The sequence below is a fragment of the Pyrus communis genome, chromosome 8 (assembly GCF_963583255.1).
Source record: "Pyrus communis chromosome 8, drPyrComm1.1, whole genome shotgun sequence".
Lineage (NCBI taxonomy): Eukaryota > Viridiplantae > Streptophyta > Magnoliopsida > Rosales > Rosaceae > Pyrus > Pyrus communis.
Window position 1 is genome coordinate 11,999,838 of NC_084810.1, and position 72,089 is coordinate 12,071,926.

Consider the following 72,089-nt stretch of genomic DNA (forward strand, 5'->3'; position numbering starts at 1 on the left):
CACCTATAAATAAGCATCCATTGCAGCCACATCCTATTTCACTCTTCCATATTCAGAAAATCATCAAAACACCACCAGAAATCATCCCCTTGTGCCGTGAGTTCCCTATCAATCCAAACACCATCATTTCCTTCACCATTCCACAAAACCTATCATTCTACATCATCCATAATCCCCAAAACTCACCTTAGACCTTGTGCTACAACAAAGAGGAAGAGAAGCGGGCCTAAACGTTCATACAATTCAAGTTTGAGTTGTTGGAATGTTTAGGTGTTTCTTTTCCTTTGAATTCAATGTTTAATTTCAATTCTCTTTGTTTTGTACGTATGAGGAACTAAACCCCCCTTGGCTAGGGGGGGATTCGAAATATATGTTTATGCTTGCATTTTGATTTGATTACTTCTAATTGCGTTTCATAAATTGTGAATTCAATTTGTTTAACTGTTTGATTGATAACTTATTTATGTATGTTTATTGAGAGTGCACGCTTAATTTTCATGCATGAATATGACGCTAGAATATAAGTGAGTTTCATCTAATAGTTACGAACTTATATTCACAAGTAGTGGAGGTTGCTTATAAACAATCGCGTTAAACGAATTCTTGGCATAAGTTTCATGCCTATTCCATAGTTATGAATGCCTAGTCGATGTTTATGATTTCCGTTGAACTTAATGATCTTTGTTGAATGTCTCTATCATGCGTATTCCATAGTTAGGGACTTTGATTAGGAATAATTTGGTTGTAATGCGTATTCCATTCAATCCAATGAATCTAGGGAAATCTGAAAGTTAATTTAAGCGTATCTAATTAACTTGGAGCATTGAGAATTCATGGTTTATTGAAATGCAATTGGAAATCGTTTTATTATGCAAATAAATAATAATAAGTGTCTACCCATATAATTTGAAAGATCCACACCAACGTTACCAGTTCACAATGAAGGACAACAATAACGCTTTTCCCCCATACAAAACGTAATAACAGTGAAATATGTAATGTAATACAAATGTACTAAGAGACTAAAGAAACCAAAATTTACACCTGAACATTGCTTTCTCGCATTAGAATTTCCCTTGCTTTCTCGCATAACATTCTCACCTACAATGAAGCAATGAAGAAACGATCATATACACATAGACGGTTCTGATACCAAAAGACAGGAGATAACTTCTTCTTCTTTTTCTTTTTTCTTTTTTTTTTAAATAGAAACCATTCTGGCTTAGTCCATTTCACATAGTTTTGTATATGTATGAGATAATTCACTTTGAAAAATACAACTGCCTTATCTTAAAGTGGCAATCGCTAAAATATTTATAGGAATCCAATCCATTTTTAAAATAAATGAGAAGCATGCTATAAGACAATTTGGTTCTTCACCTAACAAGTTCAAATTTCCAGATTAATGAGACTATAAGTATCCCCTCTTTTTATGCCATATCCAACTAATTTCATGTTATTCTGAAAATGGCCTATTTACCATTTCCCGTAAGATACAGATTATATCTTGTAGTAAATTTGGACGAAGTAAGGCATTTGATTTAAAATCACAATAAACAGAAGCAACATTACATCACTACAAACACAAATAAAAGTAACTTGCAGTCAATTAGGGTATATGATCTTTGCTTGCGGCATCTCTAACTATTCAGTTAGCGTCTTTCACTTAATGAATCACGCATTTTTCAAAGCATTACTAATAAATGAAATATTCCCCATTCGGTAGCTAAGAAACCAAAAAATGTATTCAACTTTTTTCCCTTGAGAAAATACACACAAAAATCCAAAAACATGTAACTCCGAAACATTAAACTCTCCAAGAGTTCCCAATCCGAGCAGGCTCTGAATTGGGTTGCTGAAGATGGTGATCAGGAAGGGTTTTGGAGGTGGGTTTGATCAGATCAAAGCCGAAGCCATCCCTCTCTCTCATAGTAGCTCTCTGTTCCTTTACCCCCAATGGCACAGCCTACCCCCATACTTCTCCCTTACTTTTTCTCCTCAAACCCATACCTCCTTCCCGAGAATCCTCTCCCCTACCCCATACTCCCCCATCTCTCATCTCCTCTTTCGATTCCCTTCCATCCCCTCCTCTCACATTCTCTATTTTGTCTTTCTTTTTCTATAAAAAAATTAATATAAAATGTTAACGTGACTTAACCGTGACCGTTCAAATAGAAGAGGGGAAAAAAAAGGGGAGAGAATCCTACTCTCTCTCTTTGCAACTGACAGAATTGCAGAAAATACTTTGAGCCATCGAATCGACCTACCCCAACCCAAGGTACAAAAGGATGAAAATGACCCCTAATCATGTCCGTTGGATAAGATTTAAAGGGGTAAAAGAGTGATTTCGACTCTCTCCATAAGAGGGCACCCAACGGACAACATTACCCTCCTAAAGTTTAAAAATTACCCCCTCTTTCTCTATATCTCTATATCTCTCTGCGACGGCATAGGTTCAACAAAGATGAACAAAATGATGGGGAACAACCTAACCCCACTCCCTCTGAAACCCCAAGAACGAAATGACGACTCCACCCCTCTAACTTGCAATCCTCATCGTGTGATTTGAAGCCCAGATGGGCAGTCTCGTCATTTAGAGTCCCAAGGGGCTGACCTCACACCAACAAATGATAAAGCCCAGGGACAACTTCATGAGCAGCCCAAAACAACTCAGTCACAATACCAGCCCAAATCTAATGGGTTTCTTGTAAATAAGGTGAAATCAAGGGGCAAACAATTGACTGTAGCTAATCTATAGTCAATTCACTCCTCAACTTTAGAATAGATAACGGGTGAACTTAGAAATAAGAAAAGGAAAAGGAATCAGATCAACTACTCCTCCAATTGATGTAATTATTAGTTTTTAGGTTTGATTACGGTTCTTACGGAAAAGAAAATACTTCTCCAATTCCTTACACGTTAGTAAACACAAGCAAAAGTTTAGAAGTAAAACAATTCTCATGCCTATACTTTAGTAAATGCAGGAAACTTGAGAATCAAAATAATTCAAATTCTCATTCCATAAATCTCTTCTTTGGATCCATGAACATAGAAATTTAGAATTTCTGCATGGAAAAAAACTTGAAATTTGGGACCTCAAATTCTCAAGTTTAAATTTCATATAAATAGGTGTGTCTCCAAATTTTTATGAGTGAGAGTGAAAAGTAACAAATTCCGTATTCAAATTCCATTGTTCTTCTAGATTAACCAAACAAAAAAATTCAAAAGTTAAAAAAAATAATAATAATAATAAAATAATAAATCATCATTTCTATTTTCATCATTTTAAAATGAGTTTATATCACAAATAACCCCTCAAATTGACCCACACCATAAGATGGTTCTTGAAAATGAAAATCGATCAATATAGTCACTAAAATTAGGTGTTACAAATCAATATGGTCATTCCGTCACAATTTTATCAAAAATTATGTTATGTGATAATGTGGATTTAATAATTGATTAAAAAAGTTGTCAAAACACGTTTTTGCATAGTGAGATTATCTCAAGGCAGAGCTTGCCATTCTTTGCGTCACCAAGATCTCCAGAGGAGCATCCAACAAGCTCTCCAAGATAAAGGTTGTGAGGTTGTCAATCGCCCAAATGTTGACGGCGGAGTCACAAAAGTCGTCACCAAATCTAAGTCATAACCAAAGGTGGTCTCCGTCCTGGTCTAATTTGATAAAAGGTTGCAAAGGGTGTAAAGATGGGTGTCTTGAAAATTTTCTTTTTTAGAGAAGAGACAACAAACGCTACCATAGATGGAGGTAGAGGAGTACGAGTTGGGATCAATGGTGATTGCAGGATCGAGTTACTGAGTTGACAACTCTTTTATTTAATTATTAAATTATTAGACCTATTTTTTATTTAGTTAGACTTGTGGATCCATTTATGTGCCACATCCGCAAGTAACAAAAATTTCGAAAGAAATAAGACTGAATAACCACATTGATTTGAGAAATTTATTTTAGGATTACATTGATTTTCAATTTCAGGGACCATCTTAATTGTGTGGATCATTTCAGGGACCATTTATGATAAAATAAAAAATAAAAATAAAAAACAACTTGTGAGACTCATTTATGTGTCACACCAATACATAATAAATTTTTTGACAACATTAAGATGGAAAGAGCACATTGATTTGCAACGCCTACTTTCAGGAACTACATTGATCAATTTTCAATTTTAAAGACCGTCTTGATGGTAGAAGTCAATTTTAGGGACCCTTTGTGATGTAAACCCTTTTAAAATTTCTTTGTAATCTTAAATTTCCTCATCTAAACAGTGTAAAGGTAAATCAGAACCATGTATTTCTCCATCTCCTCGCTCTCATCTGTTTAATTTCTCTTTAAAACAAACAATAAAGTTATCAAAGCAAAGCAACCCCAATTATTCAACAATCTGATTTTAAACTAAATCACATAACATAAACTAATGCTATTCTGTGGTACATTAATACAATACAAATCAGTCGAGAGGAAAAACAATGAAACTAATTTTAAACAAGGGGCTCTATTTCTTTTAATCCATATATTCCCCATCTTAACTGGCCATTCAAAATGTACCAACATAAGGGGCCACAAGATGTATAAATATCTGGTAGAAAAGTAGTAAAGTGATGACTGGACCAGTCGATCAGTCAAGACAAGCGATTCATTCACTCGTATGAAGGAGAAAGGCATTCATCAACCATATCAACGAGGCCTGGGTTCTCCAACGCCGCAGCCACCCGTTCCTTATCATTCAGTTGCTTATTAACTGCACACGTAAGAAAAGTAAAATCACGAATGCTAGACGAGAATAATCAAAAAATTTATTAAGATGCCTTTAACATGTTATTCCATCACCCAGATGAAAGGTAAGACTACTTCATCTAGGTTTCTTTTAAACAGATGTCAGTAACCTTTTGTTTTAGTAATGAGATGTCAGTAACCTTTGCAATGTAAGCTTGGTGTAGATGGAATGTGTTGCTATAAGCTAAATTGTGAATTGGTTTGAGAATCATATCAACGAATCATGAGAAATTCCACAGCCCAACCATGTGTCACAAAAACCTAGAGAGAGAGAGAGAACGAGAGAGAGTACCGGCAGCTTCGGTTGCATGAGATCCTGGTGCCACCCTAATATCCACCTAACCACAAAGAAAAAAATTAGCACGCTTACAAAGGCTGAGACTTAATCAGTACAATAGAGAAGAAACAAAAGGACCATCATGAATCATTGGCAGACAATGCTGAGCTATTCCACTTTGGAGGAAAATGGGGCGTCCAATAATTATTTCTAAATGGCATCACAAGGGTGTTCGAATGGTCGAATGGTCGAATGGTTCACAACAATGCACGAAATTTGGAGGCTTTTCCGATCAAAATTTATTTTCTACACTTATGTCAAGTGGTTGCTGTAAAATATTTCTTAAGTATGTGTTTGTGTGCCTACATGTTTATGCATTTATTCTTGGATGTGTACATACACCACAAAAACCATATCAACTTGTATGTCGAGCTTGGACATATCAGAAGATGCCCTTAAACACTCATTCTCTTTAACAAACAGCACAAAATGATGCTTTCACAAAATTGGAGCTTCAGAATGCCTTTTAGCATTTTATCAGAAAAGTAAATAGATAAGTGGACACAAAAAGACCGGCAAAAGGCACTCTAATTGTTACTGATTTTCAACCAAATTTGAGAGCCTACCTATATAGTTCTCCAACTTCCAGGCATAAATCAAAGCATACTATCGTGACCAAATACAGAGTCTATCTCCACTACGTGTTGTGACCTAATAGGTAAGCTAAACATCAAGATATTAAATCAACCAAATAACAACATAGGAAAGGTTCATCATAATATCACACTGTTGTAGAGAAACACAACTTGAGCAATATCTTCCCCGCTTCCACCATCTTGAGCAATGTCTTCCCCACTTCCACTCTTATTCACCCAACATAAGAAATGGTGCATGACTCTTTTGTATGTATATCACAGTATTATAATGCACAATAATATGACTCTCCAAACAAACCCCTCTCCATTTTTTTACCCAAATCTCATAAATTAAACAGACAGTTACATTTTACATTCATCTCAACAGCTTAAAAAACAGTACTATTATACGGGCAGAAATTCAATTTGACGGAGTCCTGGTATTCACTCCCAATTTAACCTATATAACATGGTAATAGAGAATACTGTGAATCCAATTCAACAAGAAGATAAAGATCGTACTTTGTAACGAGAAGGCAAGCTCCTTAAGAGTTTAACACGTAAGCAAAGACCAATAACTGTTGCCATACTACAATGTTCCACGGTAGGAGTAAACGTGACCCTGAAGAAAACAATCATCATTTAGCCAACAGGGTTCAAAACGTAGCCAGAACTAGGCAAAAGCCTATTTAAAATGAGCATAAAAAGGTCTGTCTACCTGACGTAGCCACAGCCATCATCGACTTCAATTGCATCTTCGGTTATTACTTTGAGCTCCTCCAAAGAATAAGGGTGTTCCGGGTCCTTTATATCTCTAATATGATTTAAGAATTGTTAAGGACGACTAAACTCATCCCGGCATACAAGACAAAACATAAAACTACTTTCGAAACTGATTAAAGTACAGCAATTAAGTTAATCAATGGATTAATATTCGTTCATAGAAAACAAAAACTCTTCTAAGCATACACATAGATGCTTCATATACATTTACAGTAAAATGCATAAATACAAGTATATACAGAAAGGATATCAAAAATCTCTTGTTGGTCAATGGCTTCAACGGCATATTCATCGGCAGCAGCACTTGGAACGCTACGAACCCGACGCTCTTTCCTTTCGTAGATGACCGGATTCGCATTGATTAACTCAGACACCATTTTTTCCTTAAGCAAAAATAACAGTAAACAAAATTAGAAACAAAAAGCACACCAACGTCAACGTGTGAAAAGACATGGATATGAAACAGCTAAAACTTTTGTTTTCCGTTACAGACACTGTTGAAACATTAAACAGTCGAAATTGTTTGTTAAATATATGCATAGGTGTCTCTTGTGTGTGTGTGTTGATACAGATATCCATACGAGGTTTAGCAGAGATTAAGGTTGCTGAAAATTTAACTAGAAATTAATATGAGAAGGAAAACCGAGAGAGAACTCCAACCTCTTTCGCTTTACGTCGCTTTCGTCAGGCTGTCAAAATTGCGGATTTTGATGGCTTGAAGAGCGATGGAGGGAGAGGCTGTGGGCGGATAAGGGCTGAGAGAGGAGGAGGTTGGTGGAGGGGGCGAGGGGGAACCTTTATTTTGGGCTGGCGGTGGTGTCGGAGGAGGGAGGAGGGAGATAGAAAACCTGATCGAGGGATCGGGTGTTGGAAGCTGAATCGTATTCCCTTCCCATCCATTTAAATCATATTTTATAAAAATAATTGGGAACTTTGAGTTTTAATAATAAGAATAAAATAAAAGGTAAAATAAATAGTATCAGAATTGATTTTTTTAGTGTTAAAATATGATTTTTCGTTAGAGTGAATAGTACCACTGGCTTTTCGTTAAAACTCCCTTTATAAAAAGAACGTTGAGCATACTCTCTTAAAAGTGGAATTCTCCATGAACTCTCCCCCACCTTATTATTTTGGCACAATTCCATGCCAAAATATTCTAAAGCATTGTGCAAAACATATGAGGTGGTGGATAGTCCATGAAGAGTCTCACATTGAGAGAGTCTCCTTAGCATTTTTCTTTTATAAAGCATATGATTTGGTTGATAATGATTAGATTATTACTTAGGGTGAACTGCCCAATTTAGTTTCTGAATTATCACCCGATTAAAAATTAGGCTCCTAAACTAATTTTTTCAAAAAAATCAGTAATTGAATTATAAAAATCTGCCAATTATATATTCGAAGCTAATATATTCAGTTTTCCGTTCATTTATGTCACGTTACTTGCATGTGATACACATTGGAAGGTAGATTGGTAATTTTACATAAAGAAATAGTGTATGAAGTTAACTTTAAAGGGTAAATTAGACGTTAGATTCACAACCTATATGAAATGTTAAGGGCTATTATGGGCGAGAAAAGAACAGTAACACATTCTAAAGTGTGTCAAGTGACTTAAATTGACAAAATAAAAAGAATAAAATAGTTTTGAATATAATATTAGGGATGAAATTAGCAATTTTAACTAATTTAGGGACTTATTTTACTGAAAAAATAATTCAGGAACCTAATTTTCACTAAGGTGATAGTTTAGGGGCTAAATCGACACTTCGCCCTATTACTTAATTATTTAATTAATGTGCTTATTTTCTATTAGTGACACATTATATAGTTAATAACTGTAATTTAGAAAATGGTATTCCTAACATTTTCCTTTTTTAAGCCTAACAAGATTGTTGGAAAAAAAAAAAAAAAAAAACTAACAAGACTTTAAGGCTTGTTTGGTAGGGGTGGGTTCAAAAAACCGAAAACCGAAAACCAAACCGGACCGAGGCCGAAAAAACCGAACCGAAAAAAAAATCGAACCGAAACTGTCAAACCGGACTGAACCGAATTTGCCCAATTCGGTTTCGATTTTTGAGGTTCGGAAACCGAACCAAACCGATATATATATTTAATTATTTTTTTCAATATTTATAAATAGTTTAGTCATACAATCATAACAAAACAAAACAAGTTGCCAAGTTGGTTTCAATGAAACTTTTCAAGCTGGAGCATATGGGTTCAAACCCTCATGCCTCCAAAATTTCGAAGAATTTTTTAAATTTTTATGAGAAATCAACAAAACCCTTTAACCCTAGCCACCAATAGTAGCAGCCACACCTTTTCTATTTTTCATTCCCTCTTCTCTATCTTGTTCCATGCCTTCAGACTCCCTCCATGTCCATGCCTCTAATTTCTCCATTCTTCTCCATAACCCGCATCCTCCTTTCTATTCCAAGCTTCATATTTGTGAGACCCTCCATGTCCATGCCTCCAACTTCTTGCAGATTTGTGTTGCTAGAACGGTGTCGTTTTACCCCAAGTGTAACCCTAACCCAATATCCATCTCGCGCAGCCTAAGCCTCCTCTCTCTCTCTTGCTCGGTCTTCAACTTCAATCAATCTCTGTCTTTCTTAAACTCTTTGTCTCTCTTGGTCTTGGATCCCAGGCGACCCGCGACGGCGCGACCCTTCTCACTCTTAATCTCTCACACCTCGCCCTCGCCGTTAGTCTCTCATCTCGCCGTGAGCTTCTTTTTGCCGCTTCGAGTCTCCACTGCAAAAGGTTAGTCTCATACTCTCATTTCTCTGTGTTTAATTTTATGTTCTATTTATCTATTGAAATTGGTTCTGATTAGAGAATGATTCATTTCATACTTTGCACTTTCTATTAATTAGCCGATTTTCTAGGTTTCTTTTTGCCGTTACTACTTACTTTTGGATTTATTAGTGTTATGAAGTGACTAAGTTCTATGAATGTGTGCTCATTTTCAGTGTGATTGTTTCTGGATTTTTTTTCTGCCGTTACTATTCACTTTTCGAATTATGGTTAGAAGGATAGGACTTTGTGACTCCATATCTGCCTTTAAAGTTCAGTGTGATTGTTTTTCTATTTTCTGGATTTTAATCTTGCTAGCAAATTAAAAAACAGTAGGCTAAAAAACAACTAGGCAATGGGAGAGCTAGAACTGGGCAACTGGATTTTAATCTTGCTAGCAAACTAGTATTTGTTTGTCATGTTTGAGTGTACTACCAGTCCACTAGGAGAGCTAGAACAACTGGGCAATGGATCACTCCCTAATTAGAAACCTAGCCAGTTAATTGTCAACTAATTAGTTTCTATAAATAAGTCAAGTTTAGGTTGATCCCCTACTAATGAAGTAGAGCTCTATACATTGTACATGTATAGACGGTTGTATTGTACATGTATGCTAATTAACGAGGTGGACAGTTTGCAACAAATGTGTTTGAGAAAATTGATCGTAAATGGTTTATCTGTATTCACCATGCTTCAATTCTTGACTTGTGAATTTTACAAACTTAAAGTAGAGCTCTTTTTCTTAGCAACGGTTGCATTGTTAATCTGCTATGTTGCCTCCTAGGCCGCCTAAGCGTCGAACTTCAGGAGTTGAAGAGAAGAAGTGCGTGGAAGACATGAAATCTTGAAGGTTTATTTGAGTTTATGATTTTAGTTAAGTGGAATATTTCTGTAAAATTTAGCCTTTGTTATGTTATGATTGTCTTGGAGATGTTAAAATTTTGAGATTTTATTCATTTAAAAAAAAAAAAAAAAAAAAAAAACCAAATCGAAAAAAATTGAATCGAATCGAACCGAACCCAGCCTTACTGTTTGGTATCTAACTTGAGAACAGAACTCAAACTTTTGATTTTTTTTTCTTTCTAAAAACACATGTTTTGATTGAAAAATTTTAAATTCAAAACCTTGTTTGGCATGCAACTTCTCAAAATTAATCCAAAATAAATGCCTAGGCCAGACCAATTTCTCGACCACCGCATCCCTCCCCTCCTTGGCGACCCCTTTTGCTATTTACCGACTCCTTCCTCCAAACTCATGCTGACAGACCAAGGTTGGTCATGTCGGCAATCTAAAATATGAGATCCAACGACCTCTAAAACCAGTGACTATTCGTTGCCATCGATTTATGAAGAAGGATAGAGGTGGTGGCTATGGTGAATGCAAGTGGGAAGAGATTGAAGAGTGAGGAGGAGAGAGATTGGAGTGAGTGATAGAGAGAGATGGCAGTGAATGGTAGAGAGAGAGAGAGGAAGAGAGTGAGGGGAGTGAGTGATAGAGAGAGATGGCAGTGAGTGGTAGAGATAGAGAGAGGAAGAGAGAGGGGGAGTGAGTGATAGAGAGAGACAAACAAAAGTGAGCGGTGAATCCCAAAAAATAAAAAGTTTAAAAACACACTTTTTGCGTTTTCAACAAATAAGCGTTGTTTTCAAATATTTTTGAGTTGTGGTTTTGAGAATTGTATTCAAATCAAATACCAAATAAAGATTTAAATTTGTGACTCAAAACTTGTTTTTGAGTTGAAAACATTGGATCCAAATCAAATACCAAACAGACCTTAGATTTCTTTTGTGTTTTGTTTTGTAAAAAATAGGATTATGAGTCTTTGCATTTAGCCATAAGAGCAGTTCCTGCTTGGGAACCCTCCCCCCAGGCAATACACTATGTTATCCACCCAGTGAACAGTAATTGCCTTTAATGAACAGTCATCACCTTTTGCATTTCCACCGTTGCACTTCAATAGCCCTGGTAATAGGCAATAAAATATTAGTATTTTTCTACTTATAAAATAATACAAAATAATTTTATTTGTAATTTCGGATAAGATTTTTAATCGTTCTTATTGTGCCACATGTCATTATCCGAAAAGTTATAAAATAATACAAAATAATTGTGGTGTAATTTCGGATAAGATTTTTAATCGTTCTTGTTGCGCCACTTGTCATAAAATCCGAAAAGACAATTATTGGTGATGGATTTCTAATAAGATTTTTAATCATACTCGTTGCACCACGTGTCATTATCCGAAAATACAATTATTGGTGATGGATTTCTGATAAGATTATTAACCAATCACGTCTTGCCAAGTGTCATAATCTGTTTACAATCTTTGAAGATAGATTTTCATCAGATTTTGTAACGAATGACGGCATGTCACGTGTCATAATCTGTTTACAATCTTTGATGATAGATTTTCATCAGATTTTCATCACATTATCTACAACCAAATCCTTTCTGAATCTTCCATATAATTCACCATCCATTCCACCATCCATCCTCACAAATCTCACACCAATTTTCTCAAAATCTCTATCATTATTTATAGTTTCTGCTTCCTTCTTCACCAAAATCTCTATCATTATTCATAGTTTCTGCTTCTTTCTTATAATGTCTTCTTCTTCCACAAGGATGATGTGGTAACTCGATCAGCAAGAGGAAGAATTGTTTAACCAATCAGAAGGAATGTTCAATCTCTAGGTGGCCCAAAATGAGAGGGAAGAGGATAAGAAGCGTAGAAGGAGAGATGACGAAGCAAGAATGGTAAGAGCCTCACATTCCCGTCGAGTCATCCAAGCTGTGGGTCAGATCTGCAGGCCCAGCTGTGCCGAAAACCTTGATAGAAGCAGGCATCAACGAGGTACAGAACTCTTGGACGATTATTTTGTCTGTAATAGTGCATTCCCTGATACGTACTTTAGACGTCGTTTTAGAATGGAACGACATTTGTTCAACAAAATCATGATTGCTGTTTGCAACATGATTCTTACTTTGTGCAAAAGAAGGATGTGCTTGGTGATATGGGTCTCATTCCACAGCAAAAAATTACTGCTACCTTGCAGATGCTTGCATATGGAGCATATGTAGACCAAGTGGATGAGATAACGAGGATGGGGAAATCAACCATTCTTGAGTCCTTGATGAAGTTTTGCGGAGCAATCGAATCTAACTACACCGCAGAGTACCTCTGGAAACCTACTGACATGGACTTGCAAAGGCTTCTGAAGAAATGCAAGATACAAGGTTTTCCTGTGATGATTGGAAGCATTGATTCTATGCACTAGACGTGGAAAATTTGTCCAAGTGCATGGCAAGGTGCTTATGGGGACAGAAAAGGAGCAAAAAGTATCATTTTGGAGGCGGTGACATCTGTTGATACATGGATTTGGCATGCCTTTTTCGAGGTTCCAGGAGCTCAAAATGACCTCAACGTCCTTGCCAATCATCAGGGGTGCTGCCAGATTGTTTGATGTAGAGTTGCTTCGATCCATCATGATGACGTGCATTATTCTTCACAACATGATTGTGGAAGATGAGTACGATTATGATGTCGTTGATAAATATGAGCCAGACACGATGAATAATTCAAGAACACGTATATATTGTGCTCATGACGCCACCAAAGAACCCGTGCAACATGAGCCATTAGTTTATTTAGTGTGTTTATTTAATTTTCTTTTGTTGTGTTTCTTTTAGTTCATTTAGTGAGTTTTTTGTTATTTGGTATGTTTATATAATTTTATTTGGTGTGTTTAAATGTCTTTTGAATAAAGATTCTCTTAGTATAAATAAATTACCAAATTAAATAAAGTACTAAAATCAATAAATTGGAAACAATATAAAGTACTCTATTCAATAAATAAGAAATTACAACCCAAAGTGATTGGAAAATTATGGGCTCCGATTACAAAAAGTACTCTATTCATCATCACTTAACCAATTTGTGATGCTAGGATGATCTTCTCTTGTCGTGCTAGGACCATCTCTTCTTGCTCTCGCTTCTCTTGCATGCCTCATTCGCAACGCATCCGCTTTCTTCGACTTCCAAAAATATTTAGAATTTGGAGACTTCCTTTCTAAAGGCGTGTTCATAATGTCACGATCTCGTTGAGCCATTCTTTCTTGTCTAACATATTCCCTTTCTTGCCTAAGTAGCTCTCTTTCTCTCTAATTAGCTTTAAATGCTCTCTCAACAACTACAGCATTTGCCTCATCTCTAGCCTTATCAGCCTAAAATTTCACCATTTCCTACGCCAAAGTCAATTCACCTTGGCGAGCAAGTTCTTCCATATACTTTGCATAATCATTCTTCGAAGCACTCCCTTTTCTCTTTCAAGCCTTCTTACTTTCAGGCCTAATTGGATAACGGGTCAATCCCGAAGCTTGTTCAGGGGGGCATTTCAAGCACTTCTTCTGCTTCACCTTCATGAACATGCGAGTCATAATCAGGTGTAGAGTGTAGATGGGTGTTGTTCATAAAAACTTCTGGACCAACATGCACAACTTTGAATTTAGGACAATCTTTGACAATATTCCAACATTCCCACCGGTTGAATGATTTATTTTTGGTTTTGGTTTTGGCACCATACCAAACTTGTGCTTGAAGTTGCTACACAATGTGGGATAAGAAATAATTATAATAAAAGTAGGTAACAAATAAATAATACAAACAAATAATTATAATGAAAGTAGGTAACAAATAAATAATACAAACAAATAATTATAATGAAAGTAGTTAACAAATAAATAATACAAATAAATAATTATAATGAAAGTAGGTAACAAATAAATAATACAAACAAATAAATAATATATTGTTACTTGGTCTGCGTAATTTTTCCCACTTCGAATATTGTTACTAGCTTGTGTCAAGGCGTATCTCCACGTACTAAACAATTGGCTAAGTAATTTCCAACGACTGGACATCAATTCTTTGGTTCTTTTCCCACCTATTTCTCAAGATAATTGGTATGAATAAGACTCCACATTTCTCGCAACTGCATGTTGTTACCCATAAGCGAACTATGAGTAACTTCAACTCAGCTAGTACACAATGCAATATCTTCAAGAAGCGTACAATTCGTACCTACATCAGTAGTCATTTTGTTGAAAAAAAATTGGATTGAAACTTTGAGAGAAAGATAGGAATTTGATTGAAAGTAGTTGAGAAAATATGAAATTGTGGTATAAGGTAGATGATAATGATAAGGTATTTATAGAAAAGTAAAAACAATTTTTTTTTTAAAAAAAATTCAAATTTTTTTTTTGGATTTTTTACAATTTTTTTTAAATTTTTATTGAACTAATTAATCTCTGCCGTTGGATTTAAAAAAAATTGAATTCCAACACTCCACATTGTGCCACGTGTCACAACGGTAACTTTTCTTAATTTTAAAACTATTTTTTCTTTTTTTCATTTATTTATAAAGCAGAATAATATCAATCGTTGATCTCAGATCTAACAGTTGATATTAAATAAGATTTTTTTTATTACCGTCGCAAATCGGACGATCCACATTATATAGCCGTTGAGATCCAACGGACCATGGGAAGCCACGTGGCTTCCCAATGGTAACTATTCGAAACTGCGCCGTTGTCCTTAGGCGCTGAAACAGTGTCGGGTGACGCACCCCCACCCGCGAGTGAGGTGCACGCGCTTGACAGAAAAAAATAAAAAATTGGGCTGACGTCAGCCCTTGCGTAACATCCACTCGAGCTCTCGGGCTAGCAATTCCTCACGGGCCCGGAGCTCTGGCCTGGCCTGTTCATCGGGCTCCCCATGTATTGAAGCCGGGCTCTCGGGCCCTTTTTCCTAGCATGTTCCCCGAGGAAACTCCAACGGTGGAGTTGCTCTAAAGAGTCAGGCAAGCAGCAAGTTAAACTACAAATCAAGATTCAGACTGTGACTATTGCAACCCACCCTTTCTCCCGCTCAGAGCAATTTAGAAGGAGCATCTAATCAAAGGGTGAGAAAGTTTATTAGCTTGGCACTGAATATTGCTGAAGGAATATCCTAGGCAATAGTTAACAACCATTCCTATTAGAAAAACATTCTTGATTCTTACTTTAAAAGCCCCCATCTCAAGCAAAGAATCATTCTCAAACTACAAAAAATCACACATTGAGTAACTTAGCTTCAACTCAAATATTAGTCGACCTAACTTAGTTCCGACCTTAACTAAAACGGTCTTTTGGGCCTTGTCTTCATGCTTGGCCTTTTACGGCTCCACAATACTTTACACCACAACCTTGGGCTTTATTTCACTGTGGCCTGTAATATTTTAGTTTAACTCAACAATTACTATCATATTATGTGCTACATCAGTTCGTATCCGAATGCATATTAACTGTATGCTCTCTTTATTGGTTAGGCACGGAATTAGAATCCACATTTACATCTTGTTATGAAGAAATGCATATGGAGTTGCAATTTCTTCATGATTTCTTGGTTACAAATGCACTCATGCTTTTCACATGAAGAGATAATGATAAGTTAGCTCCTAACTACTCAACTCAACCCAACAGTGGTACTTATATATTTTCAGCTCTTCCACTTGGACTTGAGAGTCGAGCTGAGATCAGAATGTACAAGAGTAAGCTGCAGGAGGTCTGCCATGGGAAGCAATGGGGGTTGCCAACATACACGGCCATGAAAGACGGACCGGATCACAACCCTTGCTTCGGGGCCTCTGTTTCGGTCAATGGCTTCTCCTTCGATTCCCCGGTTTCTTACAAATCGTCCAAACAAGCCCAAAACCAAGCTGCCATGCTCGCTTTCTTTCACTTCACCTCTCCACCTTCTTCTAACCTTTCTTTTGGCACTGGTATGTACATGTCAAACTGTGATTTAACTTGCGTTGTGTTTAATCTATAAATTAATTAGTCTCCAAAATGTATAATTTTGTGTTGCATAGTATGTACAAACATATTTCCAGTAAAATTATGTAAAGAATAGCATGCATAGTATGTAATCATACCTAAAGGACAACCAAATTAGGACTGATAGGAATTTTACCAATCACGCAAAAGAGTTAAAAACTCCTATAATACTTGCAAGAATGACAACGATATCGTAGTATAAATGGTTCTCACAAGGTCGTTCTCCACAAGAATTATTAAATAGTTCAAAGCAAACCAAATTTAAATTAGTTATTGTAAAACTGAAATTTGAGATGATTGATTTTATGACCTACTTTAATAAAAACGAATTTAATTAATAAAAGTAAACAAATCTGCAATATTAAAGATGAGGAAAAAGAAAACAGTTTTGTAGAAATCAAATTAGGAAAACACAAGGGATCCGCCGTCACCTTAACAATCCTATATAATTCTCCTAATTACTTATGACCTACATGCATATTTCGAAGGTTATGTTTTCCTAAAATATGCCTACTTGGACCCTCAATATAGAGCGTATATCAAACATGCAATCCGTTTGTGGTATTCAGATCAAATCTAAACATGCATGAATCATTAAGCGTTGTGAAACCTTTTGAAAGACCATACAACCCTTAAGACGTGACATTCATCCAAAGTGAACTTGCACATATTAATCACAAGAAGCCTTCATCAATTTCAAGGACCGACCTCCGACCAAAATTGTATCAAATTACTTTTCTAAACATCCTAATGGTCGCGAATTATCACGACAATTAGATAGTATAAACTAGTGATTAATAATTCGAAAACCTGCATGCATATAAGCATAAGCAAATTGAAGAGAAACTACATATTCTTGCTAAGGCTCATGGCCTTACCTTAGCAAAAGGAGAATTAGTTACGCATATTCATAATAAAAATCATATAGTTCTTTATTGAAATAATAAAAGATCGAAAACACCTTGAATGAAAAAGTCTAAAAATCTTTACACTTGGCCAATTTCCTCTCTCAAACAATGCACGGAGAAGAAGTATTCCCTAACTAGGGCCAGCCAAGCTCTTTTTAACCTAGTAAAAATTAAATCCTCCTAATAAAAAGTCTTCCAATCAAACTAGGAAACTAAATACTAAAATAAAATAGGAAACGCAACCTCAAATTAAATGGTAAAATTCGCCTATAATCTGCATAGCCACGTTTTGGACCCCTAAACTGCTCCAAAATCGGCCCAGTATAGTTGGATTTAAGCTTTGAAATATTCTAAACATTTCTCTAGAAGGTCATGAACCCATCAGATTCAGAGGTCATCTTGGGCTCCAAAAACGCAATTTAAGCTCAAAAATGTCATTTTTCAGCACTGCGCACTGCTTTTTTATTCCATCGCCAGAAAATAACCGCTTGGTAGAAAAATCCCAAATTTTGACACGAACACGCCTAGAGACACACGAACGCCCTCCAATTTGAATCACTCCAAAATTCATCCGTTTGATCATGCTTTGCTCCAGAGGAAGTCGAATGTCCTATATTGAAAATATAAAACAAAATATCAAAATTCTACTAAAATAATTACCCAAAACATACTAAGAATAGGGTGCAATATATAATATGAAATTGACTCATCGAGGACTAATAACGAGTCTCAGTTACTTGGTAGCCTGGTGACCAAGAGACCATTTTCGCAATACTGCTCTGCAAAATGCACGCACTGTAAACCTGTAAATCATCTACAAAACGATGAAAAGTGATCTCTTTATTATTACTTTGAATACATAACAGTAGACAATCAAGCACATTTCAAATTGGCAAACTTAATCTAACTTAAATGGAACTACCATTTCATATACATTTCCAATTCACAGCTGATCCAGAGGTGTACAACACTTTGAAGGAGGCAGAGCGCGCAGCTGCGAACACTGTTTCGATGTCACTGTCAGAAGACAGCTCCCGAATTAATGCAAGTTCTCGAAACTAGTTGCTGTCATTTCTTCTCTCAATTTCCAGTGGTTGCAGACATGAATAATATAAGTTTTCTTACTTTCCTTGTACAGGATGAGATGGGACATTACAAGAATCTTTTGCAGGAGTTAGGTCGGGAAGAAGGCTTTTGCATGCCGACATATAAGACTGTGAAATCCGGTGCATCTCATATGCCAACATTCTTTTCCACTGTGGAGGTAAAAGGTGAGCGGTTTTGCGGGAAAGCAGGGAAATCCAAGAAACAGGCGGAGCTGAGTGCTGCAAAGGTTGCCTATATTTCGTTAAAACAGCGTAAGTTAAATTACTTCTTCCTTTTCTGATGATAGCTTTCGGTTGTTTTATTTTTGTGGCGGAAGAAAGGTTCTTATGGTTTTCATTTAGCATGAGCATGCACTACAAAGTCAATGTTAAATCTTTGTATCCAACATCGGAGTCGTGTTTGCTTCAGTGCTTGTGCTTATTTTCATATGACAGAAAGTCAATGATGTTGTACATTGAGAAGCTAGGTTAATTTCTGTTAGGTGGATTGAGTCGGAGTGCTAAGCTGAGTTCCCCACATGTATTAGAAAGTGCCATCAAAACCACTCAAAGCTCAGACTTGACCACTGCTGTTGAGTCACTTGAGAATCTCATACATGAACATCAATCGGTTTTATCTCCAGCTATCAAGTATGAGGACCGTGTTAATGAAACTAAAGGTGACATCTTCATCTAATACCTTGCATCTTTCTACCAGTTTTTGTGCAGTTGGATTTCAAATTGTTTTACCATTTTTCTGGGAACGCATTGCTATCAAAGTTCAAGAGTCAGTCTCATCAGAAAATTCATCATCTCATGCAGAAGTGCTAATGGATAACATGAACAAAACCGGACAGTCTTCCTCATGTTCTGAATCGATATTCCCTTCAACTGAAGAAAGCGGTCCCTCTCAAACATTTAAAAAACTGAAACCTCCTACTGATGTTTCAATTTCAGATACAAATGGATGGAAAGGTGGTGGACTGAAGAGTTACTTGCTGTGCCACAGGGTTAGAGTTTACAACCAATTTCCAGATATTTCACTCCCTAACCACATAACGGTGCTGCCCGTTAGTGATGACAAGTGGGTTCCTTTCATCCTGGAGTTCCCAAATGAAGAAAGCAATTGAGCTGTGGAGATGGTTCTAACTTTTACCAGAAATGGTCTTCTACACGACAGACTTAGTTTTATGTTTAATTCTACACGGATACTAGAATAAATTTTATGTTTAATTCTCAAAACTGATGGCAAGTAGCCTTTTCTCTTGCTCATCCCCGTTTGCATTAGTCTGATAACCATATGAGTTATAATAAATTGCATTCCTTTGGCTCACTAATTAGAAGCTTCAGTAATACTGTATCTGGTAACAAGGCAATGATCAATTCTTCCTGAAAAGAGAAAGCTTTGTAAGGATGAAGTTCATAATTATACCAGTTAATTTCCGGTACTCGTTTCTGCAAGGAATGAATGCTTTTATGATAGGAGTACATAAACACATCGATCGTATTTGTTCAATCGTGAAATGAAATATAGAATATATAACATGTTTTAACTGTTAATTTAAATTTCAATTACAAGGGATTGTAAGTAAACAAATTGGGCATATATAGCCCTCCAAATTGTTAAGCCATTTTATTCAATTCATGCATTTGGTATATGCATTTTATTCAACCGTTGGAACGGCTTCTATACACAAGACGCCGTTACAGATTTACAGTTCTTCGCGTTTGAATTCCCGAACGGAAGTGATTGTGTGTTTGACATAAAACCCAAGTACCAGAATAAATAAAAATGCCAGACCCAAGTTTACCAATTTCCTTGGCTGCTGCTTCAGCTCCATGATCAAGCCTTGAAGCACCTGCTTGCAGTTATAACCTTGTGCTCTATAACACCTATCAACACCCCCGGCGGTGTTCTCATGCCCGAATATTGCTCTTTTATACTCCTCCTTTGTCGAATCCTCCTCAACCTTTTTCGCCCGATTATCTTCAAGTTTTTTAGCAGCAGCATTGCTAGCATCAGCTAACGCATGGCTATCAGTACTCTTCTTCACCTTACTTGGATGATGAATTGGTTCCTTCTCTTTCTCCGCTGCCCGCGGAGGCACCTCAGGCACGTAATGTGATCCACCATCGCTTTTCTTGTTCTGTTCTTGATTAGCATTACTCCTCTGTTGAGGCTGTGGCAGATCACTTGTGCTTATGGGCTTTTGAGGCTTAGGCGCTTCTGTGGTGGGTGCGGGCTCTTGACGCTTAGGTGTTGCTGTGGTGGGTGGCTTGGGAGCTTCTTTGGGTGGCTTTGGAGCTTCCACGGCTGGTGGCTTAGGAGCTTCCTTGGGTGGCTTTGGAGCTTCCACGGCTGGTGGCTTGGGAGCTTCTTTGGGTGGCTTTGGAGCTTCTGTGGCGGGTGGCCTAGGAGCTTCTGTGGTGGTGGGTGGCTTTTGTGGTTTGTCCCTCGATTCAACTACTGCGGGAGCAATTGCCTTTGGAAGCTTGACGTAGAGAATGCCGTTCTCAAATCTAGCACTGATGTCGTTGGTGTCGCAGTTGGAGGGAATGGGGAATTCCCTTCGGAAACGCTGCCACTTGTTGTCATGACCAAGTGCGCGTTCACCAAATACCCTTATGTTGCGAGACGACGTTACTTGAATCCTCAGATTCTCCTTTCTAAATCCTGCACAATAAATCAATCAAAGCATCCTCAAACAACACTCCTCCATTCATCATTTTTAAAGACCATGTGAAAAACAAAGACAAATAAAGAAAAGTTCACATCACATGGTTAATTTCGATAATTGTTAATTTACATTCTCCAACACGTTCCATCATGGTGTTGTACTAGACTAGTTCCCACATCGGGACGGGCTAAAACACACAAGTCTTTTACTAAAAACCAATTAATTGAATAAACAGAATGAATTTTACTTATATTAATTAGGTAGAGAGATTTATGGATATATTGACAAAGAAACGACAAAAGATACTAGAGATTATGATGAAAAGGGATTAGCAAGCAAGCAACAAACCGTGCAGATAAATGAGGAGAGTGTCACAAGCTGCCTCTCTTTCCCATTCAACTGATGGTTCAATGTCTTCATAAACACGATTAATGTTTGCAGAAGACGGCTTTCCCTCCATCGATGAATGTAAATCAGACTAGACTCTGCCTCTCTTGTTAATTAACTTGTATGAGATAGCAGATAGAAGATAGATTTGTATTTGAATGTAGTGATGTGCAAAATGGAAGGAATGGTTGGTTGGATTTTATAGCTATACACATGATGATGATATTGGCACATATGAATGGTTTAATCGGTTGGATTTAAGTTATTCCTTTTTCGTTGTTGTTGTTGTTGTTAGGGTTCTTTGTTTCACAAGTTCAAGTATATGCTTGGTTTAATTGGTTGGGGCAAGATAGAATTGGTGACAAACTTGACTTGATGCATGGCAAAAGTGAAGGTTCCTTCCTTGTCTCTTGAGACGAGCATCCTTCCTTCCTTGGACACAGACAAGGATTCTGTTGTAGCTTGCTGCTTGTTACAAAACATCTCGTCTCATTCAAATTTCTTACTTGGTTTAACAACAATCAACTATGTACAATAACTTTTGACACTAGTTCATAGGGTTTTTTTTAAAAGCTGTTTTCATAAAAACGGGAGAAGTTAAACCCTCGATGAATATTTTCTCTTCCCTCTAATACCTTCATAATTTTTAAAAGTGCAAACAAATTCTCTCTTTAAGTACAATGTGACCGCCAACACGTAACACTACAAGCAAGATCAAAAACTGGCCCTTAGCCTTAAACCCCCATCACTTCATAGAGAATGAAATTGACTTGACCTTTCAATAATAAATGAGGAGGAGTTCCTCCACCATTCACTACGTAATCGATTTACGAAACTTCGTGCACTAAAGCAATCTTTAAAGATTATTTTTATAAAAAATCATTAAAACATGAGATGCTTTAGTTATCAAACTGTATAAAAACAAATGGACAAAAACACATTCAGAAGTTAGAACCGTTGATCTATTTGCTACTGTTAATGTGATAAATATATTGTTTGTATTAGACATTTCCAAAAGAATTGTCAAATTATAAGAGTCAAATTACAGTTGATGGTTAATGTGACAATCTGAAGTCTTATGTCAAATTTTGTACTTCTTCAACCGAAATGTTAAATATTATTTTTATTATTTAAATAGTTTTTTTTAGAAGATTTAAATAGAGTTTTAAATGGTTGTAATTATTAAAAAAATGTTGAAACAAAATTTTTATTGATTGAAATGTTAGCGAAAAAGGGACCCACCATTAAGATGAATTAAAAATAAATTTGACATTGATATCAAATTTGACTCAAAATCAGAAATTCTTCAAATCCAGTTAGCAAGTAACACTTTGGTTGGAGTGACTTTTGATGTCAAATATACACGATGACATTCCACTTATGATTTTGACATCTCTAAGAGATGCTTTTATAATAATAGTAAGGATAATGCTAAAGGCACCAAATTGCAAACCAAATGATGTGTCATTAATACGAAATAAACACGTTAGAGCATCTTCTGATTCAGCAGAGGAGCATTTTTGTAGTATTGTTAATTATGAGTTTGATGAAGAACTGGAAAGGCTGGAATTGGTTGCTTTACAAAATGAACAAGAGAACATGGAGACAGGAATGAGAAAACATCGTGGTTCCATAAAAGGTCATGCATATATCAATAGAAGACGACTCGATGGGCACCAAAGACTATAATGATTATTTTGCTGAACATCCAGTGTACTCTCCAACTCAATTTCGAAGGAGATTTCGGATACGTCGGCCTCTTTTCCTTTGAATTGTAAGTGCGGTCAAAGCCTATGGCTCATACTTTTATTCTGAATTATTTATATGTAAAATTTAAAGTATAAGATAGAAATTAAACAAAAAAAAAAAATTAAAAAAAATAATAGTCTAATTTGACATATTAAGTAAAGAGCAAAACATGAAAATATGTTAAAATGCCACATCACATCAGTTATCAAATTTTAAATTTTAGATTCAAAATTTGAACTAATAATATAATTATTTATATCCAGATTTGTTTTGCAAGTTTAAAAAATTTGGTAGCAACGGGGCCTGTGAAATTGGGAATCGCATTGGCGGGGTAACGGAGCCTGTGAGAGATTTCCGCGGCTTTCCGGCCTTCACTCTCACTCATCAATTCAGGAAGAAGGCAAGTCGAGGACCCGTGCCCGCAGCGATAGTATGGCAGTGGACACCAATTTCGCATCCTCGTTGTTTGAGAATCTAAGGCTGGAACATCCATGGCTTCCTCCAACTAATTGGGAATCGATCCCTTCCGAAAGCGGCAATTCCCACCTTCTAAATCCCAACTCCTCTTCCTCTCAGTCCCTCTACCATGCCTCCGCCGTCTCCGTAAGTCCCACCTTCTCTCAACTTAGGGTTTCTTCAATCTTAGTTTTCCAAAGTTTCTGGATTTTCAGTCAGAATCTTGTTTGATTTGAGGGAAAATTGAATTTCTGTATTTTGTAGATGTCCTTTAAAAGTAATTAAAAAAAAAAAATTGAAGAATTTGAATCATTTGGGTACAGGAGGCAAGTTTGGTGAGGTTGGCGATGAATGCACTTCAAGGAGTCGAATCAGCCCTTGTTAGTATCCAGAAGATTTCTGCTGCATTTCGCTCCGACCCGGCTGATCGGAGCTTCCATCAGATTCCAAGCCTGTGGAGTAGGTCTTCAAGCACCCATGCTCTGGGAAGCATTCTCCAACCCATTGGCTGCTCAGGTTTGCTAGTCTTTCTCCTCCGAAAATTTGTGGATTTCTTTACGAATTTGAATGTGGAAAGTCAAGATCATCTTGCTGGTGAGGCTGAAGTGAAGCAATGCCCTCCTTTTAGTCTTGTTAATCATGCTTTTGCCGTTGCCGTGGGAAAGGTTGTGGAAGGGTACATGTGTGCACTGGATACCTTGTATGCATCAGTGGGTTTGAGGCGCTCTTCGCTTTCGTCTTCTGTAGTGGGATGTATGAACAGTGTAGTTTTTTCTGATCTAACTATGTTGGAGTTGTATTTGCACACGAAAGAATTGAGGACTCAGATTGAATCCCTTACAAACTTATGTAACGTGTATCAGTTCTCTAGTTATTTCTCAGTATCTTCTTTGGAAGAATTAGTTACAAAAGCAAATTTTGAATTTTCTAAGTTCTACAGAGGAGGGCATTTGCTCACATATCTGTATACCCAATTACAGGTTAGCTTACTTTTCTTTCCCGACTGTGAAACCTTGTTTAGTATGCTATGCTCTTCATTGACATATTTATTCAGTTTAAAATTTTAACTTCTGGTTTTGCTAGTGGACACTTCATTGACATATATATTTATTTTATTAGGTTTCTGATCCTGCTCATCGTCCTCTACTCAAATTTATCTTCCTTCGTACATTTGAACCATATTGTGGGTTTATTAGATCATGGATTTTCAAAGCTGAGATCAGTGACCCTTACAAGGAGTTTGTGGTAGAATATGTTGACAGTATGTCTCCAAATCAATGCGGTAAAGCCGGAAACCCGATTGACTTCCCATTGGCAACTATTAGGGTAATGCTGTTACTTTTGCTATTGGAGTTAGATTATGTTTTCAATGAATTCATCATTCTCTTCTTCACACAAGTTCTCACAGTTGGTGTTTGCACCTCAGGAGCGAGATGGTGTTGCTGTTCCTTATTTTTTGAAGGACTTCTTGATTCCACTAGTTCGAGCTGGTCAGCAACTGCAAGTTCTAGTGAAATTGCTTGAATTGTGTACTTTTGTTGCCACCAAAGACCATACTTACGAGGGGTTTCTTCCCTGCTGGAGTGGGTTTTTGGGCAATAGTCCATGTTATTCATCTCCATTGACTTTCAGCAAAGAAAATATAGAGGCCATGATACTTTCAAGGGACACTTACTACAAAAAGATGCAGGAAAAACTAAAGAATCTTTCAGCGAAATTTGAATTCAGATTTCAACAGGTCATTGACTGTGATAATTTAGTTTCTTTAGATAGAAACCATGTTTCTCCTTTGAAATTAGAAATAGAATAGCATTATAACTCTAATTGGTTTTTTTTTAAAAATATTTTTGTCTTTGTTTTTTCAGTGTGCAGCATGCAATGCAATTAGCATTTTATTCAGTTTCCGGTCAATGTTTAATTGTTTATGTAGGATGTCTTTGCATTCCTAGGCTTATAAAAATTATAACTGTCTGTATGATTTGCAAGTACTCTTGATAGTTTCTTACCCTTGAATTTTTCACTTAAAACACGTCATGTCATTTTCTTATAGTCGTAGGTTGAATTAACACTTTCCAGATGTAACTACAAGACGTTGTTCCTCTGGTATTTTCTAAAATGGTATATATTGCTGGTTGGAAGCAATCTCTGATGGTGTGACGTTGAAACTCTGCTTATGATGAGCAAATTGGGTTTTAGCACGTAGTGCAAGTTTAAGTTGATATCGCTAGGTCCTTTGCCATAAAACTCTTCTGATATTGATAGGTCTTTTGACATGCCATGATTACGTCCAGGCAGCCCATATTTGGAAAGTAAATTATGCCATGGATTATAATTTATAGGTGCCTCTCTCTTATCTACTTCTCTACTCTGTAGAAGGATTAAGGGTCTTGTATGAGAGGAAACATGGGTTTCATGTCTGCCTTCTTTAATACAATTTCTCTGCAGTGTTGTTATCTGGTTTTCTTATAACTTGATTCATTTTCTTTACGCAGGTAGTTCCACAAGGCAGAGTTCTCTTGGATAATAATGGAAGGAGTTCCACCATCCCAGTTCTGTTCGCATTGGATGACAAAGTTCATAGTTTTATTGCTTCTCCAACAGATGATGAAAGGGAGTCACATGTGTAATCTCTCTCTCTCTCTCTCTCTCTCTCCCCTATCGCCTTTTCTGTTTGTGGAATGTCTATGTATTTTTATTTTGTGCATGGGAATGCGTGCATGTCTATGCTTTTTGGATGACTGTTGCGCTTTTGCATGTGTGGTTTTCTTACCATGTTAGGATTGGTAGAGGCTGGTGAATACATGTGCTCCTTTTTCGTGTTTCTAGTTCTTTCTTTTTGCCACTTTCTTTCCAAATGTTATTGTAGCTTCATAAATGGTTGGACTTCTCTAATTCTCAGGGCAGTTCTTGATATGGATTTTGATGAATTAAGTGCAAGGGATGGTCTATCTGATCTGGTGGATACATACGAGTCATCTGAGTGTTCAACCTCCAGTTATTCTGAAGAGCAAGATGTGTCGGAGCAGAATATTGAGCTTCCCAATAATATCAATGAGTGGGAACAAAATTATCTATCCGCTTTAAGCTTTTCAATGAGTAGTCCTGTTGATAATTTGCAAAATCCTCGTGTATGTGAAGATTCATGCCATATCATAACTGACCCGAATATATTTTGTGAAGAAAGAGATTCCCCTGTACATTCTCATAATGAAGGAACAAGCCAGATATCTGTGCCCGTCAAACCAAAGGAGTCAAACTGGTCTTGTATGTCTAGCGCTCAGTTGGTTAATTGTATATCTGCTAAGGATTGGCCAGAAAGTAGTTCATTTGACAATTATTCTGTCATTGATAAAGAGTACAGCGATGGTCCAAGGTCACATCCAATGGGTTCTGCCTCAAAGGTGAATGAGAGAATCATAGGGGCCTTAAAGGAAGGTACATTTAAAAAAGGAATTGAGACTCATGCTTTAATTGAAGAAGCCTCTGGCAAGAATCAATCTCGAAACGCTACATATACTTCTTCAGATTTATTGACGTTACAACGTTGGAAGGTTAACTCCCATAACAATTTTCTCAGCATGAACCCAATGTTGACAAAAACTAACTTAATTCATCTGATAACCAAGCCAGGACAGAGACACAGAACAGACTTTGGGGTCTATTTGCCTTACTTTGACTTTTCTTTCATAAAAGACCCTGTTAAGGTGTATCTGGAAAAGCCGCCTGCAGGGCTCTCAGACTCCAGTGCCTCAGCAAGCAGTGTCAGGAGGGATCACCTTGGCAAACAAGGTTATGGTGGACATAATGTCTTGATTGATAAAACCGAAGTGTCTGATTTTCTTCCAATTTCTGACACAAAGGACCGCAACCAAGCAGACGCAAATTTAACAAATGTATCTGGTGGTAGTTGTTGGGAGAGTTTGCTTGGTAGATTTAGTGACACTGTCGTTAATAGAGTTGAAGATCACAGACAATGCAAGCCAGAGAATTTTGAGATACCACTTGATTTTATTATTGACAAATGCCTTCTTCAGGAAATCATGCTTCAGTATCCTTTTTTCTGTGCAGTACATAGAAGGAAAGTTTATCAGGTCCTGAGTAGACCTCTTATTTTCTTCTTTCTTGTAAATGCTTTGGTTGAGCACATTCTGGACTGCATAGAAAGTTTTACAACCATCAGTTTGTGCGTTTGATTGTTTCTAGCTATCCAAAGTTTGTGAGTCTTGTATGTCCCTTATTTGTTTTTTGTCCTACTCAAAGTACTTCTGTTGGAAGAGAGATGTTATCCTTAAACATGCTAGATATAAGTATGTCAGCAAGCTAACTATTAAGTTGCTTGAAGAAGGGTTTGATTTGCAAGAACATTTACTGGCTCTGCGGCGCTACCACTTTATGGAACTAGCGGACTGGGCTGATTTGTTTATTATGTCCCTTTGGCATCATGTAATAATCACTACTGTCATCACACAATACTAGTATCTGAGTTATCATGGTACCATCCTGACTCTTTTTCAAATTTTTTTCCTGGAAATTATAGAAATGGTGCGTTACAGAGGCAGATCATAGACTTTCAGAAATTCAAGGTTTCCTTGAGTCATCAGTTCAGAGGTCATCATGTGAACGTGACCTTCATAAGGACAGGTTATTTGTGTACATGAAGGGACATGATACAATGACTCTTTCTGCATCTGCTAGTGGTACATTACTCCCACATGTTTCATCAGCTATTGGAACATTACTTGATTATTGTTCAAATTAATTTATTGTCCACCAGAAAAAGGCATATGGTGCCTCCCCTCTTGTCCTTCCTTTCAGATTAGATTAAGCTTGGAACTTGAAACATATATTTCTAACTTTTCACTAGTCAATTTTTCTGTTATCTCTCTCTCTCTCTTTACCCCCACAACCCTCTAATACTGTATCTCATCAATGGTGCAGGAGTCCATTCCTTCAACTTTCTTGGTTTGGGTTATCGAGTGGATTGGCCCATAAGTATTGTTTTGAGTCCTGGTGCATTGAATATATATGCTGAAATTTTCAGTTTTCTGATGCAAGTGAAGCTTGCTTTATTCTCATTGACTGATGTATGGCGCCCATTAAAGGTAGGGATTCTTTGGCTGGCTAAAAGCTTATTGTAGATGTTCATCCTTACCCACTCTTAAATCTCCCTTTTTTAGCCAGAGCTATGAAGCTCCAAATTTCAGAAGGGGGATGGTTAATATTTGTCTATACTTACAGATGTTGGTAACATAGCATTTTTTTTTCCTTTGTTTCCGTGTGATCTGATGCCTCCTATTGAGTTTTGGTTGTTGTACTTTACCAGCTGATCATTCTTCTGAATCTTAAGCATTAAAAAAGTAAAATATAGTAAACTGGAAGCAGAACTAACTACTATTGGTTTGTGATAGGGAATTTTTTGGGGCTGATTTACCTTCTCATTTTCTAACCATGAATTTCTGAGACATAAGTGTTCTCTGACAGTTGTAAATAATTAAGTTTTGAATCGATACATGAGTTTCGTTTGCACTACACCTTTTTTCACAGTTCATGACTACATAATGCTTGTTTTGATGTTCTTGATATTATTAACTTTTCCGTTTCTTCTTCTTAAACTGCATGGTAATTCATGGTAATATTTTTTGGTGCATAAGTTACGTGGACTTACATTTGGTCATGGAAATGCATGGTAGTTCAAGTGAACCTATTTCTTGGTATCTGCAGGATTTGGTACATTCAATTAGTCAGAATAATCACTCTGAACAATACGAAACGGGAGCTGGCCATTTTAATGCATTAGTGAAGATGAGGTACGTGGAGCAGTTGTGATTGTCATATTATGAGAGTTTATTTCTTGTTTTAGTGATGTTTTTTGGGTTTTCTTTTCTGTTCAAAGGAGTAATTGATCTCAGAGAAGGAATCGATTTAGATTAATTGGTCGGGTTAGTACATGGGTACTCTAGTAAGGCTTACGTTGATTTAGAATTGACTTATATAGAGAGTGTAAAACATGCTTAGAGAGTTTATTTCATTTGAATCTGCATCTTGTTCCTCCCTTCTATTTGGGATGAATATCTTCATAAGCATGAATTGTTCGCCACATTGAGGAAGAATACCCCCCTGCCCAAGTATTGGTGTTGACACTTTAAAAAAAGGATACTTCGGCCAAAAATGTCAGAGCTATTGGCCAACATTTTCATCCCTGCGGAATGGTTCAGTTAGTAAGCTGTGTTGTCATCGTAGGGGAGTCCTGGGATTGAATCTTGAGTTCACCAAGTTTAGGGGTCTTATAGGATGGAAAGTGCTGCTCTCATTCTATATTTGTAGGACTACTGGCCTCCATAAGAGGGGAATAACAGGAGGAAACAAGAGAAAGGAATAGGCAAGAGGTGTGACAGGTGAAGGGTTCAATTCTGACTAATTGAAAGATGTGTTTAATGAGATGTGTAGGACAGAGATCCTTTTGAACTGCCCTATTCCTCAAATGTTTGGAGATGTGTTTCAATCGATTTCTTTTACCTGTAGCAAGATTGAAGAAATTTGATTGTAGGATTTCTGTGAGATGTTGGGTAGAGTCTGGTAATAACGACTGTAAACTTTTTAAGAATATTCTTATTGTCTATACGTTAGGTAGTCTTACTTCTACCAGTGTTAACTTTAACCTAGGGTAAAAACTAAAGAAGGGGGAAATGGGTGACCATCTTCTCAAACAATCTAACTTCCTCAGAGGAATTTTAAATTTGATCAAGAAATAGCTTTAAGAATTCAAATTGAATGTATATTAATTGTCTCTCTGATCTATGCCTAGGCACCAGGTCAATCATTTTGTATCTACATTACAGCAGTATGTGGAGTCACAGCTATCACATGTATCATGGTGCAGGTTTCTATTCTCACTTAAGCATGAGGTTTGAAGCTTCCTATTTTGTTCTTAAAAGTTTTCATACAATTTACCTTTGAAAATTGACTTTCATATTTGGGGAAGGTTAATATATAGGTCATAAATCTTTGTACATCAACTTTGCGGTTGAAGTTTCATTTTCTCTCTCCATGTTTATATTCTATAAGATGTCCATGTAATGGCTAGTGCACATTACATTTGATGGTGATGAGAGATATCTATGTTATTTGAATTCATGACGCATGAAAGGACCATAAAAATCTTTGCTAAACTAATTTTGATTTAAAAATAAAATTATTGATTCCAGTTCCCCAAGTGGTTTGATGAAAATCATCTAAAGCCTGCCCTGTGTGATGGATAACAAAGTCTCCTACTTTTGTTTCCCCCGTCCTAAAGGCAATTAAAAACTGCACATTTTATGATTTCCAATGCCTTTGGAATATGTTCCTTCTTTGCTGCTAGGTCCCATGCTAGGGAAGATAAAAAAAAAACGATAAATCTTCAAATGCATAGATTGTTTTGAGCGCCTCAATTGTTGATGTGAAACTCTGGAGATCCTCTGACTTGAGGTTGGTATTTGTTTGTAATGGAAATTTGTTTGATAAAGGGTGTTATTGGAACTCAAAAACAATTCATTGTGCACCCCAAACTTTCTATATTTAGAAAGAAAAATACACTTATGAGGAGTGCATAATGAGATTTTTGGAATGTCAATAATGGCACGGTTAGCACCTAAAACAAAATTGAATTCTACTAGGAAAAAAAAATAGGGAAAGAAAAATCAAAATTCAAATTTGGGTACAAGATTGATTAGATTGCTCTATGTTAGATTGAACTATTTATTGTTGAGTAAATTGTAAGGTTATTTAATTTGAGTGGGTATCTCTTGAAAAATAAAATGCCACACGTAGACATCTACGATTCATATCATGCCTCTTTATGCCATATAATTCAATTGCTTCTGGTATGCCTTTTCTTCTAGAATATTTTATGACGACGATCTTAAAAATTGACATCTGGTTACTGTAGGTCAAAGATATGATGGATCTTCAGTCTGCACATATGGCATATTTAACAGATTCGCTTGACATGTAAGTTCATTGGTCATTGCGTAAATTATTCTTACCATTGTTGGATGTATGCCCTTGTATTTCTAAATTTCCATGCTTTGTGATTGTATCAATAAAAGCATTTGATTCACTTTTAGTCAGTAAGTGAGAAAAAAAGATTGCACCAAGTGTGTCTTGGTGTCTGCTGAAAGATTTCTGAATCAATGCACAAGAAACTAAACTGAAGGGTTTAGCTGCTAAATTGGGTTGTCAACTGTGAAGTTGGCCTATGAAATTTTGGGTTCTTCCACCTGGTGGAAATCCAGGTTTGAATTTGTGGGAATGGGATCTGATTGTGGAAAAATGGTTAGGGAGATTAGAAGGGTGGAAAAAAATTGTTTTTATCAAGAGGTAGGCCCACATTAATTGCGTCTGTTATAAGCAGTATGTCACCGTACTATAGTGTACAAATTCGAAAATTTTAATGGCATGGTAAAAGAGATCATTTCATAAGGTGGAAAACTGTTTCTTGTCCCCAGCAAAAGGGTGTTTAGGGATAAGCAATTTGAATTTTGAACAAAAGGAATTCTGCCCTCCTTGTGGAATGGTTTGACATTTCAATGTTTCTCGATAATGTTTCCTTTGATTGTCAATTAACCATGAATCTTACCTTTGCAGATGTTTCCTATCTGATGAAACACGACCTATAGCTCGCATCATTGAAAGCATTCTGCAGTGTGCTCTTGACTTCAGGTCTTGTCTGACTGGGGGAATGTGGGATGTTGGAACAGGTGAAGGGAATAGAATGGCAAGGCTTTCTGGAATGAATATATCCCAGGTGATGATCACATTTGTAAAGTTGAAAATAACCGTGGACATGAAATTTAAGGTGACATAAAATTATAAACAATATCATTTTAGTTGAACTAGCAATGCCATTTATATAGTAGGTGACAACAACTATGATCATTAGGCGAAAGTGCAAGAAAAATGTTGCTAGCTTGGTATAGGGATCTTCGGGTGCCTAAAACGCAAAGCATACTATGTTTTCAGGAACACCCAAGTCATCAAGGAAATGGGGTTTGTTTTCGTACATGCATTCATGTGTCATGGCATCCTAAACAACTCTCTGCTGCTTCGGGTGCTTAAGTAGATGGTCATGCACATCTGTGATGAGACATTATAGAGGATTTGTGCAGTTGAATATTAAAATGAAAATCGGTGATCTGAAATATCATGTTCAAAACACGAACGAACCTGTTGATGACATGCATGTGCATCTGTTTTGCAGGTGGTTGCTATAAAACAAACTTTTGACAAGAACATGAAAGAACTGCACCTCTGTTACCTAAAGTCACCTAAACATGGGGAGTTTGGACTTTCTCATTTTTGGGAATACCTCAACTACAACAAGTATTACTCAGACGTTGGTAATGAAATGGCCTTTTATGCTTTCGCAATCTAAAGCTCCGTGACATGAATTTGGACATTCCGACAATACGCGAAGCAGCCCCATTGGTTACAATGATTGAAGAGTGTAATTTCTCAAAGATTCACGGTAGATGATGTCTCCTACTGATTTGTGTCAAATATTTCAGAAATCCTGAGGCCTTGAGGCAGCAGATTCCTATATGTTGAGTGTTATTTGGCGAACGTTAACAAAATTTACTTGCTGGTTTTTGGAGAGTGAAGGATAGTTACTACTTGTGGGATGCTAGTGATACGAAGAGCTGCATATAGAGAAATGATGATAGCCGTTGTGTATTACATTCTACATACCCAAGGAAATGCTATGAAGTTACTTAATATACATCTCTTCATTTGAGTGGTAAACTTGTAAATAAGTCACTCCCCCAAGCATGGCCGGCCTCACCTTTCTAGTTTGGTTAATTGCTGGTTTTAATTTAGTTGTCATACAACTAAACTAAATATGCCTTGAGGACTAGAACTCGTTTAGGTCCCGAAACCCGAAACTAACTTAAAAGGCAAATACGAACCTATCTTATGATTGATTAATTAATTAATTAATTCTTGATTATGCTTAATTAAGATATTTAGTTGCTTATCCATCTCATTTATGTTTCTTCACATCATCCTTATTCGACGTATGATCCATTAAGTTTCAATTAGTGAGGCAGTGGCAAGATTGGTGATTGCTAATCTTCAGAGATTTCACAAATTATGAGTGACACCTAGTAATATATCATATCTACCCAAATTAAGTAAAACTGGTTGGAGAACCTATGCAGTACAAATATGATGCGACACGACCATTCTCTAATTCAATACATTGTTTAACTGAAGTACGACCGTCGAAGAAGTGAGATTTTACCGCAAGTTCATGTCTCACACTGCTTTGCAGTATAAATGGATGTTCCACTCAAGGACTTGGAAATATCAAAGACGGGTTCCACCCAATTCACCAAAGGATTGCTGGTTTCCATGCTTCTCAATGCGGCTTTTGTACTCCTGGCATGTGTGTTTCACTCTTTGGAGCTCTTGTCAATGCTGAAAAGGCGAATAGACCTGATCCCCCTCCTGGGTTCTCCAAGCTTTCTGTTTCCGAAGCTGAAAAGTCTATTGCAGGTAACCTCTGTCGATGTACTGGGTATCGACCAATTGCTGATGCCTGCAAGAGTTTCGCAGCTCATGTTGATATGGAGGATTTGGGGTTCAACTCCTTTTGGAAAAAGGGGGATAGTAAGGAAGTAAAAGTAAAACGTTTGCCTCTATATAACCGTAATGGTGACATCTGTACATTTCCGGACTTGTTAAAAAATGAAATTCGTTCTTCCATGTCTTTGGATCCTAAGAGATATGGGTACAATCCTGTTAGAGTTGAGGAGCTTCAAAACTTATTGAATGCTAATGATTTTGATAGTGCAAACGAGATGAAATTAGTTGTTGGAAACACAGGGATAGGCTATTACAAGGAGCTAAAGTGCTATGATAGATATGTTGATCTCAGATGTGTTCGTGAATTATCAATGATTGAGATCGATCCTATGGGGGCTGAGTTCGGAGCAATTGTAACAATCTCTGAATTGAGTTTTTGAGGAAGAATGACGACGGTGGATCTCCATCAAGAGGTGGTGATGTGTTAAAAAACATTGCCAATCATATGGAGAAAATTGCTTCCGGGTTCATCAGAAATACAGCTAGTATTGGAGGGAATTTGGTGATGGCACAGAGAAAATGTTTTCCTTCAGATATTGCTACAATACTTCTTGCTGTGGATTCAGAGGTAGATATAATGAATGGTGCTAGATCTGAGACGATTATGTTGGAGGATTTTCTGAAAAGGCCTCCACTGGATCCGAAAAGTGTACTTTTAAGTGTTAAAATCCCAAACTGGGAAGCAGTTAGAAAAGGTTCTCCAGAAACCAACACCATGTTGCTTTTTGAAACCTATCGAGCTCCACCAAGACCCCTAGGAAGCTCATTGGCTTATTTGAATGCTGCCTTCCTAGCTGAAGTATCATTTTGGAAGATATTCAATGGAATTATGGTGGATCATTGTCGTTTGGCTTTTGGTGCTTATGGAACTAAACATGCAATTAGAGCAAGAAAGGTTGAGGAATTTCTAACTGGGAAAGTGCTGAGTCCTGGTGTTCTATATGACGCTATTAAATTAGTTAGGGATGTTGTGGTTCCTGAAGAGGAACTACGAGCCCTGCTTACAGGTCAAGCTTGGCTGCTGGTTTTCTTTTCGAGTTCTTTAGCCCCTTAATTGACAGTGAAGGTTCCAATGGATTTTTGGGAAATACTTCGTTGGCCGATGCTTCTAAGTTAAAAAGGAACAAAAGTGCTAACGATAAGATGTCATCTGGTAAACAGGTGATTGAATTAAGTACAGAGTATGATACGGTTGGTAAGCCAATTACAAAATCTGGAGGTCTCATACAAGCTTCAGGTTAGTCATCCTTCGCATACATGATTATACGGATGTCTAATTACTAAGCATCCTTTTATTTTATTTTTTTGGGTGGGGGGAGGAGGACTAGCAGGCTACAGCCCGAACAAAACAAAAAAGAAACAACCAAACTCTAAAAACTGCTAACGAACCAAGAGATAGCAGCTTTCCAATAGCTCCCACGAAATCTTCAAAAATCCTTCTATTCCTCTTCATCCAAACCACCCAAAACAAAGTGAGGATCATAGTGCCCCACATTACCCTAGCTTTCTTTCCCTTCCAAACCATAGTGTGAACCCCACATAACTTGGCTTTCTTTCCCTCCCAAACCAGCTTCAGCCACAGACCTAAAGTAAGGCAACAAGCAGTCATTGTCTCCATTTTTTTGGTATTGGACTTGGTCTGCAGGTGTGGAAAATATGGAAGAGAATGCTTTTTCTCATTGTATTTCTCTACAAGATTACAAGGATATATATACATGATACAAGTGTGTAGGTAGGACAAGGTAGCCGTCCTAGTGTGTAGGTAGGACAAGGTAGGACGGCTGTAGGGGACAAGGTAGCCGTCCTAGTGTGTAGGTAGGACAAGGTAGGACGGCTTGACGGCTGTAGGACGGCTAGTGTGTAGGTAGGACAAGGTAGGACGGCTGTAGGACGGCTTGACGGCTGTAGGACGGCTTATTCTTCCAATAGCAGGCCTGTTCTCTGCTCCAAAATGTTCCCTTTTATCTAGATGAGAAAATTGTGTTTAGGATTAGAATGGCTGGTTCTTGATATCCCTTTTCCCGCTGGCCAGTCATGTTAAATACCTAAAAGTAGTGAGAGTTTGAATTATAAACTTACAATATGTGATAATTAGAAAGGTTTTATTTTCCATGTTTTGATCATTCTTTTATATAAGAATGATCAAACCAATCTTGATTGACAGAATACAAACTGATGATCAGTTGTGGACAATTAGTTCCCCTTCTATATAGTATTCTGTCCTCCGGCTCTCTCTCGCTCTCCCTGGAGATATTTTATATAAATATACACACAGATCATGCTTAAAATGATTCTCTATATAACTTTATGGAACCGAACTTCTGTTGACCTTTTGCCTTTTTCTTTTGTTTTGTTTCCTCGTTTGTAATAGTTGTCGATTGTTTTCCAACAGGGAAAACAGTGGGTTTGATACGACATTCCATTCATGACCATCAATTTGTAGGTGAGGCAGTCTATGTAGACGACATTCCATCTCCGAAATATTGTTTACATGGAGCGTTCGTTTATAGTACAAAGCCTCTGGCTAGAGTGAAGGGAATAAAATTTGAACCTAAACCACATCCAGGAGTTGGTGCACTGATATCTTTTAAAGATATTCCCAAGTCTGGGGAGAACATAGGGTCTAAGACTATGTTTGGTACAGAACTTCTTTCTTTGGATTGTATGTCAATTCACTCATGAAAAAAAAAATTTGTAGGTAGCCGATACACAAAAACATGCAGATATGGCTGCAAACTTTGCGGTGGTTGATTATGGCATGGAAGATACAGATCCACCTATCTTGTCAGTCGAAGAGGCAGTTAAGAGAGCAAGTTTTTTTGAGGTCCCTCCTTTCTTGTATCCAAATCAGGTTGGTGACATATCAAATGGAATGGCTGCAGCTGATCACAAGACTATTTCTGCTGAGGTACTTGAGATCAATGACATTCTTTCTTTGTTTCCCGGTCTCCTTCCCACACTAATGTTCTGCCCTTTTTCTACTTTTCCGTGTTCTTGTAATTTGGATTTCAGATATTCAACTATGTTCCCTGGTTTCAAGTAGAATCGCCCACTTACAAATCCATGAATGCCTTGCTTTCAGATCAAACTTGGTTCACAATACTATTTCTACATGGAGACACAAACAGCCCTTGCTGTACCAGATGAAGAAAACTGCATGGTGGTTTACACTTCAAGTCAAGGGCCTGAGTATGCACACTCTACAATTGCAAAATGTCTTGGTATTCCTGAAAATTACAAGAAGGGTCGGAGGGGGCTTTGGTGGAAAGGGCATATAATCAGTGCCTGTGAGTATAAAACCTACAGAAATCTATATATTTCAATCTAATCGTGGACGAGATTGTCCGTTTAAGTGTAGATTAAGCACTTGTTAGACAATGAATGCAACTCCGATTGTCCATTTAAGTGTAGATTAAGCACATACAACTCCGATCCTGCATTCGTAGTTTACACAAATGCAGATTGAGAGAAACATACTAGTTTAGTCTCACCATGCACCACAGAAATTTAGAAATAAGTTGGGAACGAGTATAGGAGGTTTTTTAACCAAAGAACTCCAACCAAGCCCTTATATACAGTTCATGCATAAAGTGATATTGATACTGACCCATATGGTTTTTTAGCAGCGCACCAGGAAACTTTGTCATTTGTTTCTGTCAAATGGGAGATCTTAGGATCCTGTAGGCTGTAACTTCAACCTCATTGCGAATGTTGAACTCAATATGGATTTTAAAATGATAAATAACATTCGTTTCTGTTAAAAAAAATGTTTGTTGAATAGAATGTCTTGGCTCTCTAGCGGTGCAGAGAGGTGTACACATGACGCGAAGTTTTAGAATATAAAGCAATAGTTAGCACAAATGCTACTTGTGTCAGTTCTGGGAATAGTTGTAAACCAATAGTTCTATGTGCTACTAGTGTCAGTTCTGGGAATGGTGGTACACTAATAAACTTTAGAATATGTATCACTTGCTATGTTTATGGTTTTTGGAGTACTTGATTCCCAATGTTCAATAGAAGATAAAGCTGCTGCAATTCTGATGTTTTAGGTCGCAACTGCATGTGCTCTTGCAGCACACAAATTACATCGACCGGTACGGATGTATCTCAATCGCAAGACTGATATGATAATGGCTGGAGGAAGGCATCCCATGAAGATAACTTACAGTGTGGGATTCAAGTCTGATGGGAAGATAACAGCTTTAGAACTTGAGATATTGATAAATGCAGGGATTTCCATAGGCTTTAGTCCAGTATTGCCAAGAACTATTCTGTGGGCACTTAAGAAGTATGACTGGGGTGCTCTGGCTTTCGATATCAAGGTGTGCAAAACAAACACTCCGAGTAGGTCTACTATGCGGGCCCCTGGGGAGGTGCAGGGGTCATTTATCGCTGAAGCTGTAATTGAACATGTTGCATCCACCCTTTCTATAGAAGTATATTATGTGAGAAGCGTTAATCTTCACACATCTCACAGCCTTGATTTGTTTTACGAGCACAGCGCTGGTGAACCTCTGGAGTATAGTTTACCATTGATATGGAACAAGTTTACCATTGAGATGCTAAAAGAATTTAATCGGTGTAATAAATGGAAGAAAAGAGGAATTTCTCGAGTACCGATATTGTGTGAAGTGTTATTGAGGCCAACTCCGGGAAAAGTAAGCATTTTAAGTGATGGGTCTGTTGTTGTTGAAGTTGGAGGAATTGAACTGGGTCAGGGGCTCTGGACGAAGGTAAAACAGGTGACAGCTTTTGCTCTTGGTTCGATTCAATGTGATGGTAGTGGAGATCTTTTGGATAAAGTACGGGTGGTGCAATCGGATACATTGAGCTTAATTCAAGGGGGAATTACTGTCGGGAGCACTACATCTGAGGCAAGCTGTGAGGCAGTTAGACTTTGCTGTAATATTTTGGTTGAGAGGTTAGCTACTCTCAAAGGGAGATTGAAGGAGCAAATGGGCTCTAGTAACTGGGAGACTCTTATTCAGCAGGTATTCTATTTGGATTGAGGGGAGGGCTTATTTTCACTCGTGTGCTCCTTTGTTGGACTGCAAATAACACTACCATAATATCATGTTATTTGCAGCCCCCGGAGGAGTGTGGGGAGTACAAATAGCGATCGCCAAGAAATTAGTGATGCATCACTTTTTTCTTTTGAGACAATTAATTTATTGATTTGTTTCACATCCATGCCATGGCGCTCCAATAGTTCACACTGAATCTTGAACTGCCCAAGAAATTCAAACCCCAGAGGAATAAAAATGAATCAGCACACTTAAGTAGCAAGTTGCTACTAGCAACACCATGCCCTAGAATTCCTTTGTAGGAAACTCTTGCAGGTGGAGTAAATGGGTGATTTTGAAAAGTTCTCTAGACTTATGTATTTGATGATTTCTCAACGTTTCAGGCTTGACTTGCTTACTTGCTTCCTAGTGGCAGCTTATAGCTTTTTAAGGCCACAAAACTAGCAAACTTCTTTATTCCGAAATTTATTTGTACTCGTTGCAGTTTATCTTTCTTCTGTCAAAATGCAGGCATCCTTGCAAGATGTGAACTTATCAGCAAGTTCTTATTGTTGGTATTGAAAAAAGTTTACTAACTCAATACCAAGATATGTGGGTGATAAGTTTACAAACTCTATCACACCTCTCCTTTCTCTCTCAATAAAATTGGACTAACAAATGGAGAAGGGATAGGAAATAACAAGCTTCCACGAAACACACTTTCTTGATATATGAAATAAAAGGCAGTTTACAAACTGATGAAAAAAAGACAGAAGCTTACAAGCTTATGAACCTGAGAGAATACAATCAGAAAATGGGATTCGGATCATTCCTAAAGCCTAGCAAGAAAGGCCTATTTATACAAAACAGAAATTAATAAACAATAAGACAACACATGCAATAAGAGATGGTGTTCCACCCATTCAAACACATGCAGCAACTTTGGATAGTTGGCACACACATGTCTTGCATCATTCCAGGTTGTAATCACAACCTTTCGGCTAGCACATGGAGGAAACTTTAGTCTTTAAAGTTGCAGCATGTGTGGATACAACCTGTAAAGAAACTAACAGCCATCAGCAACCTTTTACAGCCTGTTTTGAGTTGAATTTCCAACACTTATTACGTCCCTGATTTTGCTTCCAAGAGATACCTTAACTATGGCGCTGCTGTGAGTGAGGCAAGTTTGTGTTGACCGTCTTACTCCATTTTCATTCTTTTATATCGTAGTTCTTTTACGACTGTTGAATTTTCAGCAACCAAAGGGCATAAATGCAGGTTTACATAATGCAGAGCAAATCATAGTGCAATGTCACAGTCACACTATTAGGGTGATTGCTACCAGTTTGTATCATTTAAATTTTCTAGAGTAATAACAATGAAACTACTTGATCACAGGTGGAGGTAAACGTTCTGACTGGACAAACCAGAATTCTGCAATCGGATATTATCTACGATTGTGGTCAGAGTCTCAACCCTGCTGTGGATTTAGGACAGGTTAGCATGATTGAACTTGCTACTCAGATTTTTATAATGTCCGCATACATTTTCTTTGAATTAAGCTCTACCTACATTTTATCTTTGTATTGCTAATCGGTAGGTTCTGCCTTGGAGAATTTTTCAAATTCCATTGTAAGAGAAGTTAATAGTTTGGTTTATTTTACACATTTTTAGGATACTTTCGTTATTTAGTGTCTTTAGGATTTCTCTATTCGAAGCATTGTAGCATTTTCATCATCAGTCGTCTTTGGAATAAGATCGTAGTTTTCAACTTTTCTACAATCTGTTAAGATCCATAACACCAGTTCACTGGCGCGTAGTCAATATGGTTTAGTTAACTTAAGTTTGACATTACATGTTTCTTGCAGATTGAAGGTGCTTTTGTTCAAGGTATTGGGTTTTTCATGCTTGAAGAATACCCGGAAAACTCTGATGGGTTGGTGATTTCAGAAGGTACATGGACATATAAGATTCCTACTATGGACACCATACCCAAACAGTTCAACGTAGAAGTATTGAACAGTGGGCATCACAAAAAACGCGTGCTCTCTTCAAAAGGTATGCCATGTCGTGCCTTGCACAATTCTGCTTGTATCAATTACAACCGATGCCTGAAAAGTATTTTGTGTGCATAAAAGTAGCCAAATTTTGAAAAAAACACTTTGAAAATCTTGTGTGCAGCTTCTGGTGAGCCACCGTTACTTCTTGCGGTTTCTGTTCACTGTGCTACGAGGGCTGCCATTAAAGAATCAAGAAAACAGCTTCTTGAGTGGGGCGGCCTGGATGGATAGGCATCAATATTCCAGTTGGATGTTCCCGCTACCATGCCTGTTGTGAAGGAGCTGTGTGGGCTGGAAGCTGTGGAGAGGTACTTGGAATGGATTGTAGGCGGAGAATAAACGTACGTTATGGCTGGAAGGCATGATCATGCTGGTTAATTTGTCCATCACAGCCAAAGAACCTAAAATGTGAGTCAATTGCCATCACTTGATCTCAATAAGGATACGAATATGGTTCAAGTACATACGTTTTTCACCATATTTTGGATTTGTTTATATTGCGAAACTAAAAAGAAAAGAGAACTGGCGATAGATACAATTCCATCTCATGTTACTTGTGTTGAGGTTCATTGTCCAGTTTGTGAACGTTACTATTGAATAAGCCTTAATCTGTAAGACAACTAAACATGAACTATCTTATTATACCTTTTGTGTTTGCAACTTATACTGAGACAAATGGTTCGTGGTCCTGGAAATTGGGTGTTTTCTGTTTATACGTATACTTGAGGAAATTTCTATGCAGAAATGGGGTCATTATTGTCCAAACGCTCTGCCCCAATACTGCTAAATCAAACTCCTATACCGTGAGATGGTGTACAAGGTTCGGGACGAAACCGGGTAAGGTGCAACGCTTATGTGAATAATAACAATAATAAGACTTTTTAGTTAAAATGGTCATTGAGACTGACATAAATCCTCACTTTGGTATTTGAGATTTATAATCGATAGAAGTGGTCCTTAAGGTTTTCCCATTATCTATCATTTTGGACTTTTCGTGAAAAATTTGTGTTTAATAAGGTAAAATGACAAAAATACTCTCAAACTTTGTCAAATCAAATTGCCCTATTTTTCCTATTAAATTGTGGGCATTTTTGTTATTTTGGTCCTTACTTAACATAGATTTTCACGGAATGACCAAAATGATTGATAGTGGACAAAACTCAGGGATCACTTCTATAGATTTCAAATCCGAAGGACCAACATGAGGAGTTATGTCAATCTAAGGGACTATTTTGACTAGAAAGCCTAATAATAAGAGCATTTAGTCTCTCTAAATGAGCTCCTAATTCGAATTTAGGGAGGATTTCAAATGAATCAACTCCAATCATGCTCCGTTTCACCTCCTAAAATAGGAATTCCTAGGCGCTAGGTGGCTGGTCACTGCTATGATCGATCCTTAGCTGTTTATAAAATAAGAAAGGATGCCTAGATTTGGCTAGGTGCTCGACCGACTGCCTTAACCTGCCTAGGCACCCGCCCAATCCTGCTAGGCGGGCACATATAACTTTCACCATACATTTTATCTTTTCAATAAATTGCAAGAAACTTGTTAGACACTTGGATTAACATGCTTTATATCCTTGTTCCCCATTGTTTCAACATGTTCTAGTACTTTACATAACTTGTATATTGTTGCAAATAAACTAGAGAATAAGAGAGAATACAGAGAGACGAGAGAAAATGAAGGACAAATCAAGGAGTGTTTTCTTTCTCATTAGAGTGCCTATTTATAGTTGTTGGATTTACATAGAAAGGTGTTTAACTATTGAGCTATGACATATTGACCCAAAAGTGAACAACTAGATAATGAAAAATATTTATAACACTCCTGCTTAGATGTTCACCAATTAATGATAGTTGCCTCGATAAAATCTTACTTGGAAAAACCAATTGGGAAAAAAAAATTAGAGAAATACCAAAATAATATACAAGTATTTTATTAAACTTCATGGTGAATACACGCCATATACACAAATAGCTTTACAGACTCACCAAGAGTTCACTCTTTACTCTTTCAAGAATATGTTGCAACGATATAATTTTAGTTTGAACGAACAAAAGTACTCATTGAGGCAATATAAACCAAATTTATCTAGAATAGGTTTTGAGTACATATTTTGTGCTTTATGCTCTTGAATTGAAATCTTTGGATAAGAATTTCATGGCATTTTCATACTTTAAAAAATGGCTTCAAGTAATAAATTATCAAGTAGTTAGTATGCAGTCTCCACATGCCATAAGTCTCACATCTAAAGTAACATTGTACTTACATAAATGTGACTGCATATATGAAGCATCATGCCATACTGATGAGTTTATTTCACTTCATTACAAATGCCCAAGATTCGGGTGTAAATTATAGGTTTCTTTATTCCATGTTTTCCAATAGCTCTAAAAAATGAAATTTGCACCTTTCCAATTTGGCTTTATTTTATTTTTTTTCAATTTGTCGACATTTAATGAGAAAATGCGACTAAATAGCTTTAATGATATGAGCAGCTACTGTAATTAAAAATTATCAATTATCATCAATTTTTTATCCAAACAATTCTCCTACGCATGTGTAATTTATAGGTATTTTAGTGCTTGGGTACAAATGCCTCTTTGGGGCTTCCGTTGTCACATCTAGGACAAACATCTTAAGGTGGAAAACTTATAGAATTGGATTATACCATCCGATGGAGAGTTATTTTCAATTAGGGCTTGAACTTTATTAATATCCACTAACGGGGAGTTCAAAGTTTGGAACCTATAAATCTGGCGATTTGAGTACATGCAACAGATTAATGTACATCACTTATGAGACAAAAACGGATGTAGCAACGCTGATTGACAACCTTCATGAAATTGTCATTTATCCCCTAACAATGAGAAAATTGTAGCAAATATGAGCACAACCAAGATGAAAAAAAAAAGAAAAAAAAAAAAAAACACTTGAATCCCAATTTGTATGGATGACCCATCTTTGTGTACATGACAAGATTTTTACCACCTACAAAAGTAGGGATAAGCACACTTAATATACTTGCAAGAGTACAAGGTTATCATAGTTTTGTAGCTTAAGTAAGGTCGTTCTCTACAGAGATTATTTAATTTTTTTTATGTAAAATCAAATTTTAATTAATTATTTAAAACAAAGTTTGGCTAAAAGGTTGATTTTATGACCTAAAATAATAAAAATGAATTTTAAATTAAAACAATTAAAGAAAGCGGCAAAGTAAAGAAAACGGTTTTGAAAATCAATTTAAGCACTAGGGTTTCGCCGTCACCTCCTACGTAGTTTTTCTAAGTACTTATGACTTATACATGCACGTTTTGAAGGTTAGGTTTTTCCTAAAGTATGCTCTACTTGGACCCTTAACATAGAACGTATATCAAACATCTCGTCCGTGGTGTCCATATCGAATCTAAACATGCAAGATTCATTAAGCTCTGTGAAAACTTTTTGAAAAACCATGCAACCCTTAAGGCGTGGTGTTCATCCTAAGTGATGTTACACATATGAACCAAGAAACTTTCGTCAATTTCAGGGATAGTCCCCTACCAAAACTGCATCAAATTACTTACGAATATGGTTCAAGTACATACGTTTTTCACCATATTTTGGATTTGTTTATAGTGCGAAACTAAAAAGAAAAGAGAACTGGCGATAGATACAATTCCATCTCATGTTACTTGTGTTGAGGTTCATTGTCCAGTTTGTGAACGTCACTATTGAATAAGCCTTAATCTGTAAGACAACTAAACATGAACTATCTTATTATACCTTTTGTGTTTGCAACTTATACTGAGACAAATGGTTCGTGGTCCTGGAATTGGGTGTTTTCTGTTTATATGTATACTTGAGGAAATTTCTATGCAGAAATGGGGTCATTATTGTCCAAACGCTCTGCCCCAATACTGCTAAATCAAACTCCTATACCGTGAGATGGTGTACAAGGTTCGGGACGAAACCGGGTAAGGTGCAACGCTTATGTGAATAATAACAATAATAAGACTTTTTAGTTAAAATGGTCATTGAGACTGACATAAATCCTCACTTTGATCTCTGAGATTTATAATCGATAGAAGTGTTCCTTAAGGTTTTTCCACCATCGATCATTTTGGACTTTTTGTGAAAAATTTGTGTTTAATAAGGTAAAATGACAAAAATACTCTCAAACTTTGTCAAATCAAATTGTCCTATTTTTCCTATTAAATTGTGGGCATTTTTGTTATTTTGGTCCTTACTTAACATAGATTTTCATGGAATGACCAAAACGATTGATAGTGGACAAGACTCAGGGATCACTTCTATAGATTTCAAATCCTAAGGACCAACATGAGGAGTTATGTCAATCTAAGGGACCATTTTGACTAAAAAGCCTAATAATAAAACGTAAGAGCATTTAGGCTCTCTAAATGAGCTCCTAATTCGAATTTAGGGAGGATTTCAAATGAATCAACTCCAATCATGCTCCGTTTCACCTCCTAAAATAGGAATTCCTAGGCGCTAGGTGGCCGGTCACTGCTATGATTGATCCCTAGCCGTTTATAAAATAAGAAAGGACGCCTAGATTTGCCTAGGTGCCCGACTGGCTACCTTAACCTGCCTAGGCACCCGCCCAATCCTGCTAGGCGGGCACAGATAACTTTCACCATACATTTTATCTTTTCAATAAATTGCAAGAAACTTGTTAGATACTTGGATTAACATGCTTTATATTCTTGTTCCCCATTGTTTCAACATGTTCTAGTACTTTACATAACTTGCATACTGTTGCAAATAAACTAGAGAATAAGAGAGAATACAGAGAGACAAGAGAGAAAATGAAGGACAAATCAAGGAGTGTTTTCTTTCTCATTAGAGTGCCTATTTATAGTTGTTGGATTTACATAGAAAGGTGTTTAACTATTGAGCTATGACATATTGACCCAAAAGTGAACAACTAGATAATGAATAATATTTATAACACTCCCGCTTAGATGTTCACCAATTAATGATAGTTGCCTCGATAAAATCTTACTTGGAAAAACCAATTGGGAAAAAAAAAATTAGAGAAATACCAAAAGAATATACAAGTATTTTATTAAACTTCACGGTGAATACACGCCATATACACAATTAGCTTTACAGACTCACCAAGAGTTCACTCTTTACTCTTTCAAGAATATGTTGCAACGATATAATTTTAGTTTGAACGAACAAAAGTACTCATTGAGGCAATATAAACCAAATTTATCTAGAATAGGTTTTGAGTACATATTTTGAGCTTTATGCTCTTAAATTGAAATCTTTGGATAAGAATTTCATGGCATTTTCATACTTTAAAAAATGGCTTCAAGTGATAAATTATCAAGTGGTTAGTATGCAGTCTCCACATGCCATAAGTCTCACATCTAAAGTAACACTGTACTTACATAAATGTGACTGCATATATGAAGCATCATGCCATACTGGTGAGTTTATTTCACTTCATTACAAACGCCCAAGATTTAGGTGTAAATTATAGGTTTCTTTATTCCATGTTTTCCAACAGCTCTTAAAAATGAAATTTGCACCTTTCCAATTTGGCTTTATTTTATTTTTTTTCCAATTTGTCGACATTTAATGAGAAAATGCAACTAAATAGCTTTAATGATATGAGCAGCTACTATAATTAAAAATTATCAATTATCATCAATTTTTTATCCAAACAATTCTCCTACGCATGCGTAATTTGTAGGTATTTTAGTGCTTGGGTACAAATGCCTCTTTGGGGCTTCCGTTGTCACATCTAGGACAAACATCTTAAGGTGGAAAATTTATAGAATTGGATCATACCATCCGATGGAGAGTTATTTTCAATTAGGGCTTGAACTTTATTAATATCCACTAACTGGGAGTTCAAAGTTTGGAACCTAAAAATCTGGCATGTTGAGTACATGCAACAGATTAATGTACATTACTTATGAGACAAAAACGGATGTAGCAACGCTGATTGACAACCTTCATGAAATTGTCATTTATCGCCAAAACAACGAGAAAATTGTAGCAGATATGAGCACAACCAAGATGAAAAAAAAGAAAGAAAAAAGAAACACTTGAATCCCAATTTGTATGGATGACCCATCTTTGTATACATGATAAGATTTTTACCACCTACAAAAGTAGGGATGAGCACACTTAATATACTTGCAAGAGTACAAGGTTACCGTAGTATCGCAACTCAAGTAAGGTCGTTCTCCATAGAGATTGTTTAAAAAAATTTATGTAAAATCAAATTTTAATTAATTATTTAAAACAAAGTTTGGCTAAAAGGTTGATTTTATGACCCAAAATAATAAAAATGAATTTTAAATTAAAACAATTAAAGAAAGCGGCAAAGTAAAGAAAACGGTTTTGAAAATCAATTTAAGCACTAGGGTTTCACCGTCACCTTAATAATCCTACGTAGTTTTTCTAATTACTTATGTATATATGCATATTTTGAAGGTTAGGTTTTCCTAAAGTATGCTCTACTTGGACCCTTAACATAGAACGTATATCAAACATGCAACTCGTCCGTGGTGTCCATATCGAATCTAAACATGCAAGACTTATTAAGCTCTGTGAAAACTTTTTGAAAAACCATGCAACCCTTAAGGCATGGTGTTCATCCTAAGTGATGTTACAAATATGAACCAAGAAACTTTCGTCAATTTTAGGGATAGTCCTACCAAAATTGCATGAAATTACTTTTTTAAATATCCTAATGATGATCAAGCATCAAGGCAATTAGATAATTTCAAACACAGTGATTAATAATTCAAAACCTACATGCATAATATCATAAGAAAATTGAAAATAAACTATATATTATTGCTAAGGCTCGTGGCGTCGCCCTAGCAAAAAATAGAATTAGTTACGCACAATCATAAAACAAAAAGAAAACTAACAATAATGGCTTGAAAACTTTGAATGTTAACAAAAAACCATGTGATAATTTTATTTAAGGTAACTTTCATGAAAAAGGCTGGAGCTAAGTTTATTTTAACCAAAAACTATGCTATAACTTTATTAATGGAAAAGAATTAAATTTTAACGAAAACCCCTTAAATTTTAGTAAAAATGACAAAAGAACTTAAATTTTAATGAAATCACACCATTAAAAAAAAAAAAAAACTGAAGTGCAGTTTTATTAAACTAAATAGTACTACAATATTTATTGGTCCAATTTCATAAATAGTGCCTAGTTCTTGGTCTACTTTCATAAATAATGTCTAGTTCTTGATCATGTTTCATACATAGTACCTAGTTATTGGGTCTAATTTCATAAATAATGTATAGTAATTGGTACAGTTTCATAAATAATGTCTCTTTCGTAGTTCGAATTCATAAATAGTACTTAGTTATTGATCCACTTTCATAAATATACCTAGTTCTTGGTCATGTTTCATAAATATTGTCTAGTTCTTAGTTTAGTTTCATAAATAGTGTATAGTCTAGTTTCATAAATAGTTTCCACCTATTGGTTTAGTTTTGGAAATAGTGCCTAATTCTTGGTTTCGTTTCATAAGTAGTGTCCGGTTTCATAAATAAGGTCTACTTATTGATCTAGTTTCATGAATAGTTCTACTTATTGGTCAAGTTTTATAAATAGTCTTTAATTGTTGGTTCAGTTTCATAAGGTTTGAAACTTGGACTCTTTTTGGTCTTGCAAAAACACCCATTGCGCCAAAAATGATGAACCTATAAGTGATCCTTTAGATCAAAACCTCGAGAAGATTATGTTCTCAATAATTATTCAAAAAGCTGTTTTCAATTACCAAATTAAAATTTCCTCACATTTTTTACATACCTACAATAATAAATGTAGCTCTCCATCCAATTTCTTGAGCTTGGGTGTCATCTTGGAGAAATTTTTTCTTATGCCCGTGACACAAATGGTACACCCCCTGTTATTATTTAAGTGGTGAGAAATTTTATTTTTTATGTTATTAATTTTTTAACATAAGAATCTCACAACTTGTATAGAGACACGTGATGTACCATCCCGTGTTCTGGGGCACAATAAAAATCTATCGTCATCTTGACTGCTATTGGAAAACAACACCACAAAAATAAAACTGGAGAATGTAATTCAATTTGAAGTTTTTTTCTTATTCTAAGCAAAAAAACCAAAGAAATAAAAAAATAAAATAAAATCTATTAATGTAGCTGACTATAGGAGAAAAAAGTGGAGTGTGGAAAAGGGGGGTGGGGGGACACGCCGACTGCAATTTGAATTTTTTAAGGTTTTTTTATTTTTTGTTTTTTTGTTTTTAGTATTAAATAAAGTTAGTGAATGATTTTTTTATTTATTAAAATACAAAGATTTGAAGTGTTTTTCATTAATTTTTATTTTATTTAATGATTATGACAAAATCCAATACTAAATCAATCTAATTAAAATGGCTCAAACAATGAAATTTTCAATTTTGCCCATAACAGCAAGACTTTGTCCGTTTAACATGTCTCTTCCTTTCTAGATCTCTTTGTTATTCCTGCCTCCTTACAACTTACTGTGGGGGAAGATCAGCATCTACAGTACTTTTACTAAGAACACGCTCCACCTCCTGAATATTTTGTCTCAACTCATGAGACAACTTGTCCTGTGATGGAAGTTTCGTGATACTAAGAAAATATGCTCGAGCCACAAATAGTTGATCCTTCAATCTCTTAACCATAGCATCCTTCATGTTTTCTCTATGTTGTTCACGCCAAAGGTAGTAGCTCCCAAAATTTCCACAAAAAAAAAAAAAAAAAAAACAGCAAAAAGGTAGTAGCTCCCAAACTTCAACTCACATGATTTTCCACTTTGATCCGTACTACCTTCGCATGGTCAAAGATTTGAGCTGACGGTTCCATGCACTCCAAGTCTCTAATATTTTCATGTGGCCATTATATGGGGTGATTTGATGGCTGTATTGATAATTTTTTTTGTTAAGTCTGCAATTTTCCCTTGTTTTTCTTCTTATCTTCTTTTGGTATATATAGTCAAAAAAATGTTGGCGGTATCTATTTATTGGGTTGGAAGTTTTGACATGAATGCAGAGAGCTCCAAGGTTTGCTTGCTGCTTATTGTAAAACTGTGTTGAATCTATTTTTTTACAAATTGGTTAATTGGGAGTGGTGGCTTTATTTATTTTCTTGACTTACTAGCCTTCATTTTTTGAATCACGGTGTGCTAAGTGCAGCTTACACGATTTAAATATATTTGTATGCGTAAATTGACAAAAGAAAAGTTAAATATTTGAAGTAAATAAATAATCTTAGATTATGCTAGAAGAAATCCCTCATAAACCAATTAAAGCAGCTGAATTCATATAATAAAATAAATCTTTATAGAATTTATATTAAGAATATAGAAAATAATATTTAATAAACAACTGATTGAATCACATTATTACTAGCCATTGTGAGGCTAAGCCCACATCTTCCCCTTTAGTGTAGATAATATATTTTGTTAAAAAAAAAATATCATTTGAAAACTAATTTAATCACATTATTATCCGCGTGCAAAAGACCTTTTTTATAATTGGCACTTAATAAACAACTGGTTGAATCAAATTATTGCTAGTCCATTGTGAGGCTAAACCCACCCGCCTCCACCTTAGTGTAGATAATATCGTTTGTTTAAAAAATTAAAAATTAAAAAAAAAAGAAAAAAAAAACAATAATTTGACAACTAATTTAATCACATTATTATCCTTCTGCGAAAAACATTTTTTATAACCGGCATTACATGCTTTTTAAGATGTTTTGAATGTCTTTAAAAATAGAGAAAATAATATTTAATAAACAATTGATTGAATCACATTATTGCTAGTCCATTGTTCCTACTAATCTATAATTCCGATTTGAATTCGAATTCACAGGAAAGAAATACATAAATCCATAAAAAAAATTTAGCCATATGTAAAAAGAAATAAAGTGTAAAGTAGACGATTTCATCAGAGAGCTTACCTCTCCAATCGTTGCCAACTTGAAGAAATAAAGCATGGTCCTGCAAGCAGCCACAATAATCAACACAACGCAAAAAAACAAACTAAAATACCAAAAGCAGCATTTAACATAAATGCCAAATTCTGGCAACACAGTATTTCTCTACTAAACTCACATTTTCCTGAATCTAGTTCAAACAATCATCATTTAGCTTCAATACTATTGCATTTTGCCAAGAACAATGGTCCCTGCTTGGGAAGATCCAGAAAATGGTTTGGTTGACTCATTTTCAAAACGAACAAATTTAAATAGGCATTTCAGGAAAGACATAGGGTAACATGATTGGTTCTTTGTACTTCATAAAATCTTCATGCATATGTTGTTTGCTTCTTTCTACAATTTTGATAATACTCTACATTACTTGGGTAAAACTCAAAACATTCAATTATCACCTCAGAATATCCTTGACAAAGAGCATATATTTGGCAAACTGCTGAACATTTAATCGCTGGTCAATAAGAAGAGGTATGAGCAGCGGGAGCACATGCTCTGCAACAAATTCCACCCCATGCTGAAAATCATGAAGCAAAGACAATGAATATTATCTTGTAGCTTTGTAATAAATTTATAATACATAACGATATTAGGGTAAAATGCTACGGTAGACAGATAAAGCAACCTTTGGAGGACAGTCTGCTAATGCTGAGGATATATCAAGGAAGAGATCGTTGGTGGTTCAAGCTGACCAATGGCGATCTCTTGCACTGGCCTTCGGACATAGTTTTCAGCCAAGCGGACAATCCAGCAAACCTTAACGGCGGCCGGAGAACCACGGAACCAAGAGTAAAAATACAGAGAAGATGGCAAGAGAGGAGAAATGGAAAGCATACGAACAAAAAGCAACATGGGTATTGGCTAATTTCCCAAACCCCACTCCTGCTAAAGCTACATGCCATTGATTATGATTAAAAACTAAATTAATCAGATCAATTATCGCTGATACATAATGGTTTATGTTTGTTTTCATGAATTCACGCTCAAAATACGAACTGTAAATCCAGATTTTTAAAATTTAATAAGCAGAAAACCCCTTTCAAAAACCCAAACCCTAAATTGCCTGCAACTCCAAAACTGAAAAAAGAGATTTGATGTTTTGTGGTGGTGGAGTTTGGGGTTATGAGTTGAAGCAGTGGAGTAGAGAGCGACAGAAGCAGAGGTTTGTGAGAGAGAAGTGGAGACTCACCAAATCGCGGTGAAGCAGGAATGAAGCGGTGGAGGAGGAACAAAGAAGCAGGGCATTATTTAAAAATAAAGTTACAAAATTACCCTTGCATTTTTTTATGCGTTCAATTTTGCTGTTTTGATTTTTTTTTTTTTTAACCTAGAGCCAATTTGATCCAATTATTTTTGTCGAAGTGTGTGACTCCAAACTGAGCCTCCAGCTTTATATATAAAAGATGTGTTGTTTCTTTTATTAAATCGAAATTTTATGCAAGAACCGTTACTTTGTCCTTTTCTTGTTATCTGTGACAAGGTGTTTTATTTAATAGCCATAATACATAGATAGTAACAATGGATAGCCAACGAACCATTCAAATTCACATGTGAAAACAGAAAGTCACCAGGGCATCAAGTAGCCAAATACAATAGGAATGCTTAGAATGGCCTAAATTTGGTAAATAACGAACTTCGTTAAATATCTCTATTGTTATTAGGGAACGCTAGCGCCTCCATTTTCTCTTTACCTTCAAATCTCATGATCAAACCTTAGTTTCTCCATCTTCATAACCTTTGCATTCTCTCATCCCGAACTTAAACCGTTCTAGAAATAGTCAGTGTTCAGTTTCAAAAATAGTGATATAACTCGTGTTCAATTGAAGAAATAATGGTAATACTTGTGTTCAGTTTTGGAAATAATCAATGTTCTGTTTACGATATAACGATGATACCGTTGTTCAGTTCTGGAAATAGTTAGTGTTCAGTTTAAAAAATAGTAAGTGTTCAGTTTACGATCGTTGTTTAGTTCTAGAAGTTGTCAATGTTCAATTTAAGAAATAATCAGTGTTCAGTTTAAAAAATAATTAGTGTTCAGTTTACGAAATAGTAATGATACCGTTGTTCAGTTATAAAAATAGTGAGCATTCAGTTTAAGAAATAATCAATGTTCAGTTTACGAAATAGTGAGGGTATCGTTGTTCAGTTCTAGGAATAGTGAGCTTCAGTTTAAGAAATTGTGATAGTACTTGTGTTCAATTCTAGAAATAGTCAATGTTCAGTTTACGAAATAGTGATGGTATCGCTGTTCAGTATTAGAAATAGTTTCAGTTTACGAAATAGTGATGGTACCGTTGTTCAGTACTAGAAATAGTCAATGTTCAGTTTAAGAAATAGTCAATGTTCAGTTTACTAAATATTGAGGGTACCGTTGTTTAGTTCTAGAAATAATCAGTTTTTAGTTTAAGAAATAGTAAGTGTTCAGTTTAAGAAATAGCAATAGAACTAGTGTTAAATTTAAGAAATAGTTATAGTATCCATGTTTAGTTCTACAAATAATTAGTGTTCAATTTAAGAAATAGTCAGTGTTCAGTTTAAGAAATAGTGATAATACTAGTATTAATATCCGTGTTTAGTTTTAGAAATAGTTAGTGTTCGGTTTAAAAACTAGTGATGGTACTAGTGTTAAGTTTAAGAAATAATGATAATACCCGTGTTCAGTTCAACAAATAATGATAATCAGTGTTCAGTTTAAAAAATATTGATATACCAACTAGCACGAAAATTACCCTAGGATGGCGAGAGATTTTTCAGGGTGATTGGAACACGAAGTGGTACACTACGTGTCATTATATTAATGGTGAAATATGTGTGCTAAAAAGTTAATAACTTAAAAAATACAATTTCTCACCGCTTATATAAAAACACATAATGTTACTACCCATGTTTCAGTCATAATGAAAAATTTCTCTAAGATGGCGCCTCTCATTCTTTCTCTTAATTTTGCCCCTCCCCCACTAAAGACACCACCCAGCTTACACCCCCACATCTTTGACGACAACTCATCCACCAAGCCTTCGTCACCCTTCTCCATCTTCCTCGTAGGCCTTCTCCTCCCCATACAACATCTACTTTCTAGAATTTTCAATTTATTTTTGAAATATTATGGGATGAAATGAAGTTGAAAAATTAATTCTCGGTTACTTGTAAAGTCTGACTTGTAGTCAAATTAATTACATATTTCTGATGTTATTTTTCGGAAGTTCTAGGGGCTGTTTAAATGGGATAAAATGTATTCGCAAGAAAGTCCAAACTTGCATCTTACATGGCCTTGGCTGAACGAGTTTTTAACATGCCTTTTCTCTTACTTGACTTAATTATAAAGGTTTGCCTTGAATCTTGATCTATATGAGCTCGAGAAGCAGGGAGTAAAACCTTATAAAATGTTATTTTTCTGCTTTATTTAGAGCATCTTTAAAAGAGACGTCAAAAGTTCAAATCATTAATAACAATAATAAAATAAAAAAAAGCACAAGAATTTTCCAACCGAACACTAAAAAATTTCTCCAGCAGAAGGGGTTGCTGTCAAATTTGATAGCAGTTTCAAATAATTTTTAATTAATTATTAAATCTTTTTTATTAAATTTTTTGCCCTCTCTCGCTCTCTCTCATGCTCTATCCATCTTCGTGTCGAACCAAGACCAAACTCACGAAGAGAAAATCTTTGATTTTCTATCTTTCACACAATTTGTGGACTAATTTCGAGTAAAAAAAATCATCGCGTTCAGAAAACCCCCAAATTGAAAAACCCTAGTCCCCACCAAATATGAATCCAGCACCTTTATAGTGCGCCAATGCACAATCCGACTCACTGAAGCTGACTAATGATGGGAGCATATTTATGCGACTTAGTTAGCTTGTTTTCTTGCATTTACATAGTTAGTTTCTATTTATTATAGTGATTTAAGCTATTTTCGTGTGTTTGTAGGTTTAAATGGCAAAAAAGGCAAGAAAGTGCATTTTGGTGCATTTTAGAGCAATTTTGGGCTGGAATGGATAGCTTGCATATGGAGCAGGGTGGATGGATGAATTTAAAGTTCAAGAGAGGCTAGGAATGTGTTTAATATCTAGAGAAACAAATTTGGAAGCTTGGAAGATAAGGAATCAGCTAAGAAGAAGGAAACATTATCCAAACAACCTTATCTTATCCAAACTTTATCCAACCTTATCTTATCTTATCCTAACATAATCTTATTCCACCTTAATTCCAGCTGCAAGGAGGACATCTAAATGACATTAGGATACCTACAAATCAGGTTTCTAGAAGCCCTATCCTTCTCCTACATTGGTGCCGCACCCCTTATCCCTTGTCCTTCTAGAAACCTGCCATAACACCCTTTCTAGAAGGCCTTATCTGGTCCTATTTCTATGCCGCACCTATTCCTTCTAGGTTGCCCATTCTCTGCTGTGTAACCTTAACCTTTTCCCCCTAGGATTGTGCAATCCTTTTCCCTTCAGAAATTGTGCATAACCATAGGCCTATATATACAAATTTCTACCGCATAATTCAGACGACACACATGAGAGAAATTCAAAGAAATACAAAGAGTGTGCCACAGGTTTCTGAGAGTTATAGAGACTTATGCTGTGCAAGGAAGGAAAGAGAGGAAGAGTGTCGGGCCTGCCACCATCCAAGGGAGTGCCGCTGCCTACTTTGGAGTGCTGGAGCGTTTCTGGGTTCTTTCTATCCTTAGTTTTAGTTCGATGTTTATTTTAATTTGGTTTCAATTATGATGAACATGAGGAACTAAATTCTTTTTAGTTAGAGGCGAATTTGAAGCCATGAACATATATGTGATATGAATTGATTTACTCCAGTTATTGTTTCGTAAAACATGAATGCGCTTTACTTATCTGTTTGATTGATAACTTATTCTTGTATGTTAATTAAGGGTGCACACTTAGTTTGCATGCATGAATCTGATGCTAAAATTTAAGGGAATTTCACCTAATAGTTATGAACTTATATTTATAAGTAGTAGAAATCACTAGTTATGATTGTGTTAAGTAAATCCATGGCAGGAGTATCATGCAGTTCATAGCTACGAATGCCTTGTCAATGCTTATGATTTTTATAGAACTTAATAATCTTTGATTTGTATCTTTATCATGCAGTTCATATAGGGAACTTGATAAGAATAATTTGATTGCGTTGTTGAGTCCAATTTAATGAAATTAGGAAAATCTGAGAGTTAATTTGTGCAGTTCACAATTAATTTGGGGCATTGTCATTCGTGGTTTATAGGAATAATAATTGGAAATAGATTTGTATGCATATGTGTCATGTGTGGAGATGAACCCTCTAGCTAGCCATTCACCCATTAAAACACCCAATTTCGTCCAAAGTTGTTTAGAGTCTTTAAATCTGTTTGCTTTTACTTTAAATTCGTCAAAAACCACTTCCCCTTTTATATTTCGTGTCCTTTAGTTAGAATCTGTTCAAACTAGTTTCTTTTTAGTGTTTTGAGTCTAATTTGAGTAGATTAGCATCCCTCCTAATCCTCGGTCTATAACGATTCCTACTTTTACATACTACAACTATCTAAAAAAAGGGTTAATTTGTGTGTTAGTTTATATCACATCAACTAACGCCAGAGACGAATCAGGTGGAAGCAACAACGGCGACGGTGGAGGCGAATTTCATACAGTGCAGCAGAGCGTCACCTAGATTCCAATTGGGACCTTGATCTTGCACAAAAACTCAAAGAGTATTTGCTCAAGATTTGCTCCGGTGAAATACCCACTGAAGCAGAAGGGCATGTGCTATTATTTTTGTAGAAGGTGTTCCTTTTGCTTCATACTACTAATTTTCTATTAATTTCACAGAATCTTTAAAATATAAAATAGAAATAAAGGAAAAAAAAAATTAATAATTTAATAATTTAATTTGACAAATCGGGTAGAGAGAAAAAATTTCAAAAATATCAAAATGCCACATAAGACCATCTCCAATGGATATGCCATATATGATGTGGCATGTGGATCATTTGATTCCTTACTTTCTAGTTGCATTTTTTGACAACAAACAAAAAATGAGTCAAATATATTTACTTGAATTTTTTAATACATGGATACCATTAACAACTAATAGAATAAAAACTACAATTAATTTTGATTATTTGTAATAGTTAATGTAACTCTAGGCCCAATAAAATAATAAAATAAATATTTGATACATCTATTGGGAAAAGAAGAGAATTTAGCACTTATATTCAATTTGTCACATCAACCATCAAATAAAATTTTGACATATTATATTTGACTTCTCCTTTAAATTTAAATTTTATATTTAAAATTTGAAATTTCCCTTGCCCATGGTCTTACTTTCCTTCTCCGTAACCCACAAAGGTTTAACGCCTTCCTGGGTTTACTGCTGTTGATTGCTCCCTTGTTGCTTGTCTTAATTATTCGCTTGATTCGCAACCCAAATTTTGGGAATTAGCCAAACTCCATGTTGACTGATATAAATCATCAAGAAATTACCCCAAATTTAAACTTTCTCCTTAAAAAACCACGAACCGAAAATGAAACTGAGATGTTGATCCTCCATCCTTCCCATATTTTTGCTCGGTCAAACTTCCTCTTCTCGACGAGAATGTCGGCGGCGCCTCGTAGGAGGAGGTAGGCACCTTTTGAATAACCAACCCATTAATCTTTGTCTGGTGGATTAATGAGGTAGTGGCACAGTTGTAAATAAAGAATGAGTAATCCAATTCATACCATGTTTTTGTATCACATTTCATACCATCTTATATGGCATTTGATGTGGATGCCACATCATTTGAATTAATTAGATTTTTAAATTTAGTTTATTATTTAACAAACTAATAATTAAGAAAAACTAGTTAATTAACTGATGATTGTGATATACGAGGAGTCTTTCTCCTTCATTTCCTTGGGTTTTGCAAATTTTTCAAATGATGTGGCTGTTCACATCAGATGTCACCTAAGGTGGTATAAAAATATGGTATGAATATCATTATTCATAAAGAATTAATTTTTAGAATTGGCTGAGAGAAGGGGTTTTTGTTAGGGGCAAGGGCTGAAAACAGATTTATCTCATTTTGGGCTTTTAATTCAGTCCATATGCGTTCAATGTTTGTGGGACTTGATATAGATTAGTTTTGTCCTTACGATTAAATATGAAACCCTTTTGATTAAACAATATTATAGGATGGTTTTTTGTTAAATTAAACTCAGCTCAAACCCTTTTTTCTGAAAGCTCTCTTAAATATATACATAATATCGACTCATCAGTACACAATTACTTATTGGTTGGAAAATTTTACCTCAACCGAATTGATCATGATGATGCATGTGATCAAGATGCATCTCATAAGCAGAAAATGACAATGAATAAATTGCTTGAAACTTGTGGTAAGCCATGAAACATTGTGTGCTCATAATTTAATCCCAAGTGGCATGAAATAGCCAACAAAACTTAGGACACTGTGCTTGTAATAACAAGAAAATTATATGATGAATATCTTGTAAATACATTTAGGTCAAATAATCCATAATTACATGTTGACTAAGCTCATGAATATGCTTTTAAATCCTCGAGAAAAAAAATGGAGATCCAATGTCACTTTTGACTCAGATGGTCTGAGGACCAATTTTCTATGTGAGCACTACTTGTAAGGACGTGCACAAAGCACTAGGTTAAGATGTTTAAGACTTGGCTTCTCCCATGCCATATCACACATATGGTGTTTGTGGAACTTATTTGGAGGCACTTCATTTAGCAGATTAGCTATTGTTTGTAGTACATATCCTCAGAATGATAGTGGTAGATCAACATAACTCATCATGGAACGAACCAGGTCCATTAAGGTTCCGTTTCTCCTTTCCAAAACTCTGTTATGTTGAGGAGTTCTCGGTAAAGTTCACTGTGATACTATTCCACACTTTGAGATAATCTAGGAATTTAGTACTCAAATATTCACCCCCTCGATCTGATGTTAAGATCTTTATTTGTTTCCTAGTTTGCTTCTCTACTTCATTCTTGAATTCTTTAAACTTTTCAATGGTTTCTAAATTGTACTTCATAAGATACATAGTGCCAAATCGAGAGGGAACGTCGGTAAATGTGATATAGTAGGAGAAGCTTCCCCTTGATGTGGTGGACACCACACATATCTATGTGGATTAACCCTAGTATATCTTTGGCATGCTCTCATTTCCCAATGAATGGAGATTTGGACATCTTCCCCAATAGAAAAGGTTCACAAGTGCCCATGTGGTCATTACCCAATGAGCTAAGATATCCATCTTTCGACATCTTGCGAAGTGATTGACTACGAAGCAACTTTCTTTCCTATAGTCATGGTTAAGTCCCATTGGGATTTTGCTTGCTATAGTTGCATACCATCATTATGAGATATGGTAGATGGATGTGAAGACAATTTTTTCTGAATGGCTATCTAGAGGACGAGTTTTATATGACTCAACCCGAAGTGTCTAAGTCTGAAAAGACTAAGGTAAACAAGTTTCAGAGGTTCATTTATGCCTAAAAAACAATGTCCATATGGATTTATAATAGTCTGACACATCATTGTGTATCATGAATGACCATGTTAATCATATGCCATTATTTGGCCATTGAGCTTCTGGTTCTTGACAAGTGTACACCAATTTGAAAAAATAAATTGACCGATATACAAATGGATATAACAATAAGCTCAATTAAGAAATTCATAGTAACAAATGATTTTTATAAATTGGGGAAATGTGGGAATACATAGACAACAAATGAAAAATAGAACCTATGTATTCACAAGAAAGAAAGTGGATATTCCACACCTTGAAATTTATTTTTTTTCTTCGGGGGAGGAGAAATTAAGGTGTGTTTTCTTTCTTATTAGATTGCTTATTTATAGGCGTAGAATTTACATAGAAAGATGTTCAACTATTTGGGTATTACTTATTGACTCAAAAGTGAATGTCCACACAATAAATATTATCTATAACATATATCATTGTATTTTGTAATTTATGTTTCCTAACAACAACAACAACAACAACAACAACAAAGCCTTTTCTCACTAAGTGGGGTCGGCTATATAAATCCTAGAACGCCATTGCGCTTGATTCTGTGTCACGTCTCTCGTTAGATCCAAGTACTCTAAGTCTTTTCTTAGAGTCTCTTCCAAAGTCCTTCTAGGTCTTCCTCTACCCCTTCGACCCTAAACCTCCGTCCTGTAATCGCATCTTCTAACCAGAGCGTCAGTAGGCCTTCATTTCACATGTCCAAACCACTGTAAACGATTTTCTCTCATATTTCCTTTAATTTCGGCTTTACTTCAGATATCCTCATTCCTAATCTTATCCTTTTTCGTGTGCCTACACATCCAACGAAGCATTATCATCCTCGCTACACCCATTTTATGTACGTGTTGATGTTTCACCACCCAACATTCTGTGCTATAAAGCATTGTTGACCTTATTGCCGTCCTATAAAATTTTCCCTTGAGCTTTGGTGGCATACGACAGTCACACAACACACTGAATGCACTCTTCGACTTCATCCATCCAACTTGTATTCTATGGTTGAGGTCTCCATCCAACTCTCCATTATTTTGCAAGATAGATCTTAGGTAGCGAAAGCGGTCGCTCTTAGATACCTCCTAAGAGCGACCGCTTTTGCTACCGAAGTAGCACCTAACACCTTTCGGAACCTTGGGTATGGATTCATCTAGAAGCTCCTAAATACAGTGGGAGAGAAATGAGCTCCTAGTGCCTTCTATAAGTAATATTAGCTATTTTAGTATTATTTTAAATTATTAATAATTCTAATTGGCTAATTATTGAATCATAGTCATTATAACTCTTTCAAGTAAAGAGTATGGCTGAAGTATAACATTTTCACAAAGCTCCTAATATAATTTTTGTGATAGTTTTAGCTTAAATTTTGCTATAAAATAGAAAACATGATTATAGATACTCTAATATAGATGCACCCAATAGTGTTCACATGTAAGCATAAGACTAATGATGGGTTCGATTTCAATCAGTTTGTTTTTTTGTCAAAACCGAAATTACTATTTGGTGTGATTTTTCCATCGAATTTTGCCACCATCGCTCTACTCCGGAGCACTAGGCGAAGTTCTAGTGACTCCGATGGATGACCATTCCTTTTCTGCATGACATATGATCTGATCCAGATATGGACACATTTAGATCTTCTAAGTCTTAGGGTTCCTACAACCTAGGGGTTGGTGCGCACCACAAGTAATCACAACTCCAAAAAGGGTGCAATATCTACTACTAGATATCCTCTAGGATTCTCCTGGCTTGGAACGAGGATTCTATCCTAAAAAATGTCCCTCTTCCCATGGTATAAATATACCCACCTAGGACTCATTTATGGTAGCACAATTTAAACACTTAAATTCTCTTACCTACTACTTGAGTCTAAAATCATTCACTAACTTGACCGTCAATGAGCCTTTTGCAAAGCAGTACCTAGCAAAGGCACGACATCGTCACTGCAATTGACGAGATATGGGAAGACGTCATGGAAATCTACTTTTCCCTACAGGGCGTTTGACGAAATTCCCTAGCTAAAAAACCCACTAGGCTTACCGACATGAAGGCAAGCAATAAAGATCTCAAAGAAGCAGTAACTCGCTTTGGAGAATTAACCACCCAGAAGGAGAAGGTGATCGAACTGATGTTAGACAGGTTGTCTCAACGAACTACCCTAGAGAGGCACCCCAGAAAATCCCCAAGGCTTCAGTATGTGCACCTTGTCCAGTACTCGACGGAAAAAGCATCATCTGAAGTTATCAGTCCAAGCGAAACCCTATAACCACTTGGTAACTTTTCACGTGATGGATTGCCCAACTCCCCATAATGCCATTCTTAGCCATAACTAGTTACATAAGGTGAACACCGTTCTGTCCAGTTATCACCAGTTACTCCACTACTCACCTCTCAGCGGGGTAAAGGAAATAAAAAGAGGTCAGTCGGCAGTGTGCTATTGAGCCGTTGAAAACATGAACATGATCTGGAAAAGAGAATAAAGCTCCAGTGCACGAATGGATGAAACAACATAGCAATCACAGCCTGGGGGTCAGGAGATGAGTTACAAGTAGTTTGACCTGGACCTTGATCCCTAAGATGACGGCATGCTAGAATTGAAGGCAGACGAAGATGCTGTTTACATTAGCCTCGACCCCAACAGGTCAGAAATGAAGATTAAGATTGGTTCAAAGTTGACCAATCAAGAAAAGAAACTGTTCACCAACTTCTCATGAGCCAAAAATAACGTATTCACATGGTCAGTAGAAGACATGCCTGGAATCGATCCCTCTGTAATTTACCACCGTCTCAACTGGACCTAACTGCTGGACCAGTTATCGAGCGTAAATGGAACCACGGAACAGAGCGTAGTAACATCATAGAGTCGAAATAGACAAGCTTAAAGACGCCCAGTTCATCTTTGAAGTCCACCATCCGGACTAGCTAGCGGACGTTATACTAGTGTTAAAAAAAAAATAAAAAAAAAAACAAAACGAAAATTGGAGAGTATGTGTGAACTTTACGGACCTAAATAAGGCTTGTCCAAAAGACCCATATCCACTTACACGGATCGACCTATTGGTGGATTCAACTATTAAGCACGAACTGTTGAGCTTCATGGATGCTTACTCCGGATACAACCAAATAAAAATGTACGGACCAGACATGGAAGTAACCTCCTTCATCATTGATTGAGGAACATAATGCTACAAAGTCATGCACTTCGAACTCAAAAACGCAGGGGCAACATAACAGAGACTTGTTAATCGAATCTTCAAGGAAAAAATTGAAGATACAATGAAGGTCTATGTGGATGACATGGTCATTAAAAGCAAAGAAAAGAAGGACCACATAACACACCTTCAAGAGTCGTTTGATATGCTCTAGAAGTACGACATGAAATTGAATTTAGAAAAATGCATATTCGGAGTAGCATCATGCAAATTCTTAGGTTATATGGTTACCAAACAAGGAATCAAAGCTAATCCAGATCAGATCAAAGCCATCATCAAAATGAGATCGCCTAGAACCATGAACGAAATACAAAGTTTAACAAGATGAGAAGCGGCTCTCAGCCGATTTCTCTCACAATGCACTGACAAATGCAGACCATTGTTCACGACAATAAAGAAAAGCAAGGGTCTACTTTGGACAGATGAATGCAAATAAGTCTTCACTAAACTCAATGAGTACCTTTCCAAACCCTCACTGTTATCTAAGCCAATCGACAGAGAAGACCTGTACTTGTACTTGACCGTGTCCAACTATGCGATAAGTGCAACTCACATTCGAGAAGACTTGGGGGAGCAAAAATTGATATATTACATGTCAAAAGCTATTTTCAAACTAGAAACAAGGTATCAAAAAATGGAAAAACTCATCCTGGCACTAGTAAAGGCATCTAGAAAACCCCAACCATATTTCCAGTCATTCAGAGTAATCTACATGACAAAGTATCCATTCAAATCAATATTGCATAGCCCCAACGCCTCATCCAGAATCACCAAATAGGCCATTGAACTAGGGCAACATGAGATAATTTATTGACCTAAGACATCCATCAAGGTGTAAGCACTGGCAGACTTCTTAGCCACATTCACATCAGCGGCTTAAGGTACCACAGACACAGCTAGTTCCCAAGGTAATCCAGAAAATCCACACCTATGGAAGCTTTACGTAGGCGGATCGTTCAACATCCATATGGTCGATGTAGTGATAGAAGCATATTCATGCGACTTAAATGGCTTATTCTCGTGCATTTACGTTTTGTTTCTTTAGTTATTTTAGTACTTTAAGCTATTTTTGTGTGTTTGTAGGTCCAAAGGGCTAAAGGAGCAAAAAGATGCATTTTGGAGACTTTTGGAGCACTTTTGGGCTAAGGATGGATAGCTTATGCTTGGAGCCAAAGTGTTGGACGAAATTGAAGACCTAATTGAAGACCAAAGTGTTGGAACCTTGTTCCCTTTAGTTCTAGGACATTTAAACCTTTCCTATATCCATTGCATATGCATTCCTTTGATCCACATGCATCTCCATAAATCATCCAACACACTTTCTCTCCCAAAAACCGTACACACCATTCACCCTAGATTCTAATCAGCCATTCACCAAAACCATTTCCCTTTGTGCCGTGCACATCATCATAAACAATCATGCACTCCACATGCATTTCCACCCTTACAAGACCCTAATCATTCATCCATACAATCTGCCATCTTTCACAAACACTTAAGCCTTTGCTGCAACCTTCCACCTTTCTTCCACCATGCATACACTCTTCATCATTGCAGCCACCTACATGCATTATTTATTAACTCTTCATCATGCAGCCATTCAATCATTCCCAAACAAAGCCAATGCCGTGCACAACCCTTACAATTCCAGCATCTTCACATGCATTTCCAGCTCATCCACACTCAATGCCGTGGCTACCCATCCCATTTCCAGCTTTCACATGCTTTCACATGCATTTTTAGCACCATTAACCCCTTTTTGCCGTGCATTTCATACCCTTTCCAGTTTTCACTCTTCATAAATCAACACATGCATTCACATGCTTTCACAACCTAATCCACATGCAATTGCATCACCCATTCACCACCAGAAATCACTCATTGCCGTGCACATTCACTCACCACAAACATTCCACATGCATTCCATCCTTTAAAACATTGCACATGCATCCATAATCATTCATTCCAGCCAAGCCACATGCACTCCCTTTAATTAATTCATCCTAGCTGTCAAAGCACATGCACATTCACCCTAATCATTCACATACACAACATGCATATTCTCCTTGCATTTCAGCCATTCCACATGCATTCATCATCATCACTCTAGCTTTAATTCACATGCACATTCAACATTCCAGAAATTCTCCCATGCCGTGCACATTCTCCTTTCATTTCTGTCAAAGCACATGCACTCCCACCCTTTAATCACATGCATAAATCAGCCACATGCATCTCCCATCACCATTTCAGATTTCCACCAAGTTCCTAGCTGTCATGTTCCCTCTTATTCACCTATAAATAAGCATCCATTGCATTCATTCTCATTCACTCTTCCATATTCAGAAAATCACCCATTCACACATCAAAACTGCCTTTTGGCCGTGAGTTTCCCTATCAATCCAAACACCATCACTTCCTTCACCATTCCACAAAACCTATCATTCTACATCATCCATAATCCCCAAAACCCACCTTAGACCTTGTACTACAACAACGAGGAAGAGAAGAGTGCCTAAACGTTCATACAATTCAAGTTTGAGTTGTTGGAATGTTTAGGTGTTTCTTTGATTTCAATGTTTAAATTCAATTCTCTTTGTTTTGTACGTATGAGGAATGGAAGAGAAGAGTGCCTAAACGTTCATACAATTCAAGTTTGAGTTGTTGGAATGTTTAGGTGTTTCTTTGATTTCAAAGTTATGAGGAACTAAACCCCCCCTTGGCTAGGGGGGGATTCGAAATATATGTTTATGCTTGCATTTTGATTTGATTACTTCTAATTGCGTTTCATAAGTTATGGATTCAATTTGTTTAACTGTTTGATTAAGAACTTATTTATGTATGTTTATTGAGAGTGCACGCTTAATTTTCATGCATGAATATGACGCTAGAATATAAGTAAGTTTCACCTAATAGTTATGAACTTATATTCACAAGTAGTGGAGGTTGCTTATAAACAATCGCGTTAAACGAATTCTTGGCATAAGTTTCATGCAATCATAGTAACGAATGCCTCGTCAACACTTATAATTTTCATAGAGCGTAATGATTCTTGCTTGTACCTCTTCTATGCATTCATGTTGAGGACTTGTGGGGAATGTTTTGAATTGTCGCATGCATCATCCAATTCAATAACGTTAGGAAGATTTGAAGGTTAATTAGTGCATCACGGTTAACTTGGGGTGTTGAGAATTAATGGTTTATTGAAATGCAATTGGAAATCATTTTATTATGCAAGTATAACATGTGTGGAGATGAACCCCTTAGCTAGCTTCCCATCCATTCAATTCCATCAAATTCATATTTACATTCTGCTTTAATTTGCAATCTGTGCATTTAGTTTATTTTCATCCAAAACTAAATCCCCCTTTACTTTATTGTCCAATTTAGTTAGAAAGTGTCTTAGTTTATGTTTCTAAGTGTTTTGATTCAATTTGTTACACAAATTCGTCCAAATTCACCAAAGTGCTCAAAACTGCCCAGAAAGTGTTTTTAAGGCAGTTTTGAGTGTTTTGGGTGATGTTTGAGTCTTTTAGTTTGTTTGAGTGTTTTAAAGTTTAGTTTTGCATTCTTTGAGTCTAGTATAGTGTTTTATATTATGTTTTTACGTTTTTGAGTCAAATCCAAGTGATTAACAATCCCTCCTAATCCCCGGTCTAGAACGATCCCTACTTACATACTTACTACAATTGACAAAAAGAGGGTTTAATTTGTGTGCGTATAATTCTCGCATCATGTAGGTATGGTGCTTCAAACACCAGACAAATTCATACTCGAGCAGGCTCTAAAACTTGGATTGAAAGTAAGCAACAACAAAGTAAAGTACGAGGCCTTTCTGGAGGAATTGAGAGTTGTAAAAGAACTCCAGGTAAAAGAACTACTAATCCATTGTAACTCGATGCTTATAGTTAACCAAGTCACAAGATATTACGTCTCCCACCATTCCACCATGAGACTCTACCTGAGCAGAGTTAAGGTTTTACTTAAGAAGTTCGAAAAATATGAAATCATACAAATTGTCAGAATAGAAAATAGCCACACCGACGAACTTGTCGAGATAGTTTCAAACGTAGATTACTCATTCCAACGACCAATTCCCTTCGAATATCTAGAAGCCCCCAGTATCAATCAGATCGAGCCTGAAGTAGTAGCCATCATCAATGCTTGAGAAAATTGGATGGAGGAAATCACTGATTTGATACGGGACGAAACACTACCAAAGGATCATAACCTAGCCAGAAACTTAATCTAGAAGGTTGACGACATATATAGTCATCCGCGGGAAGCTCTATTGGTGTTCCTACTCCAAACCATATACCTTCTGTGCCACACCATAGATTGGCCGGCAAATTCTGAATCACATCCATTCTTGGATCTGGGACAATCATGCTAGAGGGACGTCGTTAGCCCAAAAAACAATGATCATAGGTTACTACTATCTTACCATGCGACAAAGTGCAAATAGCTATGCCCAGAGTTCTAATAAATGTTAAAGGCACGCTTCTATGAACCATCAACACGTGGAAGAACTCAATACCCTGACAGGTTCATGGCCCTTCATACAATGGGGTATCAATTTAGTAGGATCCCTTAAGAACACTCCAGGAAACAGACATTACTTGATAGTGGCAATAGACTACTTTTTGATATGGATAGAAGTGGAACCTTTAACAAGAATCATGGTCACAGTCGTCAAGTCTTTTGTTTGGAAAAATATTATTCATTGATAGGGATTTCCCATGCCATACTAGCCAATAGCGGGCTACAATTTACCGGCTCCGAAGTCACAGACTAGTACAAAGAACTTGGGATCCGCCATGTCACCTCCACTATGAGATACCCCCAATGCAATGGACATGCAAAAGCCTCAAACAAAACCATCCTCCAGTGCTTGAAGAAAAAACCAAGGTCGGTCCTGAGATTTTTGAGGCTTGAAGTGGCGCCAAAACATGTGCCCTAACTTTATTTAAGAAAATTATTTCCTTTCACATGTATGATTTCGAAAAAATTATTAGAAAAGCACTTCAAACTCAATAAATTAGAAACACAGGAAAAACTAATTTATTTTGTATTGAAAGAAGGGAACCAAAAAACCCTAGACTTACAAGTAGATAGATGATGAGTTTTGTTTTCCTTTATCTGAATTTTTACAAGTAGATAGATGATGAGTTTTGTTTTCCTTTTATCTAAATTTTTAAAGTGTTTTATTGCCACATAGTTTACGGTCAAGTGGTATCCTCTTCACCTATAAGTGAGAGGTTTTAGGGTCGATTCTTGCCAAAGGCGAACTTGAACTACATTATTGTTAGCCCATTATGAGGCTAAGCCCGCTCCCCCACCCCTTTAGTGTAGATAATATCATTTGTTTTAAAAAAAATATTTTTAGATAAATTGTAAGGTGTTTTTGCTTATTTACTAACCTTGTCAATACGAGACTAAAAAATAATTATGTTTTCAAACTTTGAATTGATATGTATAAGTAATGAATGAGCACTAAATTAAACCTATTGGTGACACAATATATGATTTGCAAATTTGGTCTATGAATTACTCTTTGTTGAAGGTTAGACATGAATTGGAATGAATGTTTAAAAACTACACATAACATTTTGAACTCATAACCTCTCATTAATTTTAAACAACAAAAATCATTGCTTCTGATTAAACTTCTTGATCATTTAGCCAAATTTCATAAGTTTAAACTCTTATGAAAAGAAATTCATAAAAATTGGAAAGTAAAAAAAACACATAGTATTCCAAACCTAGGGCCTCCTCGTTAATTTTAAACAACATAAACAACCACTTTTGATCAAACTTTTTTTTATCATTTGTATTCTTATGAAAAGAAATTTGTAAAAATTGAAAGTAAATAAACATACATGGTGTTTCAAACCCAACACCTCCTCATTAATTTCAAACAACAAAAACCCCCAGTTCTAGTTAAATTTCTTTGCCATGTAACCAAATTTTATAAATTTATACTATTATAAAAACATATATGAATATAACACCCTAATAATTTTGGTGCCCCCAATTTTTTGGGCCCCGAATGGTCGCCTAGCCCGCATTGGGTCTGGGCCTACCTTAGAAAGTACAAGAACCAAAAAAAATAAGTGGCTGGAAGAACTACCCATAGTCCTATGGGCATATCGCATAATAGTTCGGAAAGCTACAAGGGAAACACCATTCTTTATGGCTTACGGAAAAGAGGCCATCCCATTTCAAATCAAAATCATGTCAAATCTGTATACCGAAGAACGAACCATCCTGGAAAATGCGAGGATTCTAAAAATTTGACCCATATGTCGACGACTATGTTTCCAAAGAACTTTCATTTAAGATTCATTGGAAATGTACGTGCAACCCAGTTTGGGAAGAGAAACTCTTTTCTCGCACTACGTTGCAATTGTCAAAGCTCTTAACCTAAAAACATGGGAGAAGTATGGAAAATTTCACTAAACCTATGTTTTATAGGATATTTTCAATATACGCGAAGTCGACTTAGATCTGACCAATGTTGAAAAACAGCTCGGAGCAAATGGGCTCCTCATGGGTTTAATATTCAATTCCTAGTACCAAACAAGGTGGTACTCCAGATATCGCGATTAGAGTCCTTCATAAAATGCAAAGTTTAGGAGGTAATGTTTTTCCAATCAACATTGCCAAGAGGGGTTTTTTAAAACTCTATCTTGGGCCTACAAACTTAATCGTGTTTTTGCTCTGTTGCTTATTTTATTTCTCAAAGTTCGTTTACTTATTTGGAAACATTTATCGGATTGAAAATTCTTTATGCCAAAAGATACACAAGACATGAAGATTCTCGTACAAATTAATCATTACTTCCAAAGTTACAAAGAAGATATAACTAGTACAATGGTTTGGGGGTGACAAACCCTCACCCCTAGTGAAAGAGAAAATCTGGGGTCGAAACAACATGTTGCACTAGAATCACTGATTCAAGCAGTGGCAGAGCCAGAAAACTAGATTATGAGGGGCCTCTTGAGTCATAGAAAGAAATTAGGCTTTGAAGTATAATTAATGAAGAAAAATTAAAGGTTTTGTTTTCTGTATTTGCATGGAAAATTCTAATCAAACAAGAATGGTGGAGCTTTATATTATGTATGAAAAAAAATTAGTATTGAAATGATTATATCATAAGAATTAAACTTGTTTACAAGTTTTGATAAAATAAAAAAAATAGAATTGAACAAAAATTTAAGATCATAACTTAAAATTAGACTTTGCTCTAGACGGTATAAGTCTTTGATTTATATCGTCTAGCCAAAACAAAGGGTAGTTTTTTATATGTTTAAACATAATGCTAATTATAACCAAAAAAGAAGGGCTTAATTTTATTATGGTAAAAAACAAGGCAAATTATAAGGATTTTTTCTTCTTTCAGCTTAAAAAAAAAACTTAAAAATGTTGAAACACAAAGCAAGTCTCGAACCAAGGTCATTTCGATATGCAAAACACCAAAACCAATGAGCTATGTGCTCATTTTTGTGAAAACTTGCAGGCAATATGTATAAGAGCTAAAGTTTCAGGATAGGCTTAGGCCATTGTTGGTCTCTATGTGGCTCCACCACTGGATTCAAGAGAGAATACCACTATCAAGTTAGCGCCACACTACATCCACCTTGTTGCATACCAAGCACGACACTACATTAAGGCCGGAGTCCGCCACCATCCCCGTCTATGAGTAGAGGAAATGGAAAGAAACAAAGACGAAGAATTCACAAGAACGTTTTATCACCTTAAAGGAATTCGACTCCATGCAAATTTTGCGCTAAAGGCCAGGGAGGGAAGAACGTTGGTGAAAAGACACTCTTATGTGACTTCAATGCTCAAACCACATAAGTACCGCGTGGGTTAGTGTTTGAAAGATCTCCACAAGAGTGGCAAGCCAATCCAGAGGATCAACTTCAATGCAAGATCTACATCGTGTATGCCACATAGGGATGGGTGTTATAGAACGAGTTGCAAGAAGCGTGAAAAATTATCGAGCAAGTTGCTGGAAGTAAAGAGACATTTCTGGGATTATGTAGGGATTTACAGTGGACAACACGATTTTCTGGGATCAAAGTTTTCTTCAATGAAAGACTCAAAAGAAGATTAGGGTTGAGCAAAGGAAAAACAGACGTCATGGTAGAAAGAAGAAAGGATCAGAAAAATGTTATTTGAGAAGGCTATATAAAGGAAGATCAGAAGAGGATCTCACCGTTGAAGTCAAAGGGTCATCATCGGGTTAGCATGAGTGAGGATCAAGGCCAATCAATGAGATATATGATTTCTTTTTCGAGGAGCATATGTGTGAAACGGAGGCATATTCTAAGAATTTGAAGACCAAACAGTACGTATTCCAGCTTACTTCAATAAGCATGGTCTTTGGATAAAAATCCATTCTCAAAGGAATAGGTTGCCTCTCATACAGATAGTTAAGGGCAATTGTGGGACCATGATTTTTCAGGACCAGAGTAAGTCTGATCTAAATATAGTTACCTCAAAAGTCCGGTCATGGATTCACCAACTCCAAGTGGAGCTGTAGTAGACGGAGTAGTGATGCCACCATCACTCTACTCCGGGGCACCAACTCCAAGTGGAGCTGTAGTAGACGGAGTAGGGTTTCTTTCCGCATGGTATAAATATACCCACTTAGGGTTCATCTATGGTAACGCAATCTAAACACTTGAATTCTCTGGCTTACTGCTTGAGTCTAATTTCATTCACTAACTTGACCGCCGGAGAGCCTTTGGCCATCACACATCCCCCTTCAGCAGGATCTTAGGCTTGCTCACAACTATTTATTGTTTTGTAAGTTGCTCAGATTTACTCAAATTTGTGATCGATCACCACTCATGGAAGTGTGCGCATTCAGTTCCAACAGTTCCGTTTTGTCGATTTGGTTTAGGTTATGTACGATTTTTTTTACCTGAAAATTGTTTTAAAGAACAAATCAGGCAAAAGCCCAATCTCTTGTAAGCAAACCAAACTAACATAAAAGTGAACACGTTTCAAAGGTGCGGACCGAATTAGGTCCATTGAATCAAATTTGAACGATTGAAAACAAATCCATCAAAATGTGTTTAAGGTGAAACCGAGGTCCATTGAATCAAATTTGAACGGTTGAAAACAAATCCATCAAAATGTGTTTAAGGTGAAACCGGGTCGTGAATGTCACACATCTCAATCTAGTGGTATCACAGGTAGATAATTAGGAATGACGTCAAGAATTTAGTTTG

At 36.4% G+C, this 72,089-nt stretch overlaps 4 protein-coding genes and 1 pseudogene across 5 annotated transcripts; 3 read left to right on the top strand and 2 right to left on the bottom strand.

Moving 5' to 3' along the window:
* Positions 1–4,430: 4,430 nt before the first annotated feature.
* On the bottom strand, positions 4,431–7,356 carry LOC137742710 (protein AE7). The gene is made up of 6 exons (XM_068482649.1): positions 7,152–7,356; positions 6,740–6,874; positions 6,427–6,530; positions 6,231–6,330; positions 5,089–5,134; positions 4,431–4,761 (listed from the first exon to the last, which is right to left on the bottom strand). The coding sequence occupies exons 2-6, from the start codon at positions 6,866–6,868 to the stop codon at positions 4,661–4,663; spliced, it is 480 nt and encodes a 159-aa protein (XP_068338750.1). The 5' UTR covers positions 6,869–6,874; positions 7,152–7,356; the 3' UTR covers positions 4,431–4,660.
* An 8,511-nt stretch (positions 7,357–15,867) lies between these two features.
* On the top strand, positions 15,868–19,286 carry LOC137741846 (double-stranded RNA-binding protein 1-like). The gene is made up of 5 exons (XM_068481552.1): positions 15,868–16,108; positions 18,021–18,115; positions 18,210–18,429; positions 18,660–18,836; positions 18,979–19,286. Exons 1-5 carry the CDS (start codon positions 15,868–15,870, stop codon positions 19,284–19,286), a joined length of 1,041 nt encoding a protein of 346 aa, XP_068337653.1.
* A 428-nt stretch (positions 19,287–19,714) lies between these two features.
* LOC137743804 (inactive protein RESTRICTED TEV MOVEMENT 2) lies at positions 19,715–21,510 on the bottom strand. The gene is made up of 2 exons (XM_068483742.1): positions 21,183–21,510; positions 19,715–20,830 (listed from the first exon to the last, which is right to left on the bottom strand). Exons 1-2 carry the CDS (start codon positions 21,292–21,294, stop codon positions 19,869–19,871), a joined length of 1,074 nt encoding a protein of 357 aa, XP_068339843.1. The 5' UTR covers positions 21,295–21,510; the 3' UTR covers positions 19,715–19,868.
* Positions 21,511–23,248: 1,738 nt separating this feature from the next.
* On the top strand, positions 23,249–33,179 carry LOC137742719 (uncharacterized). Of its 2 annotated transcripts, XM_068482657.1 has the most exons (14): positions 23,249–23,573; positions 23,750–24,406; positions 24,546–24,752; positions 24,853–25,164; positions 25,919–26,049; positions 26,326–27,474; positions 27,728–27,869; positions 27,964–28,123; positions 28,365–28,528; positions 29,148–29,233; positions 30,232–30,331; positions 31,354–31,415; positions 32,052–32,211; positions 32,665–33,179. In XM_068482657.1, the coding sequence occupies exons 1-14, from the start codon at positions 23,403–23,405 to the stop codon at positions 32,836–32,838; spliced, it is 3,675 nt and encodes a 1,224-aa protein (XP_068338758.1). In that variant the 5' UTR covers positions 23,249–23,402; the 3' UTR covers positions 32,839–33,179. The 2 variants fall into 2 exon arrangements, with proteins under 2 accessions (XP_068338758.1, XP_068338759.1); XM_068482658.1 differs by lacking the exon at positions 32,665–33,179 and having other exon boundaries at positions 30,239–30,331; positions 32,052–32,192.
* On the top strand, positions 32,850–41,687 carry LOC137742964 (indole-3-acetaldehyde oxidase-like; annotated as a pseudogene).
* Positions 41,688–72,089: the final 30,402 nt, after the last annotated feature.

Coding starts and splice junctions, on each gene's coding strand:
- LOC137742710 (XM_068482649.1), bottom strand. CDS start 6,868: ATGGTGTCTGAGTTAATCAATGCGAATCCGGTCATCTACGAAAGGAAA. Junction 6,331..6,426: donor GATGGCTGTGGCTACGTCAG/GTAGACAGACCT, acceptor TGTTTTCTTCAG/GGTCACGTTTACTCCTACCG. Junction 5,135..6,230: donor GCTTGCCTTCTCGTTACAAA/GTACGATCTTTA, acceptor CTTTGTGGTTAG/GTGGATATTAGGGTGGCACC.
- LOC137741846 (XM_068481552.1), top strand. CDS start 15,868: ATGTACAAGAGTAAGCTGCAGGAGGTCTGCCATGGGAAGCAATGGGGG. Junction 16,109..18,020: donor TAACCTTTCTTTTGGCACTG/GTATGTACATGT, acceptor TCCAATTCACAG/CTGATCCAGAGGTGTACAAC. Junction 18,837..18,978: donor CCGTGTTAATGAAACTAAAG/GTGACATCTTCA, acceptor CATCTCATGCAG/AAGTGCTAATGGATAACATG.
- LOC137743804 (XM_068483742.1), bottom strand. CDS start 21,294: ATGGAGGGAAAGCCGTCTTCTGCAAACATTAATCGTGTTTATGAAGAC. Junction 20,831..21,182: donor TCTCCTCATTTATCTGCACG/GTTTGTTGCTTG, acceptor TTTATTGTGCAG/GATTTAGAAAGGAGAATCTG.
- LOC137742719 (XM_068482657.1), top strand. CDS start 23,403: ATGGCAGTGGACACCAATTTCGCATCCTCGTTGTTTGAGAATCTAAGG. Junction 30,332..31,353: donor TATTCTCACTTAAGCATGAG/GTTTGAAGCTTC, acceptor TGGTTACTGTAG/GTCAAAGATATGATGGATCT. Junction 32,212..32,664: donor CTGGAATGAATATATCCCAG/GTGATGATCACA, acceptor TCTGTTTTGCAG/GTGGTTGCTATAAAACAAAC.